We start from the raw sequence: 72,089 nt of genomic DNA on the forward strand, positions 1-72,089 counted from the left end.
AGCTGCTAAGAGCTGCGTGGAAGAAAGGGGGAGAGTTTCTTTTCTTAGGCCCGACCGCATGGTCCAAGATGGAGGGAGGAGCAGCCAAAACAAGCTACTTCTCCGATGGTGAAGGAGAAAGAGAGAGAGAGGAAGTGGGAGTGGCAACAAACAGCTTCCTCAGAGTTGCATTGTGGGACGAACTCGATTTACATGCTAATGCACATGCTAATGAGGCATGCTGAATTTGCCAGGACTTCCAACATAAAGTTGGTTTTAGAGGCTCCTGCTTTGCTCTATAGCATGCTGATTTCCCATTTATTTTTATTTTTACTTAAAAGAATCTTCAGAAGAATTAAGGAAGGAGGAAAATGAGTTTGTTAGTGCCAAGGGAGATGTCTGCAAGCATATTGGTTCCCATGGGCATCAAGTTCATTACCCTTGCTATAATTAATTAAGATTCCTGTAGGAGCCCTTCAGTTTGATACAGTCCCCAGGAGCAGCTTGCATCATACCAATAAAAGAGAAATCTGATGTTCCATAAACAGAAAGCAAATGCTCATCACCAGACTGCATTTGGAATGAAACTTGTTTTAATTGTTGGACTGTAGCTGTTACTCCTTCCACTGATGATAGTTATTACATTTTTGCCCTGAAGATGGTTTTATTGTTCCACTTGGGGGTCCTTCAGGAGGAAGAGCGGTGTTAAATAAAATAGCATAAATTAATAATCAATAACACCATAAGTAGCCATTAAAAGTGGCAGTCAAGAAACTTCCAGTTAGAGCAGCAACTAAATCTCATCCAAAGTTTAAAAACCAAGCTAAAGAGGGGGCTTCAACTAACACATTAATTTTCTTTTCTTTTTCATTATTTCAAGGCCAGCCAAGGAGTTGAAGACAATGAAAAATGAATGAAATACTAACCACGCAAAAGAACAGCAAAATGATGTAACTGACACCACAATTGATGTTTGCCAGAACTACATCATTACAGTATTTGTATATTTTATCTAAGTCCCTTTGGAGTTCTTTCTGAATTGGGAGATAAGATACAAAGGAATAAAAAGGCTTGCATAACTGGCAGGATGCTGATGGCTAAACTTCGGATACACATCACACAGAATTTTGCAAAAGGGGGCTTCGTTGCACCTTTCCTTTTTGTTTCATGCATAGACATACACAACCATACGTATTCTAGACTATCCATGATTACAATCAAGCTGGAAGATGAAAAGCCAAGGTTGTTTTGGCCATAAAAAAAGAATCCAAAACCCATATTAAGGCAATGTGCTAATTAGGTACATTCACTAACATGCAAGCTGTTTCAGTTCCCCATGACTGTTTCTGAAGAAGGATGGTAGCAAAGCAAAAATTAAACAAAAAATTAAAATATTAAAAGGTTATGATTGGCATTGTGGCCATTCCATCTTAGGATGGGAACAGTAGACTTTATACTGTCCATTCAGACAGCACAACAAGACCCTGGTCCTGCACACTTCTTGATAGTTTAGGGTTTACTGTGCCGTCTGCCGAAAGTTTCTTCTCTTACCAACCTGAGGGTGAAAAGTGAGTCATGCTGAACACCTGATGAGGACATGAATACTTTCATGTACATTTCTCGGCAAAATCACAAAAATTAAATGGATATGGAGCTGGTAGCACTTTCAAGACTAATCAAGTTTATTAGAGCAGAAGCTTTTGTGAGCAGCTTACGCCCTAATGAACTTCGTTAGTCTTGAATGTACTGCCAGACTCCACTTTGTTCATAAACTAACTTGGCTCTTCCCCATCTCCAGTATAGGGATGTTTCCCACTGCCTCCTTCTGGGATGCTTTTCTGATTTCCCTGTCTATCTTACAGCCCTGAAATATTCTGGTGGCCCTTCCTCCTAGTACTACCATGTCCACCCCTGTGTAGATATTCAGGATCAGCCAAGGCTGCATAGGTGCTTGAACAAACAGGAAGGGAAAAAACCCCCAAACAATCCATAAATTATTTCAGATTTTTTTCTTCCAGGTTGGCAGCCTAAAGAAGTCACAGGGAGATAATGTGAAAAATCTGAAGCAAACCAGCTGTGGCTGTCAAGGCCTGGGGGATGACAAGGAGAAACATAATTAATTATTTTCACTGTTAATCCTAGGCTCCACTTGTTGTGTTGTCTGAATGTGATGTGAGTTTGTTTCCTCCCCCTTTCGTTTTGCTTTGCATGAAGAGATCTAGCATATTCAAATGCTTGTGCACTATTCTTGAACTAACATTAAGTATTAACGTCCTAATTTGGATGTTAGCACAAACAAAAGCAGCATTCAAGTGGGCCCAGATTGGAAATCATGTAGTCATGTAGTTAGCTAAGTGGAATATTTATGTTAAGAGAGGATAGATCTCTGAATACCAGATGCTGGCAGCAGACAAGAAGGGACAGCTGTTGACTAATGATTACATGTCCTGTTTATAAATTTACCAGAAGCATCTGGCTGACCACTGCTGGAGACAGAATGTCACATTAGCTAGGGAATGTCCTGATTCTGCAGGGCTTTTACAGGACCTGAATGTCATCCTTGCCTTCATTTCTGGTTTGCTGAATGTCCTCTAATTTGCCATAAGGAGGTTTGACTTTTTGGATGCTCAATACTGCCCACACTAAATCCTTAGGAAGAATTTATTTTTAAGTATTTTAAAGCTTTCTAAAGTTCAATGCTATGGACGCATTTCATTATGAAATAGATCATAACTTAGAGCCAGTTTGGTCTAGGGGTTAAGGCTCCAGGCTAGAAACCAGGAGACTGAGAGTTCTAGTCCCACCTTAGGCATGAAAGCTGGCTGGGTGACCTTGGGCCAGTCCCTCTCTCTCAGCCCAACTCGCCTCACAGGGTTGTTGTTGTGGGGGAAATAGGAGGAGCAAGGAGTATTAGGTATGTTCCCCACCTTGAGTTATTTGTAAAAATAATAAAGGTGGAATAAAAAATAAAAAAATAACTGATCCCATTCAAAGTTCACTCTCTTACACACAAAAATGTCCACTCAACACTTTGGTACAATCTGTGGTACAATTTTTTGGGGTAGAAGGGGAGGGAGAACAGGTACTGAATTTATGGCATGCTAAAAATAAATGTTCTTCAGAGCATCAAAAGCCTCTTCATGCATCATAAGAACATCTCTGAAGGACAGAAATAAAAAGAGTTCGGTTAATTGGAATATGATTCCCCCTGTTCTAGAGTTCAAGTATAAGTACTTCTCTCTTCTCAATGTCTCTTACTGTAGAATTTACACTGACATAGGCACACAAGCATTTTGGATATCAAGTAAATATCTTTATTTCTAGTGGTGTGCAAAACCCCAGGAAGACAAAAATCTGACATTAATAACCTTGTATTGGATGTGCGTCCAAATATGGCATGTTTCTGTCAAAAACTATCCTAAGCAAAACAGCTTTTGGAAGCCCCACAGAGATTCAGAAAGCTGCTTTTGTTTCCTCTTTTTCTAGCCAATTTAATATATTTTTAAAATCTTCCATAAGTTTCTTCAAATTATCTATAAATGAAAAAGACTTGCCATATTGGTGGATGGCAGACAATAAACTATACTGTATAATTCTAGGTTGGTGATAGCTTCCAGCCAGCATTCCTTTAAGGCCTTTTAGGACATTTCTGTAAAAACGAAGCACTGAAATTTAAAGGGGGGGGGGGGGCTTTGCATAAAATTTCTTGACTTCTGCTTGAGATTTATCAAGATTCATCCCCAAAGAATAGGTTCCTATGCTAGCAAATTCAGATCAGTTCAACAATAAGCAAAAAGCAAACAATAGTTATTTGATGTTCCTAACTGACTCCAAGCCAGATCAAATCAGGAAATGATGGTGGTCAAGGCCAAATGCAAAAGTGCACATATGACTTTTCATTAACATTAAAGGGGGTGGGGGGGCAAATATTAGAGCCATGCATGGGCTCTAGAATTCCATGCAGCCCTCGGCTGTATTTCAGAAGTCCTCTATAAGCAAACAGTTGATGGTGTAATTAGCTGGAGTAATCTCTGCTAGTTTGCTGGGAAACAGTGAGAAAAAGAGAGGCACGGTGAAGTATCAGAAGGAGACATGGAACAGGAAGATGGCAGAAAACAAATAGGTATACCATTTTTTTGTTTTTGTTTTTGTCCAGCATATTACTTGTCAGGCATATTATTTGCTTAAGCCCCACCTCTATGAATATCTGGGTCCCTACAGGTGACTCAGAAAGGAATGTAGCCCTCACCATAAAAATGTGGTCTATTCCATGTCAGGAAGACGAGGAGAGCTCTGCTGAATTAGACCAAAGACCCTACTAGTCCAGCATTTTGTTCTCAGTCCCTTTCCACAAGCATTTGTCCATGCAGGCCTGGCAAAAAGCATGCACAGGACCTCTGGGTCTCATTCCGATGCTGGAGATAATGCATCAGATCTAGTCTTTGACAGCTGTGGACTCCGGAAATGTATTAATTTGTTAAGCAAGTTAAGTGCATTGTGTGAATGCAGCCTCTGAGTTTGCTGGAGGCTCAACATCTTGTATTGATCCATGTATTGATCCATGAACTAGCCCACGTTCTAAGCTCACACAGACTGATAAATAAAAAACTAACTCAAGGTAAAAGTAACTTTCAGCATGTTGCAGTTTGGCAGGTACTAGGTATAGAAGTGACGTTCTCAAGCACATTGTGCAAACACATCATCGGTAACAAGAATGACAGTGACTAGGGATGGGACTGGGAGTTGGTGGCCAAGGCTGGCCCTCTTTTCCTGTTTTTCTTTTCCCACTATTACCAGTAAAGGAGAAGGGAGCAAAAACTGCTCCCTTATGAGGGCCTGGCCTTCCACCCTAGCAACAGCCTTGGATGGATGCCCACAATTTAAACCTCAGAAACAGCATATAGGGAGGATTTGGCAAACCTATCAATGCTCAGGTTGAAATCCCCCTCTTTCCCCAATATCATTAAATATAGAAAGGGCTCTGGTTGCTTTTTCACACCAGGTCTCACTGGGCCTCAGGAGAAGATCACCACCCTGTTACTGTCCCTGGCACTCTACCACTCCGCACGTGCTCAGAGATCCCCTTTCCCTGCCGTTCTAAACCGGATCCTGTGGCGGCTGGAAAATGGGTGCGTGGCAAAGACTTGGTTTCTCTCCCTCCTCTCTTTCACGGCACCCGATTACTCCCACCGCCTCCTCCCCGCGCCATCCCCCCATTCCGTCTCCATCCCTCCAGGCGTCGGTGTCGAGCGGCGGAGACCGCGGGAGAGAGCAATGGAGGCGGGCTGCCGATGGATGCTCGCAGGGCTGGGGCGAGGTGCTCCCCTCCCCTCGGCTTCGTCAGACCCAGAAGGAAGCGAATCTCGTGCCGCCGAGCCGGGCTGGCGGAGGTCGCCGCTCGCGAGTCGAAGTAGCTGGGGAGGCGGCGCGGCCGAAGAGGAGGGGGCGACCCTGGGCGGGCCATCGCCGCCCCTCCTTTGCCCACCGCCGCCGCCGACCTGACGGGGTCGCCTTCACTGCAGCGGGGGGGCTGCCGCCGCCGCTTCTCCCTCCCTCCCTCCGGAGCTCTCGGATCGCGTCGCCGTCCAGCCGCCGCGGCAGCTGCAGGCGGGTGGACGCACGATGCGGGCGGTCCTTGTCCTGCTCGCTCTGATCGGCAGCCCGCTGCTCTTCCTGGGCTTGGCGTGGCTCTCGGCCGACGGCGCCGGGGGCGCAAGGTAGGCGGAGGAGACCCGGAGCCGCGAGGGAGGAGGCGTGGCTTGGGGTGAGGGAAACAGAGTTCGGGGGCGCTGCCGGCAGGTGGGGAGCCGCTACCCTGGGCGGGGGGTACAGAGGTCACGGCCCCATGGGGATGGCAAGAGGGACTAACTGCTGGGTGAGCGCGTGCAGGGGGGCTCTTCCTGACCGCTCCTCCCGCTGGACACTCCCGGGCAACTTTGGTCTCTCTTGCTCGCTTGCTTGCCAGGAGCTGGGAGAAAGAGGGCAGAGCCGCGACGGACGACACCCCCAGAGTGATGAGGTACCTCCGGACCCCCACTTATGTCCACCTGGCTGCTCCGGTGGCCCCCAACAGGTAAAGGCGGCGAGGGCGTTGATGTGTTGGGAGTACAGTCTCTGCATTATCTTGGACCAGGAAGGGTCCCTGCTGACATCACCCTGCGTTGAGACTGCGAGCATCTCCAAAGCTCTCAGCAGTTCGTCACATTGGGTTGGGCAGTAATGTAAGGCATTATTCCACTGGGAGGTAAGGTGCTCTCCCCCGCTCCCCTTCCATCCAATTATTTCCTAAAGCTCCGTGTCTGTTAATACATTAATCTTTCATTTCACTAATAGTTGGGCAAAGGGGTCTGATGCTCTCTACTTACAGTACTTTTAAAACTTTGTGTAAGTGTGTGAGACTATGTATATGTAACGCATGAATATACGATATTATATTTCAGTACTCTTGAAGTAAATCCCACTGAGTTTCAGTAAATGATACGTTGTTCGATAGCAGAGAGCACGCTAATTTCTGACACTGGGAAAATGATATGCCTTCCCAGGGAAATTAGAGTCATCTTTGTTTCATATTTAAGCTAATACAAGAATGATATTGCTGAAATAGCTTTGAAAATTATGTACTTGGCATCCCCTTTTGTTTCTTTCTATCTCTCTTGAATTATCAATTGAAGAGACTATGAATTATATCTGAATTATATCTATTGGATTATATCTGTTACTTTGCCTCCAGTCCTGTCTTTGATGAGTCACTAGATGCTCTCTTCTTTGTTTTCATATAGTTTAGCTGGGAGATTTGTGAATGCAATATTTTCTTTTCCTTAGAGGATCTTTTTAGTAACACCTTCCCCTGTGGTCATTATCACTGTGCTTGCTTTTGGGATGAAAACTTTTCAGAAAGAAAATGCTAATTGCACCGTTTCTTAAACTTTGTCCTGGGAAAAGTCCTCTCACCCAATCCACACCTAGCTATATAACCTGGAGCATAGACAGCTGTTCAGACTCCAAGTTAAAGACTTGGGCTTGCCATCTTTTCCATCTTCTTCCCCATTCCCCCTTTTCCTTTTCCTCCTCTCAGGCCTTTCCTGTCATTCAGCTTTGTATGCTACTTTTGAATCCACTTAGCACCTCGGTGGTGGGACTGTAATTGGAGAGCAGAGATTCAGTTTGAAGCTCTTTGGCATTATATTTACTAGTGCTCAACTGTCATTCGTTACAATAGCTTCATATGAGCCTCAAACGCACACAGAGAAGTAATGAATTATATATTTGCCAGCGGTCCTTCACACAATAAGCATGTGGCACAAAAAATAAGTTGGGATTCACAATCAAATAACGGTTGGGCCAAGTCTGGCAATTAGCGTGCTTAAAAAAGAACGAACACTGTTGTGTAGCCAAAACAATGGCCAAGGAAGATGGGATTACAGAGACAGAGAGAATGGGAGGCAGAAAGCAAGTTTCCTGTTTATTTCCTGTTCTCTGTAAACAAGAGGGTGATTCTGGAAGAATGTGCTCCTGTTATTCAGCTTTTGGAAACTCTCTTGGACTTGATAGTGTGGTGCTTGTGGACACCAGTGTGCCCCAAAATCCCGCTCCTTGCGTTTACCAGGTTTCGGATTGTACCTGGGTTTTAGAAATAGATTGTTTTAGATAAAACTACATAAAAAGGAAGCAGGTAGGCATGGTGTAGGGCTCAAGGTGAGGGACTAGGAATGAGCCACCTAGTTCAAGTCCACCCTCAGCCATGGACGCTCACCTGGTGACTCTTGGGTCACTTTCGGCTCAATGTACCTCACGGGCTTATTGTTGTAAGGGGAAAAGGAGGAGGGAACTCTATGTACCCTTGAGCTCTTATATGAAAGGTGGGATACCGATCAAATTAATCAATCAGTACTTGTCAGCTTTCCCAGGTAGAGCAGACAGGAAACACGACCAGATGAGGTAATTCTACTGTATGATAAGGCTACGTTAACAGAATCTTGCAAGTCTGAAAGTACAGAACTCCCACCCTCCCTATTTACAGCCTGGTAAGTTAGGGAGGATCCTTTCTAAGTTTCCTTCTCTGCCCATTATGCAGCTGTGGGCTCCCCGCACCCCAACTTTTATCTGATTATTCCCCTAGTCTCCCAAGGTCATTCACCATTACAATACCACAATGCAAACCACTGGTCCCTCCCATTGGAAAGCCTTTGGATTCTAAAAAGGTTCCACTAGGATGGCAGCATATCCTGAGAAGTTAATTTTGTGGCAGATTGCTGGAAAGCGTTTGGCCTGAGAGATCAGAAAAAACACACACCAGGCATTTCTATAAAAATAAGTGTATTTACAGAAAGCATAAAACATATTTACAAGCTCATACATGCACATACGCAGAGCTGGGAGAATGAGCTACTGCTGCTGCTGGGCTTAAACAGAAACTCAACCTTTCTGGTGGGAAGCTTCCCCTTAGGCAATGAGCAGCTTTATCTTATTTGGCCATTCTTTTCACACCCCAACCTGAGGATACTTAAGTTTGACCTTCTGACTCTGCCAGAGTGATTTGTTACCATAGTAACTTAGTGGCTTGCTACTTCCAAACCAACCGAATACCAACAAATTTACCTCTTGAAAAATTCATCTTTTTGTTGGGTAGCAGTCCTGGGTTACATACATCCACACAGGTGCTGGATGGCAGCAAGGAGATGCATAAAACTTAACTCTTTGCTGCTATCATATAGAGGTTGTCTGGATTTGCAGCCTAGATTTGATAGCTCTATGGCCCTGCCCATTTTGTAAATAGGCAAATTTCCACGGAAACTCTTTGTGACTGCAGCAGCCTGCATGTGCTCTCGACATTCCAAAGGTGCCCCTGGCTGAAGAAAGTTGCTCCAGTGTTGTGTGATATACCTGTATAAAATTGGTTGTCACATAAGAAGCACTCAGCTGGCATTTAATATTTTAAGGTTTACTGTTTGCTGTACTGCTATGCTTTACAAATTTAATATAAATATAAATATAATAATGCAATATAAATATTTACCAGTCCAAGCTTACAAAAACTGAGATGCTCCAAGAAGGCAGCAAAGAGATACAGAAAACTGTAACTCTTTAGTGCTATCTAGCGGTCATTTGGATTTTTGCAGTTCAGATTTGGTAGCCCTACATTTAGCAAAATAAATTAAAAATTTACTAAAATAAATTTTAAAAATTTACTAAAATAAGTTAAAGAATGACCAACCACTTGGGAATGAAGTCTTGTTCATACCGGCATTTTCCCAATAGATTTATGAATGTTAAACCAGTGCTGTGGATGGTTCATTAGAAATTATCTTGTCTAAGAGGACTGTTCATTAGAAATTCCCTTGTCTCCTTGGTTCCAGGGAATTGCAAGGTAAGATCTAAAGATGGAGAAAGAGTTAGCTTTACGATATTTAAGTTGCAAAAGTCTGGACAACCTCTAGATGCCAGCAAAGATGTACAGTTATAGATACATATTTTACAGTGCAGATGTGGTAGCCCTAAGTGGAACAAAGTGGGAAAATTGGGCAGCAGGAGGAAATGTGAGTAGATCAATAGGTACCGCTTCAGCGGGAAGGTAACGGCATTCCGTGTCGTCATGCTGGCCACATGACCCAGAAGTGTCTACGGACAACGCCGGCTCTAAGGCTTAGAAACGGAGATGAGCACCGCCCCCTAGAGTCGGACACGACTGGACTTTATGTCAAGGGAAACCTTTACCTTTACCTTAGGCACAGGCAACTATTTTTGGCGAAGTGCTTCACAATCAGCTGCAGAGGATTTCAAGGTGCATCTCCAGTGACCCACCAACATCCTAAGGAAAGGAGGGAATTTTGAGTTTGGGGGAAGGCTAAGATGGACAATACATGCAGAGCGTTAACATACATTTTCAGCTTTGAAGACAGCAAAACCAACCAAAAGAAACAAATAGACAAGTCTAACACAATATCATGCCATTGAAAATTAGTTTGGTTTAATTTTCTCAAATATTGGTAATGAGTTCTAGAGTTAGGCTAAGGGCTGCAAAACAGGAAGCTATTAGGCTGTGTGTGGCCCATGGACTGCACACCCCAATTGATCCAATGATCAACTTAACAGTTGGGAGATATTGAGAGGCAATTACAGAGCCATAGCCAGTTTCGGTAAGGTGTTATGGTATGGACCCAAATTTAGTCATGCTTAGAGAAGGTCTGCTGAAATCCCTGAAATGAGACAAGTTACTTATTGCCAACTTAAATCAATTTAAGGCATTGATTTCAGTGTGTCTACCCTAAACACGGCAATGGTGAGATTAAGTCTTTCCATTAAGATTCTGAGAGATTACAAGGACAAATGGAAACTTCAAATATTGCTTGCATTAAATAATGCTTATATTATTTAAAGTTGCCATTAATGAGGGATTTGCAGAGATAAGAAGGAAAAAGCCTTTAAAAGAGGTAGGAAGTTATAATAAGTTACAATGTCTTTGATTTTTCTTCCATTTCTTGTTGAATGAAATGGTTAGGTTAAAACATTGAATTAAGCCCACACAAAACGATTTACATTCTGGCTTAGGATAATATGGCCAAAGCACAGGTGTGTTCTTCACTTTGCTAAAACTACTTATATGAGAAAACAGATTTTTTTTGTTTCATGTCTCTATACCTGTCTGTTACTCTTTTGTTCTGACGAAGTATTTTATGGTCCAGAGCACTGGTAATTTTATAATCTGTCTGTCTGACTGTCTCTGTCTCATTTTGGAATGCAGTGATTAAGGCTCCCACCATGGCTGATGAGAGCTAATCACTTTATAAATCCCACTCCTGCCTCTTAACAGTTGTTCTCTTGTCCTTGCGCTTGGCTTTTAACTCTGTGGTAGCAAAGATAAGGAAACACTTTCCTCAAGCCACAACATCACCCTTCCTTATAAGCCTTCACCTAGTCAAGGGCAGAATTTTAGGCTACAACAATGGCCCAGACATTGCTTACTGTGATTACTCAAACATTATTGCTTCACTGTCAGTTTCTTTAAAAGCTTTTAATGTGCGTGTTGTAGGAGCCGCAGCCAAATGGTAGCGAGAGATATTAACTGAAGCAAGGCGGAAAGGAAGCTGTTTTCAAGGATGAAACAGATTACATCAATGTATTGGGCTAAATTCATCTAAAATTCATGGCTGGTTGTTGTAAATGGTTGTGTGCAATTCAGCCCTCCCCCTTATGTGTCTAAGAGTTTAGAGATGCTCCTACTTCCAAGTCCTTTGTGACCTTCCCTGTTCTTTCCCTTCCTGTCTTAGTGGCTCCCCTACAGAAGTCTTTTTTAAATAATCCGTTCAATCATGTCCAGTTCTCAGAGAGTGCCTGAACACATCCCTGCAGTTTTCTTGGCAAGATTTCAAAAGTGGTTGCCATTGCCTCCTTCCTAGGGCTGACAGAGAATGACTGGCCCAGGGTCACCCAGCTGGCTTTGTGCCTAAGGTGGGACTAGAACTCACGGTCTCCTGGTCTCTAGCCTGGTGCCTTACCCACTCCACCAAACTGTCTCTCTACAGAACTCAATAGCAATGTGCAAATCTTGGGAGGGCGTCACTTTTACAAATTTTGAACAAAACACTCCAAGCTGCTTCACAGGATAATGTGCCCCCTTCCCTTGCTTTGGAGTGCAAAATGAAATGGCTGCATGGCTTTGCTTCACCTGCTTTGCTTCCTTCCTTCATGGCCTCCTGCAGCCAGAAGTGGACTCTGCTTGGGGCTTACAAAAAGCCATAGGAGGTTTTTGTGGAGGTGCTGGATGTGTGGAAAAGCCATGGGCAGTCCTCCCAACTATGCACTGTGAATGTTGGTAGAAGCTTCTGTGTTACACCGAGATCACTTACGGAAGTGGTAGAGAAGATGGACAGAGTATGTGGACTGCATTTCCTCTTCACCTCAAAGAAGAAAACACCACTGAGGCATGGAGCTCTTAGGTTGCATTTAAGCTACCTGCCACAGGCTGAGTGCTTGCAGCCATTGTAATAGTTTCTCCCTAATTGCACTGCAACCCTCTTGCAGCATTTTAGATTGCATGCTGGCTGGGGAATTCTGGGAGTTGAAGTCCACATGTCTTAAAGTTGCCAAGTTTGAGAATGCTTGGGAATATTCAGCCATATCACAGCAACTCAAGCAAATACTTCCTGGTATACATATAACTTAAGATAAATAATAGTTGTTAAACTACCACATCGTTATTTTCTCTATTGTGGCCCTTTATAATGGCAGATCATTTTGGTAAAGCTGAGAAATTATTAAATATATACTGTATAAATTAATTATTAACCAGGCCACAGAGACCTCTATGTTCTCTCTTCTGTCAGAATATTCTATCTGTCAGGATAAAATAGTTATTACAAAGAATAGGAATAGTTATTTAGCATACAACTAGCTTGGCAGCTGTACACAAAAGGTTGCTACCATTAACATCGGTTCCTGCAGAAATATTTCTTGAAGACATTGTTGAAGACTTTCCTGGATATATCTGATTGAACTGATAAATTTGAAGGGAATGATAATTCTTTGCAAGCTATTACCATGATTATTGTAGTCGTTCTAACCCAACAGAAGGCATCTGTTGGCCCAGAATGCAAAGGCACAGGTACTTAGAGATGCACCTCAGTACACCCACACAACACCACTGCTCTGCAAGCTGCATTGGTTTCTTCTAAGCTTCCAGGTACAATTCAAAGTGCTGGTTACCACCTATAAAGCCCTTCATGGCACAGGACCAGGTTACTTGCAGGAAAGCCTGTCTCTGTCGTCATAGGCAGGCAGGCAGGCAGGCAGGCATTTAGGGATTTGGTCTGGTTTTGGTTACCACAAGCATATGGTTCCTAACTATATGGCCAGAAACTTTCCCATTCTTGCTGTCAACTGTTTATTAAGGCTTAAAGGCAAAGGAAACCTTTGCTTGCTGAACCGGTCACATTTTTTGACAGCCAAATTGCAGAGGAACCTTAGCTTATGAAGAATCATTCCAGAATGCATGAGTTTAGTGGAGATACCTGACAACCTGATCTTGATTCCTTTATCTGGTCAAACCTTTAGTGACAATTCAGTGTGAAGAAAAAGAGAACAAGCATCAGACCAAGTTGCCATGATTAATGTTATAAGACATTTTTTTACTTCTGCAGTTTAAGATTTTACAGTTCATTTCTCCAGCATTTAGATTGCATATTACCTTATTAATCAAAATGTCATGAACCTTAAAACAGAAATGTAGTCCCATTATCTAATTTAATGAAATTAGTGGCAGAATATTTTAAGAAGTCAAAAGGATGTACCCTACTGGTTTCTAATAACAATACTGTAGAGCATCAGGCTTAATACTGTGTAAGAGAATGAGAAATAGATAGATTGAGGTCAGGAATATAATAATAGGGAGGGACATATCACATTTAGCCTTTTTTAAAAAAAAATGCCAGTTGGGACTATCAAAGTCATAAATAGTAAGTAAATGCTAGCTTTGAGGAAGAACAAACTGATATTGAAGCTTCCATGCAGTTGTCTGATCTTTCCCAGCCTGGTGCTCATCAGATGTTTTGAAGTAAGATTTCTACCAGTGTGGACAATGGACTGAGATGATGCAAAATACTTTCAATGAAGTAGGACAAGAACCAAATGCCCAGATACCTGAGGTTAGACAGGGAAGATAATATTATAAAGGACTGGGGATAAGATAAGAATAGACATATGTTTGGAGATTTGGGAGTTGGACATTTGGGAGTCCAGCAATCAGGAAAATGGCATCAACATTTTCCAATAGTCTAGTTTTCCCCGACCTCATGATCTCAAGACGTGCTGATTTCAACTCCTACTATTGCCACTTAGCTTGGCCATGCAGTCTCAGGATTAGGGGAGTTGAAGTCTGACATTTCTGAAGGACGTCAAGTGGAGGAAAGTTGCAATCATCTTTTAATGAAGATTGTACCGTGATAGAGAGATCATTATCATTAAACCATGTGAGGTGGGAATCCTGGGAGGGTGGTGAACGGGGAAGACAACTTTTCTGTGTGAATCTATGGCCTTTGGTCTAGCCCCCTCCTCTGGTTGCTGTGGAAGATACTGTCTCAAATCACATGCTGAAATAAGAGACATTTCCTCAGGTTGATGGGCCTCCACATATAGAAGGCCCTGCATTACTGTTTCTTAACCTTGGCAACTTCCAAGGTTTTAACTCCCTGAATTCTCAGGAATGGCTATGTTTGTTGGGGAATTCTGGGAGTTGAAGTTTACACATCTGGAAGTTGTCACAGTTGGGAAACACTGCCCTGGACAAAGGAGAATGTGTAAATGGCTAGACCTGTTTTCCTTATTTTATTTGTAATGAGGTTAGTGAGGCTAGTGTTAATGGCATTTCAGCCAGCCAGCTGCTAACGCAATCAGGTCTTATCAGTGGTTATGGCAAAACACTGTTACACTAATGGGTCAAAAGTTACCCTTTTAAGAATACAGACTTCCTTTTTTTCCCATGAACCCTTGACTCAAGAGAGTACTGGTAAGGCTTTCATTACATGATCAGCTCCTGGTGGCAACTGTAGTCAACCAGTGTTTGGGAGATATATTCTGTGCTGCCAGGTCTTGTCAATGAATTCTGTAATAAAGTTGCTTGATCAGCCACTGTTTCCCCACAGATCTTTTTCAAGGAGGACTAGCTATGCAAAAAAAAAAAAGTGACATGTTCAGATGTTCCTATAAAATGACTGACTGGGTAAATTACTTGACTGGCTTTGTTTTAATGAATTTTAATCCCCTGGAGGTTAGCTGATTGGGATGTAATTCAAATAAGCATTTTCAGATATTCTCCAATCCACTAATCCCTCTGATCTAGTTAAAGAGTACTTTAGGAGTAGGTCCAGTGACTTTCAATATTAGGTCAGCATTCAAGTTCTGAATTATCCTACTCTGGACCCTTTATGTGAAGACCTAGCTCTCTGGAGAAGGCTCTAATTCTGGGAAAGGTGGAAGGAAAGAAGAGATGACCAGCAGCAAGGTAGATGGTCTCAGTTATAGTGGCAATGAATGCACGTTGGAAGACCTGAAAGACAAGGTTAGGGACAGATGGAGAAAATCTATGTGGTCACTAAGAGTTGACCCTGACTTGATGACATATAATCAATCAATCAATCAATCAATCAATCAAAGTTCTGACTAAATTAAATACAAAGGGAAATTAACTGGTAAAGAGTGTTATAATCCAGCATCTGAAACCGAAATAAGGTATTATAACTGTTAAAAAACTTTGCACCAAGACATGCAGTATTTACTCACTTGGGGATATTGTTGCTGCGTAGAACTATGAATGTTCTACTGTGAATTGCCACTTATTTGGCTTTATTTTTTGGTAGGGGTGGAATGAATATATATTGAATAAAGGGAATGAACATATATGAATGAATATCTGGGGAAAGAAAAAAAATCTATAGAATAAAAGCTTTAACCCAAGGTCACAGTGCCATGAACAGTTAACTGGATCTCCAAAATGCAGGATAAAAGTATCAGCTGGCATAAAGACTTGAGCAAAGAAGAGTGACTAAGTATTTGCTTTTCAACTATAAATAATCATTGATTTTGTTTAAACCCTGCTACAGTTATTAGGACAAATTAATGGTTAGGATGGTGGAAGCTGAAGTTTCTTCGCTTTGTACGGTTTTCTGCTTTTAACTATCCCTCCAACTATTTAAGCTAAAATAGCTGTTTTTGATGGTAGCATCACGTTTTTGCAGTCCTAGCACAACCTCACTCCAGGGTAGCTGTAAGAAGGCAGCATTGATTTATAAGCAGTTGCATTCTGACACATTAATTCTGAATGCTTTACGCTGCACAGTTTGTACTATTTAATATAGCTAACTCAGACTAGGACTCACTGTTTTAGTTTATATGGTCATCTGTCCATAAGAGCCTGTTCGCAACATTTCCTTCCTTCCTTCCTTCCTTCCTTCCTTCCTTCCTTCCTTCCTTCCTTCCTTCCTTCCTTCCTTCCTTCCTTCCTTCCTTCCAGCTTATTTTCACCAATACTTTTTGTGACTGTCGTTCCTTCCTTTGAGGTCAGATAAAACGTTGCAAACAATTACAGTGGGAAAGAGGAGGAAGCTTATCCATCAATTTCACCAGTACTTACTATCTTTTTTCCCATAAAAAAGATAGGGTGGTAAAGGAGGACAAATTATGTTTGATAATGTCCTCTTTGAAGCTTGAGGATCTGAATTACATCCAAGAGTGGGTGAACAAATGTAAGCAGAACTAGAAATAAGAGTTTAAGAACCATGCTCAACCACCAAAAAACAATTCAATAACGTTCCTGCCAAAGGATGAATAGTGAGATAAAATAATGCAGACAGACCAAAGCACTGGGCAGTGCCAGCTTCACCACTTTGTCAACCTACAGTTGAAACCAATCCTGGGGATTCCCCCCCCCCCCATATATATGTTTGTGTGTGTGTGTGTGTGTGTGTGTGACATATCTGTATATACAGTAAGTGTTCACTTATTCATATGAACCATATAAATACCATATACCTGGTAGAAACTGTTGGCAGAGTGCTAAGAAAGCATTTGGCCCAGGAGAGATCAGAAAAGTCACACACCATGGCATTTCTATAAAAATAATTTTATTTACAGAAAGTAAACATATTTAAAGGCTGTTTGCTGAAAGGAGAGATTTCTCTCAGCTGCATATTCTCTGCAAGCCTACACAGAAGGGAAACTGAAACTAAAACAAGCTGAGGCAAGTTCCTCCCTTAGGCGATGCAACCATTAACACGTGAAAAGGGGACAATTAAATTCAACCTCTTCACGGCCAAAATGATTAGTTACCATAGTAACCTTAATCTGTAGTAGAAAACAATAGATTAACAGAAACCACACTCCAAAAAAGGACAGGGCCAGGACAAAAACTTATCAACTGAAATAATAATTCCCAATTCATATTAATTACTGGTACTATGAACCCCCCCAATTTATCAAATTAATTGATCCCGAATCTGTTTATACCAGTCCCCTTGTGCACACTCCGACCACTCTCATACACAGAAACCCACAAGTATATACAATCACAGTCTCCTCCTAGTGTAACCTTCAGTGCCCAATCTTCAATTTGTCCACACTTTTACCAGCAGCCAGCAGTCATCTCCACTGAATGGCTCATTCATTTGTCTTCAGAAGCCTCTTCTTAACTCTACATGGGGCTCCTCATGGGGCTGCCCTCGGAAGCTTCAACTGGTGCAGAATGCGGCAGCACAAGTAGTCAGTGGTGCTGGTTATTTGGTGCATGTAACACCACTACTTTGCGAGCTGCATTGGTTCTGGTGTGCTTCCAGGTGGAATTCAAGGTGCTGGTTATCATCTATAAAGGCCTTCATGGCACAGGACCAGGTTACTTGCGGGACCATCTCTCCCCAGTTGTTTCCACCTATCTGGCAGGCTTCAGGTCCTGTCAGCTAAGGAATGCCAGTTGGCAGGACCCAGAAGGTGTGCCTTTTCTGCCTTAGTACCCGCCCTATGGAATATTCCCCCTCCGGATATTAGGATGGCCCCGACCCTGCTGGCCTTTCATAAGGCCCTAAAGACCTGGTCCTGTGCCCAGGCCTGGGGCCCCACCTGTGTGAAGGGACCCGTCTCCTGCTTCTGCTAGCAACTGTTGACTGTGATCTCTTCCTCAGCTGCTGTGCATTTTAATTTTTGTATTTATGATTTTAATTGTTTTTATTTTTATTTAATATGTTTGCTGCCCAGAGCCACTCGTTGAGATGGGCAGCTATACAGATTGGTTCAAAAAATAAATAATAAACTCATGTAGGTTGACTCTCCCCTTCACCTCCAATTCACAGGTAATTGTTTGGAGGAAAATGTGCAGTAAGTGAAGAAAAAAATATCCCAGTCTAAACAGTTTCTCTTACAAATACTGCATTTGAAGAAAAAAGCATAATAAACACTGCTATCTAAACAGTCCCCCCATAAGACTGTTTTCCCCCTAGAGCAGTTAAGTCCAGAATCTAAAATTATCTAATTACACAACTAAGCATTGTATCCTGTTCACACAAGTACGATCTGCTTTAGTTGAAAAAATGGAACCTAGGGTGTACTGAAAACCCTACCTCACTTAAGATATGGTTAGACTATGGTGCAGTTTTGCTACAGAGAGAATACAGAGAATACAATTTAAGGCAGTGTTTTTCAGCCCTGGCAAATTTAAGATGTGTGGACTTCAACACCCAGAATTCCCCAGCCAGTATGGGAGTTGAAGTCCACACATCTCAAAGTTGCCAGGGTTGAAAAATACTACTTTAAAGGAATGTGTGATATACTTTCCTGCAATTTTAAGGGATGTATGCTGATGTCAGAAGCCTAGAATACGAACTTAAAGCACAGGAGGAAGCTAAGTAGGTTTGTTGATTGTGATTATAATTGTGCAGATAATAGAATGTGATTTTAATAGAGTGGATAAGAGAATATTTGGGAATCTTATGTATGCTGCCTTGTGTTTCATCATAGGCAGGATATAAGTGTACTAAACCAGCTATAATTGTATCATTGAACTGCACATTTATTTTTTGAAAGTAGCATTTTTAACAAGCCATTTATATTTATTGTTTAAATATGTCAGTACAGTTTTGAAATGTAATTCTATTGAAGCTCTGCGTAAATTCCATTTTTTAAAAAAATGTGTTTCTGATTTACATTAGCATCCACACAATGCACTAGACAATTCAATGAGAAGTTAGGTTTAAAAAATGAATTCTGCGGTGGGTGGCAATTCAAAGTCATTCTTCTTCAGGCTGAAATAGACTTCACCGGCCTTTCTTGTTACCTTCAAATCTGAGCTGCTGCTTATCTTTACAGCAATTCATTGTGCTGCCAAGAATGTTTGTTTTTCTTTCAAAAATGGATTTTCCTTTTTATATAAACAGAGCAACTCCTAATCCAGTCAGAATGCAGATGTCTGAGCAAACCTCCAAATGCAAGACTATATGGAGTAACAATTGGTCATCATCAATCAAGAAGAAAAGGTACAGTGTCTGCATTTGGTTATACAGTAAATGTACTTGACTGACATCCAGCTATGGCAATTTTACCATCTTGAACAGCTATGTATATAGTATAGCAGTTTGATGTGTGAAGAACCCACTGGTATCTTCTTATAGGAACTTGGCCAAGACCTTCTAATAATTAAAACTTGGCCAATATCTAGTTTAACCTAAATGTGGTTAGACTAAGAAATGATTATAGCATCATACTTCACTGTCATGGCACCTGCTGTCTGGAATGGCATCCCTCCAGAGGTTCACATTGCCCCAACCCTGCTGTCCTGCAAATGAGTTTTAAAGATCTGGCTCTTTCCCCAGGGATGAGAAGTAGTTTTTGGATGTCTTTTTATTATCAAGCCTGGTTCTTTTTTGGTTTTGTCATTTTTATCTAGTCTTGCTATCTTACTGGGGATTTTGTATTGGCTATTTTACTGTAGACTGCCCATAGTTGGTTGAGTTGGGTGGCTCTATAAATTTGCTACCATAAAAATATATAAAATCACCTATATTCTGATCTGGAATGTGTATTTTCCTATTCAGAGGCATGTCCATTGGTGAGTTAGATGTACTGTAGATCCAAAGTTAGGGGTTATAGTAGAGGTAACATGCTTTGTACAAAAAATACTGCTCTATTGGCCAAGGAAAAATAGAGTCCAGACTGGTATGGAAACTGCCCTAATGACAGTCTTTGGAAAGCAGTGAGGGCCTATGTTATTTCCTGTGCTGGACTGTCAAATCGTATGACTTAAATTCCCTACAATGCCACCAACCTAGATCATTCTGAGGCATTGTGGACACTAGCTACCCAGCCCATGGTGCGGCGTGATGCCTCTGTGAGGAAAGCCCATCTGTATCAGTAGAGGAGATGTTGGTTGTATTAGAGGATATTACATCCAGGACCCTCATGAACTAGGAGCTGGACTTAGGACTAACCAATCCAAGACTTTTATATTACCAGCCAGTTGAAAAAGTCTAGCTGGCACATATTATGTCTTCATGTGCCCGAGGATGCTTTGAGATAACCATGCTCCACCTGGTATCCTCCAATTATGTTGTTTTTCTGCATGTTGGACATGCTGCTTGGAATTCTGGGAGTTGAAATTCAATACATTGCCAGATTAGAGATGGTTGCTCTGAGGTCTGAGCACAGAGCTCCAGGTAGTGTACCAGCTAAGTCTCTGCCTTGACAGTTCAGCTCCCTGTATTTCTAAAACTATAGGACTTTTGCTTCATAGCCTAGGAAAAAGTATCATTCAACTTCATCTGTTTATTTAGCTCTAGAAGCTCTGTTTCTTTTGTAATTTCATACATAATACTCACCCATGTTAATGCAGTGATGCGTGACATCAAACAAGCCATCAGCTAATAGCCAATTTTTTGGTGTGGTTGTGTTCTCTTCCTGACATACTGATTTTTGTATTACTGGTTTAAACAAGCACAAATTTCCATGGCCCGTTTCAGTGTTTCTTTCCCTCCTTTATAGTTGAGGATGTTTGTGAGATATCTTTTATTGGTGGTGGTGTTTCTGTTGTTAAACTTCAGGCTTTTCCCAGAATTTATCATTATGACCACAAAAAATCAAGCAAAACGTACCTCCTTTCAAGCTTTTCTGGTGTTTTGATTAACAAATACTGTTTCAATATGAACACTGCTTTGGTGAAGAGCCTCTATGTCAAGACACATATACAGAATACTTCTGTGAATTTTTCATGATGAATACCGGCACAACATAGTTGATTATTGCAGCTACCCAGCCATATGGTAGTGGAGGCTGGACTTCCAGGCCAGAACAAGTGAGGGATGACTCAGCAGGGTCGGGCCTTGAGGCACACAAGTCAGGTGGAGTCAACTGCAGCCTGTCAAGCTGTTGGCTGCTAGAACCCTTGGCAGCCATTGCAGAAGTTTTTAAATGGCTGTAAAGTGGAATGTTTTGGGAGTCTACACAGAAAAGCAGACAAACGTTTAGCTGTTCCTCATTCAAAAATTAAAGACTTGCATTAATTTACATTTTCTGGTCCTATGCAGCATAGCATGCTGATAATTCTAATGCAGCTTCAGAAAACCCTGCCCAGTAGACTGAATTAGGCTTCAGTTCAAGAAGCTGGAGGAGTCAGAAAGTGACTGAGACTGCACTCTGACCCTGAAGCCTACAGTATGTGCCACTTCCAGAGACACCTAAGGAATCTCTCCCATTACTAGTGCTGTTGCCAGTCCAGCCAGTGTTTGGAAATGGAATGGAAGGCAGGACCATCTTGTTCTTTGTCACAGCAAAATATACCTTAGGCCAGTCCTGAAGATAACTGCCTCAGGAAGCTGTTCTTGCTATGAATGAAGGCACCCCTCCAAAGCACATGCTATCCAGATTCTGAATTTCAAAATTTAAGCTTCAGAATATCTCCCTTCTTAATAAGATGCTCAGCTAAAGTGTTTATTTAGGACTACACTGAGATCTTTTCAGGGTCTCCTGAAAAATATCCTGCCCCTAAGGCTGTTCGTAAACCCTTTGCCTGTACCATGATTGCTAGCGAATGTGTGGAAATATCAGGTCCTGCCTATGACTGTGAAAGTGCTGTTGAGATTGAGGGATTCTCTGAAGCTGAGAATTGTATCTGCCATTTTCTATTATGTCGCCAGTCTAATGACTTCTTTTCTAGAGCCTGAGAGTTCTCATTTTCTGATCCCCAGCAGAGAATGTCTTTCGACAACAGCTTCCTGTTGTAAACTCACAGGAATTTCTCTAGATGAATTCATTGCCCCAAGTCACTTTTTCTCTTTCTGTAGTATCAGCTTTCTAGCCTACCTCTGAATTTATAGAATTTTTTCCCTTAAGCTTCAGGCTTCTAAGCAAAATTATTTTTCTGTCATATGATGATACCCAGCACCAAAAAAAGGAATGGCTGAATAGTTACCTTCACCCACTCATTTTTCTCTGCTTGGCTGAATGATAGTCTGACCCTAAGATTTCCATGATTTTCATAAAACAAAAAGCTTAGAAAAATCAATTATGTTGGAGCAATTGGTTTCCTCAGAAAAATGCATTGAATGTGTTCATCGCCTCTAATCAGTATTCATTACACTGAAATGTATATTTTAAGAACATTTAAAATAAGATACTTGATACTTTCTGTTTTTCTGGTGTCTATGGGCATGAATACAATTGGAAAGGTTAGGAAGATTTCCCTTCTTTTTGCAAATTTGCTTTGTGCAAATTCACTATTACCAGATTGATCATAATAAAAATGTTATGATCATAATGAAAAAATGGCTATTATGTGATTTGTGCCAAACGTCTGGAAACTTGCCAAGACTTCTTCCCTCCAAAACCCCTTTCTGCTCTCAGGCGTTTCTCATTGTGTTGCGTGGTGGTTCTAGCTGTGTATCCTGTCTCCCACTTACTTCCATTCCTGCAATAGCTATTACTGTTACTAAGGGGCAAAATGGCCATCAACATCTTGTCCAACCCTCTTACACAAAATGAGAAGGAAAAGGGCCTCTCTAACATTAGAAACAGAGAGCCAGTTTGGTGTAGTGTGAAGGCACTGGGCTAGAAACCAGGAGACCGTGAGTTGTAGTCCCACCTCAGGCATGAAAGCCTGCTGGGTGACCTTGGGCCAGTCCCTCTCTCTCAACCCAGGAGCCAATCAAGCGTGGTATGAGAGTTCTAGTCCCGCCTTAGGCACAAAGCCAGCTAGGTGACCCTGGGCCAGTCACTCTCTCTCAGCTCTAGGAAGAAGAAGGCAAGGGCAAACCACTTCTGAAAAACCTTGCCAAGAAAACTGCAGGGACTAGTCCAGGCAGTAGCCAGTCTGACTTGAAGGCACAAAAAAAAAAAGCCTCACTAGAAACAAAGTTGAACATACTACATCACACTAAAGCTGTTGAAGAATCATCAGCCTTGGGAAAAGTTTTTAACCTGGGCAAATCTACTAGGAATAACACAACAGAGAATGCTAATAGAATTCAGAATGACGTGATAATGATTTCTATCTCTTTGTCTCCCAGGATAACCATGTATATTAGAAGCCCAGTTGTAGAAAAAATGGAGAAAGTGCTTTCACTCTACATGGAACACAGGACAAGGAAAAAAACAGTTTGAATAGCATAGTGTTTAGGAATACAGCTCTCAAAAATTAAGAGCACATTTGTCAGAGCATTTGACAAATCTGACACACCCCACAATCCCTTTTTTCCCACTAGTTCAGTGTCTCACTATGCAAATTTGCTTCGTATGAGCTTTTCCGTAGCCTGTATTTTCCTTCTTAAACCCACCAGGCTGCCTGTCATACCCATTTATTCATTATGTATTATTATTATTATTATTATTATTATTTGTTGTTGTTGTTGTTGTTGTTGTTGTTTTTCTTAGTGTTTGTCCTGCATGGTCCTGCCTGTTTTTGCAAAGCACTCCCCTAGCTCTTACAGCACAGCTGTAGGTGAATGTCCTGATTACCAGGAAACACACTGAGGCGAGGACTTGGTCTCTAATATTTATTAGTAGTACTTAACAAGAATCCTAACAAACTGAGAAAGCGTGGGAAAACCCAGCCATATAAACCCCAAAGGTTAAGGCGGTCCCGATCTGTGTCTCTTTGAATGGCTGAACAGTTCCTCAGTGCTACGCATGCGCTTGACAGTCTGGGTGAGAGCCCCCTGCTCGCCATCCTTACTCATGACAGTGAAGCTAGTATTCTGCGAAGTGCCAGGCTCCATTATTATCTTGCCTTTCAGGAAGCCCATTGTTTTGTTTGAAGCATGGCCACCAGCCTTGAGAAAAGACAAAAGGAAGCAGGAAATAATAGATAGCATGCTATGGGACTAAAAGAGGCGACAGGAAGATCTTCACCAGTTGAAGCCATTTTGAGAAGTGGCATTCCTCTCCCATGCTGGCCATTTTGTCCACCATCCAAAGCGTGCTTTCAGAATTTGAAAGTATGCATGGACTTAACAGAGAGACCCACGTCAGCTGTGCCAAGTATCCCCTTTCTTTATGCTAAATGCCCCTTTAATTACAGTCCCAGTCATGTATGCTCTGTAGGCCCTTGTATCAAGTATAAAGAATTGCAAGTAAGTACTTTGCCATGACATCTACAATGGCTTCACTGAGAGGACTTATGTACCACTATAGGTGACCCATTCCCGGCTGCAGGATAAGTGGATTCCGATACTCCGTCACGTCTATGAAGACAGAAAGGAAAGAGCTGATGAGAAACATTGGTGTTATTGTTGTTTTGGCTTTCCACTGACTTAAAAGATGTGGCAGTATTTTAATTTATGCTATGAATTTTGCTCTGGAATGGGAGTTATGATTGGGGCTTTGAGAAGTTCTGGTCCTTCTCTTTATATTGCTGGGTAGTACCACCCATTTTCAGTTTTTTCAATATTTGAATTGCTCCAGCAATGATTTCAGGCTGGTGAATTGCTGTCTTAGAGTTCTCAGTTACAGTACATACAGGTGATTATTGCATAGGCAGTTATATGAAGAAAGCTAAATCATATAATTGTATGATATACAATTATATGATAAACTTTTCTCATCCCCCAAATGTATAGGCACCCTACTGAATCACAACACAGCTACAAATCTATGGGATTGGCTAATTGGGCCTGAGGCAAGCCATTGCTGACAGTAAGTTGCACAAGGCACCATTTTTGAATCTATAGGCTTACTTCTGAGTAGGCAAATACAAGTTTATCCCAGAAATAGAGAATCTGTGGCTATCCAGAAATAGAGAATCTGTGGCTATCCAGGTTTTGCAGAAAAACAAGTATCAGCTGTCCCAGGGAGAATGGCCATTATTAAAGTGCTAAGAATTGAAGTTTAAGAATATTTGAAATGTTTTCGCTTCCTCTTGCCTGGAATGCGCTATATGTGACTTTCAAGGCATAAATAGAAATAATACTTACAGCATGCACAGACTTTGAGCTATGCTTTAGAGAACATCCATTAATTTCAGTATAGCTACTCTAAATAAAGCTAAATCTGAACCCTAACCCACGAAATTTGTTTTTTCACATCTGAACAAAGTCTCTGCAAGATGCATTATTGTTGGGAAACAAATTATTCTGTGACCATCTTTGTAGCTTTTTTGATGGCTCATTGCATATGAATGTGATGTTCTGCTGAAAATTTGTCTCAGCAGATAAATGTTCATTTAAAAAAAAAGTATTCAGAACACCAGCTTTGGACACAAAAACAAAGCTTGTGGAATGACGCCAAGAAATAAATCAATGAAAATTCAAGGCAATGTGCCATTCCATGTTGCTTTCACGGAGATTGTCTTTCTCATTAATGTTTTAAGGACCCAATTCAACAAGAAGGAGATCTTCTTTGGCACAAAGATAGGAAAAGAATGCTGTCTCAGAGGCTGTTTCAAGTAGGATTTCCAGATCTTTCTTTGGAAGGAAGTTAGGCTATACAGTACCTGAATGTTCTCTGATGCAGTGAAATGCCTATCCCACTCAGGCCCAACTGGAGAAGCTTTCACATAACCATGAAGCCCACAACTGCATGATAGAAGACAGAAATCATTCCACTGAAAGGGAATAATCATATTAAGATATGCAATTAATTCAATGTTAATTACATCTATATTAAATCCTGGCTGCAAAAAGGCTTCTTGCTCCTGAAGTAGAGGTCGGTCATCTTTAAATTAAGGATTGTGATGTGTGTGTAGAGTAGAGTGCACGGCTTCCTATTTTGGGTATGAAAGAGAAAGTATAATTTAAGAAATGCTATGAATTAATAAATGATTATTTCCCATGCTGCACCTTGGAGAAGTATAGCAAGTAGATGAGAGGGACATGGAAAGTCTATAAATAGCTGTTGAGAATGGTGGAAGAGCTGCCTTTAATTACTTTTTAGAAATTGAGCGGTTTTATTTGGATAGTCTCTTTTTAAAGGGCCTTGGTTCTCAGGGAGGTGGTATCTAAAACTTTGTATGTACATATGTATAAATAAAGGGTCAAACGCACAAGTTGTAGAACTGGCAACCAAAGTATCTCACAAAGGACCCTGTTTAATTCCTGTAAATCTACTGGCTCAATTATTTTGGAAATTGTCTCTTATTATGGCCTAATAGATACGATAGAGCACATTCCCTTATTCCTGTATTTAAGATTTTCTTTCTCTTGTGTTACTGTGCTGAAACATTTCAATTTGCTAAGCTAACATTCAGTTTAAAATATGAACATACATTTCTTCATACTAGTCAGCAAAATACAACTCACAAAGGAAGTAAAACTTTGTAATAAGTTACTCTGAACTTTGTCTCTTATCGTGGAGACCAAGGTATTTCTTAGCAAGCTTTCATCTCTATATAGCTATATCATACAGACATTGGGAAAGAAATGTTAAGATAACCATCTGTTTCAGTATTATGTGTTTAATTCTTTTTCTTTTAGATATTCTGAAGATTATTATTTACAAATAGTTGGGAAACTTCACAACTGTACCTGGAATAGGAGGCCACAAGAATACGCCAAATTCAGGTAAGGGTATTTGGGAATAAGCCCCACTGAATCTGTAGAACTAGCTACTGTGTAGCTATGCATAAGCTTAGTCTTCAAGTTGTTTTATTAATTCTTCAGAATCAATTGCAGAACTTTCAGTGAAAATGTGATATACTAAAATAATCAAACTGTGTTCTTAACTCTCTCACTTGAAGTATGCTACTGTCTGAATTTTTTTACTACTTTGGGAATACAATGCTATATTAGGGCAATTTTAAGTGGTATGAAAGCTAGAGAAATGATCTGTAATATTACTTTTTCTTTCCATTCTTGTGGATGAATAGCAAAATTAACCACAACTAGCTTGTTGGGTGCAGTATTTTTAACAATAAAGGATGATGCTTCCCTATATGACATACATTACAGAGGATGCTATATATGTGCAATGCATTTCCATATATTACATTTATGTGAACATGTATTTATATTAGATATTACACTTTGTCAAGTGCAGAAGTAAATTATCTTGCCTAAATATTTTTCTTTCTCGAGCTTTTTTTTAGCTGCAAGCCACACTCTGTTGTTAGCAGCAGGGAGTAGCAGTCATATAGCAATGTGGTTGAAATATTCAGCCACAGGGTTTCTTGCTTTGAAGCTTCTTTTTTTCGTCTTCGTTTTGTTTTTAAAATAAAAAAGTTGTCTAGTAAAGGGTTGTCACACTTATTTGGAGTTTTGTTAAAAGTTTTGTTTTTTGCACTGAAATACACCACTTAAAGAGTCCCTTTTGGGAGATGGGCGGTGATAAATTTGATTAATAAATAAAATAAATTAATAAATAAATGCCTTTTAAATGTGAGTAGAAAGATCCTGGAGAATAAAGGTACCAGTGGCTCTGTTTGTATACATGTTTTCCCACAGGTAATAGACACATTGCTTAGTCAATGGTTTGCGCAACACGTGGAATCATGAACTAACTCGATGGGCTAGTTTGCACAACATGCTAGGCTAAAATGTGGTTGGCTAATCTGGAGTTCACTGCATCATGCAAAGACCAGCCAACAGTGAATAATCATATTGGTGTCATGCCCCCTCCTAGTTTTAAGAGAAAAGGTCTTATTGACTGCTCAGGAATTAAGAGAAGAGATTGGCAACCACATCCTGTTTCTTAGTTGGTCCTGTTTAAAGCAAGATGCTGAACTGGATAGACTTCAGCTCTAGGAGGGCCCCTGGCATGGATGAAGGGGACATGATGGATTTACATACCAAACTTCTGAACTTGAAAGTCAAACTGATTTCAGTGGGGCAGAAGTCAGTCCATGTGCCTTGGCTGGCTCTTGCCCTCAAAATATTGCAAGAGATCTCAGACCTATCTTAGAATGGATGAGGCATTTGTTCAGCTTTTCAGTCTTTTGACATCCTATAGCAGCCTTCTTCAATGTGACATTCTCCAGCTGAGTTGGGACAATGGCTTCCACACTTCTTAGATTCTGTAGCCATTGGCCATATTGGCTGGGGATTCTGGGAGTTGGAGCCACAGCACATCTCTATGTTTCCAGGTTGGGGAAGGCTGCCAATAGCATTCAAAGTCTTGTGGTTGGATCCAAGCCTGCTGATACCTGAAGCTGTAGGGAATATTCTACTGCATTTTATGGGGTTGACAATGAAGTGGAAGGTAATATTTAAAAAAGGTCATGTAAAAAAGGTCATGTATACAATGAGAGCCAGTTTGGTGTAATGCTTAAGATACCAGGCTAGAAACCAGGAGACTGGGAATTCTAGTTCCGTCTTACACATAAAACCAGCTGGGAGACCTTGGGCCAGTCACACTCTATCAGCCCTAGGAAGGAGGCAATAGCAAACACTTCTGAAAAACCTTGCCAAGAAAACTGCAGGGACTTGTTCAGGCAGTTTTCAGGAGTCCTGACTTGAAGGCACACACCCCCTCCTCCAAGCATACAGCTTAAAAGCTGATTTCATTATAACTCACATACAACACAAAGACATTTTTCTTTGTAGCAAGTTAGCAAGTAGCTGGTTTTGAAAACAGTCTCCAAAAATGAAAACAGTAATTAAAAAAAAATACTCCATAGATCCTGTAACTGAAACATGGCATAAAGATTCCAAATCCAAGTCTTTTATTTACTGTCATTGACTAAGGAGCTGAAATGAAAAATAGACATATATTTTCATCTCTGCATGTGTAATCACTGAATTGCCAATAATTCTGTGAGAAGAATAGTTCTTATAGAAAGGGCCTGCTTCCACGTAGCGTTCTCTCCTCAGTGCTTTTTCCTTTTTGTAATTTTCAGAAACTAGACTAAAATTTTACTGGGATCTTGCTTTGAAAAACATCAGAGACTAGCAAGCATTCTAATCTTTTCATAAATGTGAGAAAACAGACTTTTCCTGTTAGAATTTACTACAGTCCCTGAATTTTTCAGTGCAAATATGTGTTGCATATTGATATGTGGTGTTCCTTGCAAAGGGCCAAATGCATTATGAAAGCTAACCAAACAGTCCTCTGGGGAGTTTGGGTTCAGAGTCCAGAAAATCTGTCCCAGTTATGTTAGTTGAAGAAGAACCTACTCTCTGTGCTTTTAAAAGAAGGTGTACTGAAGGTTTACTGGCAGGCAAGCCAAGTTCATCTGGGGCTGATTGAGAAGCTTCTGCTTTCCGCTGATCTCCCAAAGAAATTAGTTGTATATTCTGGTCTACGCCATTCTCAGCACCCTTCTCAGGCAGCAAAAGCCCATATTCACTGGACAGTAGTCATACAAAAGAATTAACCTGCATAAGCCTATCTACTAGATAGGCCAAAGTTGCCCCAAAGGACCATATAAGGCATGGCATGTGATGGTGTAGCAGTAGAGAGGTACAGAATCAGTGTTGAGTGCCATCAGGGCTAGCACTGGTGTTTTTGAGCATCCTGTTTTGTTATTTAGGAACTCCAAGAGTCAGCCCCATTTATGGTTCCCGGTTGTGCATCATGGCATTTGACAGCATAGGCTGACATATTTTATTTTATTTTATTTATTATTAGATTTCTATCCTACCTTTATTTTTGTACAATTCAAGGCAGTGTACATAAGGCTCCCATCTCCTGTTTCCTCACAACAACAGCCCTGTTGGGATGGGTCAAGAGAGATTGTCCGGCTCAAAGCCACCCATTTCACATTCATGCCTAAGAAGGACTAGAACTCACGATTCCTGGTTTCTAATCTAGTACCTTAACCATTAGTGCTGCACGTATGCCTGGAAAACTATCATTAACACAACAAACTGGAGTGAATTAGCACAAGATGATTTTATGCTGGGATCTAAAAGAGATCCACTGAGGAAATAATGACTGTAATCCACTTATCAGGTTCAAGGTACAGATAAAAAAGGGCTTTGAAAGTACAAATGCCTGCCACTTATCCCACCCTCTACATTTTAATACAGAACAAAAGTCTTGTGTTGCTTTTATCACTGCTGTATATGGGCCTTTTCTTGTCACCCATTGTGGTCTAAGATTTGGCGCTACATCTAACTTCCAAAAAAACCCAGTATTTAATTAATGAGCAGCATGGAGTGGTTGGCACGCACAGAGGGCTTGACATCCATCATCAACCAAGACAGGTCATTTCAAATAGAAAGTTTGAAGCAGGGAGAATGGCTGTCACCATCTGCAGTCACAAATCAATTCTCAGCTGAACCACATGGCCTAGTAATTAACCTACATTTTTGTTTATGTTGTTGGCCTAAATACAAATGCTGTGATTCTAGGCTAAAGCTGCTATGGAAATAAAAGGGGAAAACCATTAGGACAGAAAGATATGTTAATAGGTGTGCGTAACAAAAGCTGCTGTGAAAGACTTGCTTTAGGAGCAGATGATTTTAAGCATGCTGCACAACTCCAGAAACATCTTCCATGTACTTGATTTAAGGGTTTCTATATTGCCCTTCAAAAGAAAATATTTTTCTAGGACAGCTTATGAGCCCATATCTTTTTTTTAATTTTTAAAAAATGTCTAAAATGAATCTTATAAACAGCTTAATATTGGGGTTTTGTGTGCGTATATGTCTTTGAGTCAGTCTTGACTCTTGGTGACTGCCTGAAGAACTCCATGCAGTTTTCTTGGCAACATTTCCCAAAGTAGTACCATTGCCTCCTTCTTCCTAGGGCTGAGAGAGAATGCCTGGCCCAGACTCACTCAGCTGCCTTCCATGCCCAAGGCAGGATGGAAACAAATTTATCTCTTCCCAATCCAGTGATTTAACCTCTAGACCAGACTGGCTAGATCCCAGGACTGTAGGCTGGGGTTGAGAAGATTAAAACAAACAAACAAACCCACCCTAGAAAAAGGCAACTGCTGCCAGGAGAACTATACAGATATGCCCGTGAAGTGACCAGGAGTTGGTTTTGACTTCAAAGAAATATTTTTATACAGCTGTAAGTCTTGTATAATACATAATCAGAAGTCTCCCAGGCAATCTTCTAAGCCACAATAAGTTGACAAAAATTGAGAAATAATTTTTATGGCCCAAAAAGTAGGCCATAGGCAATTTTAGTTGCTGAAAAAGTGCAACAATACAGAATTTCAATTTTAGTAAGTGAAGGACGTCATTATGACTTTCAGTTGCCTCTTTTATGGAATCATATTGTGATGGGGAGGTTTGTGTGTGTTCTATAATTCCCCTATATAATTATTGATTTGATTTGATTTTGGCACCATCTGTCTCCAGAGCTGGGAGAATTATAGAACACACACAAACCTCCCCATCACAATATGATTCCATAAAAGAGGCAACTGAAAGTCATAATGACGTCCTTCACTTACTAAAATCTAAGCATCTCACAATAGAAAACAGAATACAGATACAATAACTTAAATAAAAAATACAGTAAGAGCTTTACACATACAGTTTCTTTCAAGAGTTAAGGAGCTTCCTTCCAGGCTGTTTTGTTGTGATTTTCCTACCAGCTTAAACTCATTGATTATAATGTTTAGTTTATAATTATGAATCTGGTTTGAATCTATTAGTTTAAATCTATTTTAATGAAACATTTTGCTGCCAGCACTGGCTTTATATGCTCCATTTGTGTGCAAGAGGAGTCTTTGTTTTGTGCTACTAATTTATTTTACATTATAGGGAGGTATTTTCATGAAATCTGTACAGTTTATAAATAGTAGATAGTAAGATCTCACATCCCAAGGTATGGGATTGAACCAAGGTGATGCATAGTCCGAATTTTGCTTGTTTAATATGATCCTCAAAGAGGAATGTATGTATAAATTATAAATATAATAAAGTATATGTATAAAGTACAAATATAATATAATATATTAATATAATAATGTATAAAGTATAAATATAACATATTAATATAATATAATATAATATAATAATAAATGTATAATTAGAGGTGCTAAAATCAAAACATTGCCAGTATTTATTCTGACATAAATGTATTCATAATTTAATAAATATTCTTGTGTTATTTTGTGTGTCCCACTGATGCATAGTATTAACATAATACTGCTTGATTGCATTTACCTTATTAGATGAAGCATAAAATTAACTGCAAACTTTTTCTATTAGTCCCTAATTAAAAAAAAAATGGACCATTTTTGATTATATTGCAACAATGCTTTCTAAGCTGGGAATAGCTTTGCTTCTGAATATTATCCATTACAGAGGCATTTAAACTGATATTCACATCTTTGGCTAAAGCAGATACTTGCACCTAACAGCACACAGTTCTCTCTTAACTTTAAATGTACTTTCTAAAGTACAGGTTTAGAATGGCAACGTTGCAGAAAGTCATAATAGCATCCATATTTTCAAGAATGAATCAAATGTCATGGTTTTTCCGTATCTTAATATTGGCTTCTTCAGACTATGCTCTTCCTGGTAATAATGGGACAGGTAAAGCATTATAGAGTTAAAATATTTCTTGAAGATCTCTCTCTCTCCTACTTGTAATATGAAACATTTTGCACCCATTTTGATAGTCTCATCCCTGTTTACTTCCTTGGAGGATTGATTAAAGTAACAATTGCTGTAGTGTTATGATTACAGTGATGGAGCTGGACAGGGGAGATCCACTATATGGATAGTGGCATGAATAAAAATACAACAAATAATTCCTATACATATATTTACCCAGGAATAATTACCTAGGAATAATTCTAAAATACTTCAGTAATGTGCACTTCTGAGTAGATTCATCATTCTTGGAGTTGACCTTCCACCTCTACATCCTGCAACAGCATGGTGGATTGTTTCATCAAAGGTTTCGGATCCATTCAGATTAGATCGTCTCAGTTTCATATTATTCAGTCCAGTGCCTTTACACGTAAAAGGTCTTTCACTAGAGAAAAAGAGCAATATATAATTTCCTGGAAACAATCCCACTGAACTCCTGAGCTTAATTTTGAGTAAGATTGCACTGTAAAATTGTAATTAAAAAGCTCAGTTTAGATAGCTGTGTTAGGCATCATCCATTCCATTACAGAAGGGACATGACTAAAGAAAATTATCAAGAATCTATTAGTCTCATGGGCAAAAAAGCAGGCAATTTTTTTTAATGTCTAAAAACTGCATATAATATTAAATTAGTTTTTCTTTAATTTTTGGGACCTATGGTGGTTGCATTTACTTAAATACCGAAAATAACAAGAAACTTTTCAAATATAAATAAAAGCATCCCGCATAACAAAACAGTCAGATCATTACTACATTTATACATATGATATTTTGCCCAAGAAACTTAAGAATACTTTGTGATCATTTTTAAAACCTGACCTTATTAATAAGCGCTAGTCTTTCTTTTAGTAGACTTATTAATAAAAATGGAATGTGAAATTAGTGTTATAAGTTAAGTCCTATTTATGCCTGGGCAACTTTGTTCCTCCATGTGGTTTCCTTAGCTGGACAAGCAGGTGCTTTAAAGAATTCTACAAGAGTCTGCAGCAATATCACTATCTCATTGTTGTCCAGTCAGTCCTGGTATTTGACTGTTGAAGACTGGAACTTGTATTCAGGGATTGCTTGATAGATCCATCCCTTGAAAAAAATAAGTGCATAGACCTACATAATAATGAATGACAAAATAACTTTATTTGACATTCCATTGCTTGAAAATCTTTTTGATAAAGCTCAGTAATCTAGGAAAGTTCTTGATGAATCTTCTTCAACATGGTATCCTCAAAATATGTTGGATTTCAACTCTTAAATCCTTAGCTAGCCTTTGTTGGCCAAACTGGCTGGTGAATTATATGAATTGAAATCCAACTTACCTCAAGAGTGTGTCATTGGGGACAGTTAATACATGTTTATAATAGTAAACAATGTGAATCAGAAGCTAGTTTCATTTGGTGATAATCATGTTGCAATCTCTACTGAATTCATTATACCAGTCTTTCATCTTTATTATAAACTTCTTCAGGGCAGAGCTTGCTTCATGCTGTGATGCTGTTCATAACTTTATTGCTTCTCAAAATAATACCCCACTGGGAAGCAACATGACTTATGAAGTGGACAATAAAAAAACTATCCACATTACAGAGGACATATTCCGGATGTTGCCAGAGGTAAGAAGAGCTCTGACATTTTTTAATAGTCATAAATATATCAGAAACAAGTTCCACACAAAGTTCCACTCTGTTCCAGTCTAGTCAGTTGTGGTATCCAGTCCCACCTCACCAGAATTGGAGAATGCCTCTGATTCCAGAGAACTATTGTCAGCTTAAGAGACATGATTAGGCAAAATAAAACGACTTAAATGTAAAATTGCTTCATGCTTTGGTCCATAAATGTATCTGTGGTCCTTGCTGTATAGTGCTAGGATCTTAGAAAGCAGAAGAAGCAAGAAATTATGGAGATACTTTATAGGATGATATCCACTCATTGACTGGATGCACATTTCATGTTAAACCCTGATGTAGTCTGAGTTTGATTTAGTATATTATATGAATGCTGCTGTTATAGGTTTTAGACCATGTGTATGGCTTTGCACAAAGTGGCATTTCAACAAACTATGATTAAAATGAACACTGGCTTATTGTAATGTGTGAACCCAGACATTGTTTGGCCTCTGGAAAATACTGGGAGATTAAGGATAGGACATTCATATTTAGCAACAATATAGGTAATGCTCTCTTCAGTATCACTCAGTAAGTATATTTTAATATAAAACTTTATTAAAAGAAATGCATGTCCATACTTTTCTTAAACTGTGCCACACAAGAAATAACACTGTCCCTTGTTTTCAGTCTCAGCCTCTGGATTTCCCTTTCAAGCACTGTGCAGTTGTTGGAAATGGAGGGATCCTTAAGAGCTCCAATTGTGGAGCTGAAATTGATAAATCTGACTTTGTGTTTAGGTGAGAAAATATAAGTATGATAATCAACTCACTACAGCCCATTAATAAGAAAGTGAGTGAGCCACCCTTTCCCAATGTGGTCATTTTGACATGTAGTCATGTTGGCTATGGATGGCAGGAGTTGTAGTCTAACACATCTAGAAGGTGAAGGCACCACGTTGGGAAAGGATGCATAACATGTAGAGATCATCATCTGCAAATACAAAATTGTCCCTGCATTTTAATACCAGTTGATTGTGCTGGAATCTAGATGTTCAACGTATAGTTAGTTCTAAATGGGGATAGCAAGGGTGGGGGTAAGTTGGGTTATTCCACTATTTTTGCCTGAATGCTTCTTTGTTCCAATGTAAAGAAATCAGTTGCACCAGATCCATGCATGTGTGAATGAGGCCTTCCTATGAATGAAGACAATTTGGATCAAATAAATACATGGCCACTTCCTCCTCACCAATTTTCTGTGCCTACATGGTCTGTTGAAGCACTTCCCATTGTAGCTTCTTGCAAGCATAACTGGACTTAGGAACAGACACAACCTCATCACTGAAGAGGCACCTCTGATCCATCTGTCCTCCTTTTGGAAGGCTGGCAAGAGGGATGACATGGTATCTGTTACTCATTTTTAGCAGATACATGAATGTCTAATGCCATTTCAAAGCCATCTAAATAATTAGTCATCACCACATCTTATAGAAGGGATGCTGTAAGTTAGCTACGATACCTAATTGTGAGGCTTAATTGCTATGTATATGATATATATTCAGCATACTCCTATGCTGAGATATACTGTAAATCCCATTAATTTCCCAGAAGGCGTATTTAGAACAAGAGCCTTACAAACCCAACTGGTGCCCTTCAGATATACTGTAGGGATGAAACCACAAAAGTGGTGAGACTACAATTCCCAGATTTCAGTTGGCAAGGGATTCCGGGAATTGTACTCACATTTAGACAGAGCCTGATTGGGAAAAGCTTGGGAAAAGCAATATATATTTTAATACCTGAAAGAAATCTGAGTGCTATAGTAGGAGAAAGTTTGGAGTTGATTCTAAGCAGCTTTTGTAAAATTCCAGGTGCAACCTTCCCCCAACCAGTGGAAGTGTCAGTCAAGATGTTGGCAATAAGACAAACCTTGTAACTGTTAACCCAAGCATTATTGCCCAGAAGTGAGTATCACTGTGGTATTATTTGCAACCTGTATTTAATTATTAGGCTGAAAATCCCAGAAACTCACTGGCATGTTATCATCATCATGGTTTCTGAGTTCTACTGGCTTCATTAATGGCCCCAAGCTCCCTCTTAAAAAGCAGGCTAATGCAAATAGAGGCCACTTAGGCTATTAATCCTCTGGAAAAGTGATGGAGCCGTGGAGTCCTATAGCTTCTGCTGTTGACTCCCACAAATTTCTCCATTACTATGAGATCAGGAAAACTTAGTGATAATGAAAACCATCATCTAAAGAGGGGCAATGGGCTTTCTTGTCTCTCAGTGCTCCTTAAAGTTTTGCTTCAGTGCTGCAGCTACTTTTATGTCATGCAATGACTGAACATATGGCAAAGAACCAAAAAAAGGGGGGTGGGAATGTTTCTCCCTGTGAAACAAAATCTGTGTAGTCATTTCCTTAAAGATGTCTCACTTTGTATGCAAACTAATACCGATAAATTTAAATAAACTGTGAAATCATCCTGTCTGCCTGTCTGTCCACTGTTAAGCTACTGCTTAAGGTGGATGCCCTGCATTTTTAGCACTTATCCACATCCAGTGTCTTTGCTTTTATGACCAGATATAACAAATTGAATGATCAGAAAGCCACCTTCCTGGAAAACATTGCAAGCTATGGAGAAGCTTTCCTTTTGCTACCTGCCTTTTCCTTCAGGAGCAACACAGCAGCATCTTTCAAAGTACATCACACCCTGAAAGAGTTCAGTGCAAAGCAGAAGGCCATATTTTTCTATCCCAGGTATCTCAAAAGTCTTGCCCAGTTCTGGAGGACTAAGGGTGTCAAAGCCTACCGGCTGTCTTCTGGCTTCATGATCACCAGTGCAGCGGTGGAACTCTGTGAGAATGTGAAGCTGTATGGTTTCTGGCCTTTCTCCAAAAACATAGCAGGCATCCCCATAAGTCACCACTACTATGACAACCAACTTCCAAAGCCTGGTTTCCATGCTATGCCCAAAGAGTATAACCAGATTCTCCAGCTCCATGGAAGAGGTATCCTCAAGCTGCAGTTTGGCAAATGTCTGACAGAGTAGCCAAAGGTATGTTTTTGCTTCAGGAAGGGGGACACTTTCTTCTGTCAAGGTCCTGATTCCCATCTTGGTGGAGGAGAGAACAGTTTAGTGAAGGGTGATGCCAGAAATGGTTGATTCTGGAGCTCAAATTGGATTGTAAAAGCTCCTTTCTCTCTGTCTTTCTGACATTCCATTTTCTTTCTTTGTGACAGCCCTTTTGTTTCTAACATTCCCTTGTCTGATTCTCTCTGTTTCCCCCACTCATTGACACTGCCCAAAAGTTGAACTTATTGCCTACAAAGGCTTTCTGAAATGAGGACAACTGCACAGAATTAGGGTGAGAACCAGAGGGTGCACTGAGATCATGAGTCTGTCATTTTTACTTTCAATAGAAGAGAATATTTATAACTCAAGGTCGAACTGTGGAGTCCTTGGTGCTCTCTGAGCTTGGTTGTTTGCTTGCAGATGTTTCTGTCCTAACAGTCAGGAACCACGCTGAGACGAGGAATAGGTCTCTAGTGTTTATTACTGCTACGTAAAACAGAAAATCCTAACAAACTGAAGAAGCGTGGGAAAACCCAGACAGATAAACTCCAAAAGTCAAGGCGGGTCTGTTCTGTGTCTCTCTGAATGGCTGCTTAACTCCTCAGTACTACTCATGCATTTTCCCCCCTGGATAGGGGCCCCCTCCTGCTCACCATCAGTGCTCCTGACAGTTTCATTACCCAACTAAATAATATCAACAGTGACTCACACTGATGTTGTTACCTAGTTGGGTGATGAAACATCTGCAAGCAAACAACCAAGCTCAGAGAGCACCAAGGACTTCACATTTTTACTTTATTTGAGTATCTAGTAATTAATTAAGCAGCAATAGCTTCATGTTTTACAGCGGGGGTGGGCAATCTGTGGCCCATGGCCACATGCTACCCTCAGATCTCTGGCTGCCAGACCTCTATCGCTGAAATTGACAGCACTGTTTGCTGTCAGTTGGAGGTAAGAGATGCATAAAAATTGTGGTAGAAGCCCTAAATTGTGATATTTTTTTAACATGGCTTTAAAAAAAAATCCCATCCAAAAATCCAAGGAAAAATGGAAAATCTTAATCCTGCCTAGGATTAAACAGGGCCACCAGATGAGAATCCACAGCCTCACCTGGTTGCATCCCCTTAAGCCCATCCACCTGCAGTTCTCAGCCACGCCAGAAATGTTAATTGTCCAAACCACTTTATAGTGCTTCGGACAACCATGTTATGACCTGTGAATTTTCCTGGGCATATCCTTAACTAAAATTATAATTTCATTTAGTTATCGTATTTTTCCGCTGCCCATCTCGAAAACAACTCTGGGTGGTTTACAAACAAATTAAAACAGTAAGAATTAAATATCAATTAAGAAGATACATTATAAAAATATATAGGAATATAATAAAAACTCTAAAATATATAATTTTAATTTTGTCATGCGTCATACGGACATGATACCTCCTCGTGCAAGGAACCTGGGAGAGAAATAATTGGAGTCTTGGTAGATCAGAGTCAGAGTCCATTCAATACAGCCCTTGCTCCATACGGAGATCAGCAAGCACCTGAACTGAGGTTTATTTCACCATATTTTCAAAAACACGTGCACAACTTGCGCAAAGGTCTTTGGAAAACAGAATTTTACGGACTTGTGTACAACATTCAAACCACAGATCTGATAGTGCAGGAGATGCTGGCCTAGAACTAATAATGTTCTGCATTTTTTTTTCAGCCATTCTCCAGGCTGATGGAGAAGCAATAGAGCTTTTAATTGAGCTTTCTAAGAAAAATAGTATGTTGGTGAAATTCTCATGGATGAGCTGTGGGCTTTTGCATTTATTTTATATGTAAGGTGACTGCAAGGTGAGTAAGAGTGCCCTATCTCCTACTGGACAATTATTTTTCCAGCAATATTCAGCCGCCTCCTCTTCATTGAACCCCAAGGTAAGACGTCATGACACAGCTCCCCCATGGGCAGAAGCAGGTAGTCATAAAAGTCAAGATTTATTTTTATCAAATTTTGCCACCGACCATCTCCCCCCAAAGGAGGGACACTGGGCAGTTAGTCGGAGAAACACTGTTCTAATGAAAGGGGCTTCTGTTTTGTTTTGTTTTCCAACTTTATTCTAGGGCTACTTTAAAGTATTTCTTGGTTGCATTTTGGAACTGGGAGTTGCTGAGGATGTTGTTCTCCTCTTCCACATCAATCTATTCCTCAGGAGCCTCCCTGGCTGCCCACATTTCCCCATCTAAAAAAGCCCTGTAGGAAGGGGCGTCCATAGGGAGATCAAAAAACTAAAAATGGCAGCTCTGGCAACGTGTTTGAAATCCCATCTCTGCGATGCATGTAAAAAAAGGTTAGGGCTTCACTTATGTGGTTGCAGGCACCATCTTGAAGTTGCAGGCCACACAGCTTGAAGTGGCCAGGGTTGAAAACCACTGCATTAGAGAGTCTGTTGGACAAATCAACAGGTGCAGATTTTGGCCCAGGATTACCTAAAATCACTGGGCATCGCTGGGAGTGGGACGGCATATAAAGTTAATAAATAATTATTAAATTATTAATGATAACTTACTAAAATCAAAGCTCTGCTTGCAGCTAGGGAGTCTGCCTTATAAAATATAGGGTAGCCATAGAAGATATAATTGGGCATTTCATTTTCCTTAAAAAGAAGGTGTTTCAGCCTGATGGAATGAGATTATTTTTGATTAATTAGAAAATGTCAGTGATGTAATAAAGGATTTTAAACTGAGATGAAACTGAAATGATCTGGCTAATGTTTGTTTAGCAAGGGGAAGGCTATGAGAGCAGAGCTACAAAAGTGCAGATGGTCACCAGATGGCAGCAAGGAAATTTGTCTTTGCTGCCCTCTGCTGGTGGTCTGGATTTTTCAGTCCAGATCTGAAAACCCTATTCTGTGAACTGATGCAAAGGCATTTATTTTTGAGGGCTTTAACCCTCCTCCCCATTTTAAAGTGAAGGCAAATAAATGCCAGTAAGAAGTTGTGTTATCTATGGTTACATACCATGGTTTGGTTGCAAATGAATAAATGGTATAACAACATACTGAGGAGATGGTTTAAATGTACCTCTGCAGTGTGATGTTGGATTTGATCAAATGTCAGGTGATTAGATTGTGCAAATACAACTACAAAGCATTTTGTACTTAAGGGTGGTGGTCTAACAACAAACAAACAAACAGTGTGCCATTTTAAGTTGTTGTAATTACCTTTTTATATTTTCAACTTTTTCAAAGCTCAGAATGTTCACTATCGCGAAGAAAACGCAATCTCAGGATGAAAGTGATGTTTATATAGCTCTTGCACGCTTAGTTGTTATACTTGTAAAAGAATTTAGTGTTTTCTTAATGCAACCTAAAATGGTAGAAAGTTGTCTGTCTTAGGATCTTGCAACTGTATCACTTAAGCTCTTTTAGTGTGCAAAGAGTTATACGTGGACTGTGTCCAAATGTGAGCCTCCTTCTGCACTGTGTCGTTGCTTTCTTGTTCTTCTTATTTGTGGAACCACAATGTAGCATCCAGTTTGTTTCTGTGAAGGGTTGTATTACCAAAAAAATGCAGCCTTCTGCAATCTGTTCATACCAGTGGGCAGATAACATGTACAGAATCTTCTGCGTGCTTGTCTTGCCCACCTCTTCCTCTCCACCCATTAGCACAATAGTAGTTGAGAGCAGGCAAGAGATTTTTAAAAATATTCCAACATAATAAAATCAGAATATTAAATACTCCAAGAATTTGCCAACCCCTGGCTTACCCTCCAATCATAATGTCAAAAATTAAATATTCCTGTATTTTGTAAGAAAGATAAAGTTATACTATGAAGTGTAGCATTAGAGAATGGAATTTACGAGGTCAGAGTAATGTGAAAAACAACTGCGTCCCAGGGAATTGTGGTAGAAACCATTGCGTTGCACACCCATGCACACCATTTTCCAGTCTCATAATAGCTTGTAGTCAAGATATATTTTTAAAAAAAAGATATATCTGTATCTAATTGATGCATGTTTTACAGATAATTATCTGGAATCTGAAGTTTAAATTCTTAATGTGTGTTTCATTAAAATACGATTAGAATTAAATTATTAACAAGTCTTGATTAAATTTTCTTCTCTTAACAACATGGAGCAAGGGAGAACAAGTTATATCATGCATTCCAATAAAAATTGGGATATGCCTCTTGGGCAACATTTTCAGACCATTGATGGAGTTCTATTAACCAAATGAGGCACTTGTCTGCAAAAATTGGAGAAATAAATAACTTTTTGTATTGACTTTCTCCAGAGATGAGGAACAGCAGAGATTCTATTGATGTCAGCATAGTCACTTTCAGAAACTGAAATTCTCAGTTTAATTTTGACCACTTAATGGAACAGAACTTTTATGGGGTTCTGTCAGGGTCAGTCTGAAATGACAAGAACAGGGTGGGTAATGTAACATCTGGGACGTCAAAACACATTGAAGTTAATGGAACTGTATACAGGGAGAGAAAGAGAGAGGGAAACTGCTCTCTGCCCATTTTTATCAGTCTATACCACAGCTGCCAGCAACTGTGGAACTACAACAGTCTGTTCAGCTGTAATGAAAATCACTATCTAGTTTTGGTAATTCAGTCTCTCTCTGATGGATCTGCCATCGTCAGCAGAAAAGTGGGAACTACACAGGCCCAGCTGCATTTTGCAAACATGCTCCCAGTCACGTGTACAAAGGTACCACTAGCACATGCCACTCATTCTTATATTCCATCCCCAGTTGTACTGGATTTCAGAGAAATGTGTACATGTGGATCTTGGTGGAGACACATAACTCAGTAGCTGACCAGGTCCTCGTGGCAGGTCCCTGCACAAGTCCCACCTTGTCACAATGGCAGGCATTTTGCCCTGGAGTTAGAAGCATGCCATATTTGAAAGATCGTTAAACGCATCGACATGGCTTCATGTTATGAAACCAGGGCATGTCCTTTTGGTTTTTATGTCTGCTGAAAGACAGGTAATATGCTTTTCTTCTGGAGTTTTAAATAAACACTTTAACTTTGTAGTAACTATTGATAGCCTGTGAATTTCTACAATGATCGAAATATTGGACATGGAATCTCAAACTATTTATGCTTGTGCAGGAATTCCCCTCTTCTTTTAGTCTCTTTTCAGTAAATTTGTCACAGTGTTTGATGCTTTACAGTCTAAATATGATATTATTGTCTATTTGAAATTGTTACTAAGTGTCTGGCTATATTTATAGATGAATATCTTCATTTTTCTGTGCAGCGTATTGGGAATTGTACTCTGCTACCTTTCTGTATACGTTTATTGTCCTATTAGGTCATGTTTTGTCATCATCCAAAAGCCATTGTTGATGCTTGGTTTTAATGAGGTGTCTCCGTGCCAAAGACAGTTTGCTTTCATGGATATAAGGTATATGTTGGATGGTGGACTGGAATATTTTTGCAGTTTTATTTGAAAATACTGCTAATAAAAAGGATTGTGATATTTATGTGATCTACCAAATCATTTTTATGCCTACAGCCAGATCATTATGAATACCATCCTGTATACCCCTACTGGATGAAGGATCCCCAACTGTTTTGGATTGGTGGGCAGTGTGGAATTTTAAAGATTTTACGGGCACCATCAGAAAAGGGCTACCATGGTGGGTACAACTGGTCACCAAACACCATGTAGCAGAAGGCAAGCTGGTGAAGTTATTTCATCTTTCTGTCCGCTCTTTGTAACTTCCCAGAAAGTTCTGCCTTCCCCCAGTTTATATGTGTATGTGTGCATTTCTGGGCATACTTACAAAGTACTGGACTGCAACCATTCACCATGTTTTTCTTAAGACTGCCTCTTGAAAGTATGTGGAACTCAAGAGTTTTTTTTAAAGATGATGTTGAGTTTGTATGTTTTGTTTTTGTACTCATAGAATCATGAAAACTTTATGCCCCAGGTCACAGCACACCGTAAGGGATAGTACCGCTAAGATGGAACAGAGTCATTCAACATATTTTCTCATTTGCTTAAAAACAAGTCAAATGACGTAAATCCTAATTTAACAAATCAATCAAAGAATAAACAATAAAGGCGGGATAAAAATTAAATAAATAAGATACATTTTATATTGCCTCTATGTGCGGGGCACATTTGATTTATTATAGTTGTTTCTCATGTTGACAAGTCACCCAAATCAGCTGTTCTTGAGAAAGTTCTCTTAAGCATGACCTGAATCAAGACATGCAAATGAATTGTTTACCATGGTGAGGGACTGGAACAGTCTGTTTGCAACCAATGACTCTGATTAAACTCTGCTGGAAGATACTCATTTGCATGGCTTAATTAATTGATGGTCCCAACCCCCATTCTACTGAAACAAAAAGGTTTCTGTATGCAATGATTGTTAGGTTTTTTGTTAAAATGCTTTGCAGGGGTAACAAAATCTTGGAAAATGGGAAGTCACCCTCTTATCCTCCTCTTAAAGCCATCTAACACTCTGGCTATTGTTATCATATCTTGAGGCGTTGATTTACATAAATTAATTGTGCATTATCTCAAGAACTCTTATACTGCACTTTCAGGGAAGAATCTGTAGTGCAAGTTTATTTCAATAAATCACAGAATTAGAGGTTTGTTTTGTTTTGTTTTTTGCTCTACTCCTCTCTCTCTTTGTAGATAAGGATTTATGTCTAGCTTGCCTTCCCTAAAAAAAATGAGTCACCCAAAAAGTGAATTATAAAATATGAAAAAACACACATACAAAGGACTTTAAAATCATAATTGTTAACACTAGACTGACTGGATTTGTAAGGTGAGCTTTGGTTGGTTGGTTGGTTTTGGCTTAGTGTGTTATATGAATTGAGTCATTATGGTTTACAAACAATGCTGTATGTTAGGGTGTGGAACAAACACAAGTAGAGTTAAACTATGGCCTATGGAAAGTAGGAACCTAGCTCTTACCTCTTGGTCTAGGAATTTGCTGAGGGTATGTGTATTCTTTACTGTACATACTGACTACCCTTTCTATTGCCTAAGCCTTGTGATCTTGTAAGTACAAAGAAGAAAGGCTTGATCTGGCTGCTTTAATGAAATAAGTTACCAGAACAGTGGGGGAATGAATACTATCCCTTGACGTTATGCAACCCCGCTTCCATAGAGCAGTGTTTCTCAACCTCCACAACTTTAAGCTGTGCAGACTAGGGGAATTCTGGGAATTGAAGTCCGCACAGCTTAAAGATGCTGAGAAACACTGCCATAGAGGGTATCAGGAATTTGGAGGCTGGTGAGACAAATCTCCATACCAGTGGCCAGAAAGACTGCCCTATACATCAAAAAATTGCCATCTCCTTCAATTTCTGCAGCAACATTCACTGTTCGTACATGGAAGTGTCCAGTTTCCACAAAACTTGAAAGCTGCACTGAAGGAAGCTGGGACCAAGGGCCATGGGTAAGTGTCCAATGACAGCTCAGCTGATTCCAGGGCAGGGAACCCAGTTTGCTTCATTGGAGGATGTTAACCTGTGTCTGGTAATTCCCACCCTTCAGACATGTATCCCATTCTGGGGGCATTGCTTCTTGGAAGGTTGGTTCACAAGGAGCTGCTTTCTGAAGTTCAAGGAAGAGCTCTCACTCTGCTCTCAGTTCTGACTCAGAACATAATTGGCTTCTCTTGCTGATAAATAATTAGAGTATTTCCCATATGTAGAAAAATAGGTAAGCTGCAGGCTAGAGTATTAATGAGCATTTATCTAAAGAAGTGGACTCTGCAGTCTATGGCTTCAGTAAATTGCTTTTTTTTTTAATTCATGGAAGCTCCTTAGTATAATTTCAATTACTGCAAATGTTTATTTGATGAAAGGCAGTGTGACTGAAGGTCTCCTGGGTACTAGGAGGAATCGCAGAAGGAATTTGCCATTCACTGCGTCAAAACTGAAGCCAAATATTCAGAAGTTGCAAATGTTAGTTTCCTTGCTTTTGCAGTAATTGCTTGGAAACAGTAGCACTGAAAACATGAGAACATACGTTGGGAAAGAGGCAGGCAAAAGAAGCATCTTTTTGATAGCTTTGTGGTGCCATAAGATCTCAAAAAAAGGAAGCAACGTAGTCTTAACTCCAGAATCAATGTTTCTTAATATATAGTTCTTTAAGGAGTTGGAGCAGTGTGCGTGCCTATTTTGTAAATCTTCACAATAGCTGTGTTAGCTGAAATAGGGCTAAGGAGGAATAACTGGGTCACCTGGGCTGGGAATTAAATCCAGGCATTTCTTTCCACCTATAGGCCAAGGGCCTAAGTGCTAAACAAAAGGAAAACTAATCAGACAATGGCTTGATTCACAATGTCATTGAGCAATAGTTTGATTAACTATGGTTTATTGAATAAAACTCAGTTGGCCAGGTCAACTCTACCAAAAGTGTGCAAGCTATATCTTGACTTAGAGCAGTGTAAATCGGAACAGGAGTCAACAAGTGGTTTGTCTTAACAGCAGGGGTGTCCAACCTTTTGGCTTCCCTGGGACACATGGAATGAAGAGGAACTGTCTTGGGCCACACATAAAATATATAACCCGGTTTGGGTTTGTTGTTTATTCGTCTAGTTGCTTCCGACTCTTCATGACTTCATGGACCAGCCCACGCCAGAGCTTCCTGTCGGTCGTCAACACCCCCAGCTCCCCCAGGGATGAGTCCATCACCTCTAGAATATCATCCATCCACCTTGCCCTTGGTCGGCCCCTCTTCCTTTTGCCTTCCACTTTCCCTAGCATCAGCATCCTCTCCAGGGTATCCTGTCTTCTCATTATGTGGCCAGAGTACTTCAGTTTTGCCTTTTGCCTTTCAGTTTTGAAATATAAGCCGGGACTGTACCTTTTAATCCACCCCCAGACCGCCCACCTTCTCCTGCCCCGCTCCCCCACCAAACTCAGCAGCACCCCAAAAAACCCTTGAGCCCCTGCCTCCCGATGCATGGGACCACAGCTCCCACTGTCCAGATGCAGCGCCCCGCGCACCCTGCAAGCCATGCAGCAGGCAAAGGCCGCCTCTCTCCAGGATGGGTGCACAGGGCGAGGCGGTGCAGCGCAGTGGGCGCAGGCTCGAGGGGCTGTCACTGCAGCTGCGCGCACTCCCGGTGGCCGGGGAGGGAAGGAGGGAGGGTGCATGCTCCGCCTGCCCCACGCCCAGGCCAGCCCCCCACCCGCGCACCCACCTTCCTCTTCCTTCCGCTGCTCGCTCAGTGGTGCCTTGTGTGTGCAGGAGGAGGGGGAGCAGCGGCAGTAGCAGTAGCAGCAGCAGCTCCCCACTGGGGGGAAGAGGCTCAGCCACCCACTGCCGGCCTTTCTTTCCCTCCCCTGCTCCTGCCAGGAAGCGGCTTCCTCTGCACTCCGCTCTCTCTGCCTCTTATTTTCACTTTCCACCCTTTTTTCCTTCCCTCGTTTCCCCCTCCCTTTCTTTTTTTTCCCCACTTGTGGGCAGCGCTTGGCTCTTGCTCCCAAGCAGCAGCAGTGCAGCAGCAATTCCAACAATAGCTGCCGGCGGCTAGAAAAACGTGGCAAAATAATGTTAAAAGTTTACGATTTGGGGGGGGCTGCATTACTAGCTGTTCAGGGCCACAGCTAGTTCAGGGCCACACAGTTGGAGTGTGATGTCACAGCTCTGATGAGAAAAGGGATTGTGCTCCTTTAATGTTGCAAAATGCCCTTCTTTATACAACTCTCCAAGATGCAATAGTCCTGTTTTATTTTTTTGTAGCTGGCAACCGTACGTCAGTTTTTCATGAATGACACATAGGTGCATTCAAGACTGCATCTGGGGTAGTAATCTCTGCTTCAGTGGGAAGGAAGTTCATGTGTTCCTTGTGACAAAACTCTGTGGGATGAATACAGAGGAAATACAATCCCTAGAAGCCCTTTTCTGAGAGGAGAATGTCAGGATCTTATGCATAATAAAACTTGGGAATACACTAATTCAGTCTTTCTCAACCATGGCAACTTGAAGACGTGTGGATTTCAACTCCCAGAATTCTCCAGCCAGCATGCTGGCTGGGGAATTCTGGGAGTTGAAGTCCACACGTCTTCAAGTTGCCATGGTTGAGAAACATTGTGCGAAATGAACATCCCCCCAATACACAGTGAGAAATGTTATTTATTTGTTTGTTTCTGAAATTTATACTACCACCCATCTCCCCCCAAAGTGGGACTCTAAGCAGTTGAATGAGCGTTGTAACCTGTAGGGACTGATGGAGTAGCCCATCAGTCCATCCTCCCTAACTAGAATAGCTGGTAGATACAGTTGAGGAAGCCTTCAGCTGGAGTAACTAATGGGCTTCTTCATCTCTTCATGCTTTTCTCAGTTTGCAATGCTTCCCTCTTCGGTTACAAGATCTGATATCTTGTTCCAGCCATTGCTTGGAGTGGCAATTTATTTTATTTTGCCAATGCCAATTCTTTAAGAGCTCTCTGAGGGCACCCTTGTATTAAAAAACAACCTATATTTGAGAAAGCGTCCCACCCAAGTGTAGTTTGAAGTACTCTAGAGAGGCAGTTCCTTTATCAAAATCCCTCCAGGCTGGGCATGGGGAAACATTAGCAAGATGTTAGAGGTATGTTAAAAAGCGCTGAGGGATGCATACGTGAAGGCCAGTAGAAAACAAGAAGTTATTGGAAGGATACCTACAGAGTAATTAAAATAATCTTGCTCAGTACACTTACTGCTCCAAATGTAATATGATGGGCAAAGTATTTCTACCTGATAATTTAAGAGAATCCATAAAAAAGGAAAATTGAATACGCATGGGTAACCTGCTAAGAGGCAATAAAATGTTAATTGGAAGGACAGAAAAGAAAACCATCTGTGATATAAGAGCTTCAGAGAATATAGAATGGCATGATTATGTATAAGGTGATTGCTGCAATTTGAAGTACAAATGAATAACGAGATGTCACTTGTCTAAGTGTCTTAAAAGATTTTCTTTTGAAGAACTTCATGAAATACTGCAGTCAACATAATGTCAAGACTAAATATTATTTATAGATCACAGGCATGGACGGGCAGTTCATTAAATTAGTTCCACTTAGTGAATAATTACAATTTGAACATTTCTGAAAAGAAGTTAAAAGAACAACTTTTTTAAAAAAAAGGCTCAGCCATGGCAGTGGAAATGACATTATCCCTGCAGAGAACAGAAATTAGAGAAAAGACATTCCCAATTTAGCAGTATAGGGATAACAACCATACTAGAAATAGTTTTTATATTTCTTGGGAATTACCTATATCCAATCATTTTTGTCCTTTACTATGGATGCATCAGCGTTAGCTTCCTTGTCCCTCTAAGTGTTGGACTTACCAGTGATTCCCAACCTTCTCCTTTATGAAGACCACTATATAATCACTGAAAGCTTTTGAGGACCACTACAGAAACGTATAGAACCCGGGATGACCTGTGGTCCTCCATCCACAACCCGGCTGGGTCTGAACTACCTCCCTCCCTCCCTCCCTGTCCGGGTTCTGCTGTATTATTTTCAGGGCTTCCAACATGAACCTTTTCCAAGGCTGCTGGGGCAATTTTGCCTCATAAAGGGGAAAGGGGGTTACACCATATTGGGTTAATTTCAGGGTCTAGCATTCATTCTAAGAATGCTAGCCATAATTTTCTAATTGGACTGCCATTTACCATTCCCAGGCATGGATATGAGCAGCCCGTAACACCGATCTGGAACAAATCCATTGAAAGCAATGAAAACGGTGCCATTAACCAGCATCCTCATTTGTTAGGACCATCGATCCAGGCAAGTTGTTGTTTGGTTTTATGCTGTACGGGATGTTGCTGATTTATTGATGATTTTACTGAAACTTTATTAGGATGTCATTACAACACTTTGACTGAACTGTCCAGCTTGAGAATTTATTCTGTGAGGCTCTTAAACCAAGGCAATAAATAGAATGCTTTGCCCCATCTTTTGTTAACGTGCACGCAGATCTCTTGCTTTATGTTTGCAAGAACAGCAACGCCTTGTGGTGGATTACATTAACTACATGCTAAATCCATTGCATTAATATTAGAAGAAGAAATAGCACTCAAAGTTCCATCATCAGGATCGCTCTTTAGGAAAATTATCAGATTCATTCTTTTGTCCAGAAAAATACTTCTAAATGCATCTGTTTCCCTTAATCAAAAAGTCATTACTCCCCTTCATTTCTCAGGAAACCAAGGCGACAGGCAAGCACCAGCATGCTATTGCAGTACCAAAATATATGACAGGAGGGCTACTTAGCCCCCTGGGTGTTATGTTTTAGAGCCTCACTGCTAGGAATCTGAACAGAGCAGTGTTTCTCAGCCTTGGCAACTTTAAGACGTCTGGCCTTCAACTTCTAGAATTCCCAAGCCAGCATGCTGACTGAGGAATTCTGGGAGTTGAAGTCCAGGGATCTTAAAGTTGCCAAGGCTAAGAAACACTGGTGTAAAGGCTTAGATGTCTGCATCAGGATCTATCCATGCATAGGAGATGTGATCAGAATCCCTAATTGGACATAGGCAGTCATAGCCTTTAGGTAAAGGTAAAGGTTTCCCTTGACGGAAAGTCCAGTCGAATCCGACTCTAGGGGGCGGTGCTCATCTCCGTTTCTAAACCTTGGAGCCGGCGTTGTCATAGACACTTCCGGGTCATGTGGCCAGCATGACGACTCGGAACGCCGTTACCTTCCCGCCGAAGCGGTACCTATTGATCTATTTATCACCAGCACCAATCCTGATGGATTCAGAAAAGACTAGAACATTAGAGAGAGAGAGAAAAACAAACAAACAGGATTATAAAATCAGCAGTTTCTCAATGTCAGAAACAGCAATTCTTCATTTTCTGATTATTCAAATCATAGATTCAACTGAAATTTACAAAGCAATGCTGTGCCGAACTTTCATCTTCCCATTTCTCAAACAAGTCTTTTTTTTTCTTTGAGCATAAGCTTCTGTCTTTCATCTTATGCTTTAGAGGTTCCTTGTTTCTGAGCTTAGCTCATTACTCTGAGGGGGCCAAGGGTGCTGCTGTTTCTGCTTTTCATTCTTTCCAGCCCAAAGGAACATTGACGTTTGTGTAAAGAGGCTTGAGATGGCCTGTGCTTCACCACAATATGAGAACTGAATGGAGGAGGAAGAGATTTGTTGGGGGAGAAGCAGGTTAGAGGAAGTCTGAGTTTGAAAATGGCTGGATCCTCATGCCAACACTGGAGGAAAAAATAATCCAGAAAATTTCCCCAGCACATCCCCATGGAAGAGGGCAGGGGCTCCGAATGTTGGCATCATCTCTATTCTAAGCTTCCTTGCTCCCAGTCACGTGACCCAGAGCAGAGCACCTGCAGCCCGCCTCAGGCGTCCCAGTGCACACATACATTGCCGCCAAAGGGGTTGGAAAGAATTCCACGTTTTCCCTACCTTGTTTTTCCAGTTACATCTTTCACTGCCTTCTTGGCTGCTCATGTATTGTGGAAACAAAAAAGAGCCCAGAAGAAACATTTCCCTTCGGTATCTTCCCTTGTGATTAAATTGGTGTGTGAAACTGGGGAGGTTGTGGACCAGTGAAGAGATTATTGAGGGATTATTGGAAATGCAAAAGCATCTGAGAAATTCACTGATTTATTTTCTTATTTGAAAATAAATTCAGAAGGAAAGAAAAAGAATTGAACTGAATGCAAAACCAAGTGGTCAAAAAAATGCACCTGCAACATCTCGTTTTGCAAGCTATCATTATCATAAGGATGGGTAACCAGAGACTACATGCAACTCCCAAGCTTCTTTTTTACAAGATCAGAGCCACCATCACCAACCCATCCTGAAACCATGCTACTGTAATTTGACATCAAATTTCTGATTTGGGGAAATATATTGTTCTTTTTCTTCAGCAAAGGATTGTTACCTTGTCGTGGTGCTGGAGCTTGAGCACCTCAGTGATGCCATGAGCTAAACCGTGAAGGGCCACCCAAGACAGGAAGGTCATGACAGAGAGGTCAGACTAAATGCGATCCCTGGGGAAGGTAATGGCAACCCACCCCAGTATTCTTGCCGTGAAAACTAAATGGATCAGTACAACCAGAGATATGTCGGTATACCATCGGAAGATGAGACCCCCAGGTCGGAAGGTGGTCAAAATGCTACTGAGGAGGAACAGAGGATGAGTTCAGCTAGCCCCAGACGTGATGACGCAGCTAGCTCAAAGCCAAAAGGACGGCTAGCGGCCGACGGTGCTGGTGGTGAACGGCGAATCCGATGTTCTAAGGATCAACACACCATTGGAACCTGGAATGTAAGATCTATGAGCCAGGGCAAATTGGATGTGGTTATTGGTGAGATGTCAAGATTAAAGATAGACATTTTGGGCGTCAGTGAACTGAAATGGACTGGAATGGGCCACTTCACATCAAATGACCACCAGATCTACTACTGTGGACAAGAGGACCACAGAAGAAATGGAGTAGCCTTCATAATTAATCGTAAAGTGGCTAAAGCAGTGCTTGGATACAACCCCAAAAACAATAGAATGATCTCAATTCGAATTCAGGGCAAGCCATCTAACATCACAGTGATCCAAATATACGCCCCAACCACAGATGCTGAAGAAGCTGAAGTAGAGCAGTTCTATGAGGATCTGCAGCACCTACTGGACAACATGCCTAAAAGAGATGTTATTTTCATCACAGGAGACTGGAATGCTAAGGTGGGCAGTCAAATGACACCTGGAATTACAGGTACGCATGGCCTGGGAGAACAAAACGAAGTGGAACATAGGCTGATAGAATTTTGCCAAGACAATTCACTCTGCATAACAAACACTCTCTTCCAACAACCTAAGAGACGGCTTTATACATGGACTTCACCAGATGGACAACACCGAAATCAGATTGATTACATCCTTTGCAGCCAAAGGTGGCGGACATCTATACACTCGGTAAAAACAAGACCTGGAGCTGACTGTAGTTCAGATCACAAACTTCTTCTTGCACAATTTAGGATCAGACTAAAGAGATTAGGGAAGACCCACAGATCAGCTAGATATGAGCTCACTAATATCCCTAAGGAATATGCAGTGGAGGTGAAGAATAGATTTAAGGGACTGGGCTTAGTAGATAGGGTCCCAGAAGAACTATGGACAGAAACTGGCAACATTGTTCAGGAGGCGGCAACAAAATACATCCCAAAGAAAGAGAAAACCAAGAAGGCAAAATGGCTGTCTGCTGAGACACTAGAAGTAGCCCAAGAAAGAAGGAAAGCAAAAGGCAACAGTGATAGGGGGAGATATGCCCAATTAAATGCAAAATTCCAGAGGTTAGCCAGAAGAGATAAGGAATTATTTTTAAACAAGCAATGCGTGGAAGTGGAAGAAGACAATAGAATAGGAAGGACAAGAGACCTCTTCCAGAAAATAAGAAACATTGGAGGTAAATTCCAGGCAAAAATGGGTATGATCAAAAACAAAGATGGCAAGGACCTAACAGAAGATGAAGAGATCAAGAAAAGGTGGCAAGAATATACGGAAGACCTGTATAGGAAGGATAAGAATATCGGGGATAGCTTTGATGGTGTGGTGAGTGAGCTAGAGCCAGACATCCTGAAGAGTGAGGTTGAATGGGCCTTAAGAAGCATTGCTAATAACAAGGCAGCAGGAGATGATGGCATCCCAGCTGAACTGTTCAAAATCTTGCAAGATGATGCTGTCAAGGTAATGCATGCTATATACCAGCAAATTTGGAAAACACAAGAATGGCCATCAGATTGGAAAAAATCAACTTATATCCCCATACCAAAAAAGGGAAACACTAAAGAATGTTCAAACTATCGAACAGTGGCACTCATTTCACATGCCAGTAAGGTAATGCTCAAGATCCTGCAAGGTAGACTTCAGCAATTCATGGAGCGAGAATTGCCAGATGCACAAGCTGGGTTTAGAAAAGGCAGAGGAACTAGGGACCAAATTGCCAATATCCAATGGATAATGGAAAAAGCCAGGGAGTTTCAGAAAAATATCTATTTCTGTTTTATTGACTATTCTAAAGCCTTTGACTGTGTGGACCATAACAAATTGTGGCAAGTTCTTAGCAGTATGGGGATACCAAGTCATCTTGTATGCCTCCTGAAGAATCTGTATAATGACCAAGTAGCAACAGTAAGAACAGACCATGGAACAACAGACTGGTTTAAGATTGGGAAAGGAGTATGGCAGGGCTGTATACTCTCACCCTACCTATTCAACTTGCATGCAGAACACATCCTGCGACGTGCTGGGCTTGAGGAATCCAAGGCTGAAGTTAAAATGGCTGGAAGAAACATTAACCATCTCAGATATGCAGATACCACCACTTTGATGGCTGAATGCGAAGAGGAACTGAGGAGCCTTATGATGAAGGTGAAAGAAGAAAGTGCAAAAGCTGGTTTGCAGCTAAACCTCAAAAAAACCAAGATTATGGCAACCAGCTTGATTGATAGCTGGCAAATAGAGGGAGAAAATGTAGAAGCAGTGAAAGACTTTGTATTTCTAGGTGCGAAGATTACTGCGGATGCTGACTGCAGTCAGGAAATCAGAAGACGCTTAATCCTTGGGAGAAGAGCAATGACCAATCTCGATAAAATAGTTAAGAGCAGAGACATCACACTGACAACAAAGGTCCGCATAGTTAAAGCAATGGTGTTCTCTGTAGTAACATATGGCTGCAAGAGCTGGACCATAAGGAAGGCTGAGCGAAGGAAGATCGATGCTTTTGAACTGTGGTGTTGGAGGAAACTTCTGAGAGTGCCTTGGACTGCAAGATCAAACCAGTCCATACTCCAGGAAATAAAGCCAGACTGCTCACTTGAGGGAATGATATTAAAGGCAAAACTGAAATACTTTGGCCCCATAATGAGAAGACAGGACACCCTGGAGAAGATGCTGATGCTAGGGAGAGTGGAGGGCAAAAGGAAGAGGGGCCAACCAAGGGCAAGATGGATAGATGATATTCTAGAGGTGACAGACTCGTCCCTGGGGGAGCTGGGGGTGTTGACGACCGACAGGAAGGTCTGACGTGGGCTGGTCCATGAAGTCACAGAGTCGGAAGCGACTGAATGAATAAACAACAAAATTGTTTTTTCCCCAAAAATTATAGGCTAAAATTAACATGTTAAATCTGATGCAAATAGTGCACCTATTCGCAGGGGCATCCTGAGGGAGGTGAAGGTGGCACTTGTGACCATGTGATTAAAGCCCCACCTCTTTTGTGTCACATGTGCATCACTCCTGAAAAAGTGGTAGGATTTCATGTGGTCAGGGCCATCATTTTGCTTTTTTTGAATCTCCTCTATGGATGCTCCTGGAGATCAGCAATATTTGAGGGGCTGAAACTGCAACTTAATCTCTGGTCCAGCATTTCTCAACCTTGGCAACTTTAAAATGTGTGGACTTCAACTCCCAGAATTTCCCAGCCAGCAGGAACCATGCAGTGGTATGACATCACAGAAAGGGGTAGAGCCAAGGAATTTAATTTCTCTGGATTTTAAGGGTAGGGATGGGGAGGCAAGGCCTATGTGAATTTCCACCTTTATAATTACCCAATTAGTTAAAAAGTTGAAATAAAAATAAGAGTAACATTTAGCCTCCAAAGTTGGCAGAGTAATCTCAGGGTGCTGCAGAAGCATACTTCCTGCATGTGTTGCCAAGCCCATCTAACAAAGATGACTTTACAGTACAGGCCCCATTAAAGGCTTAACTTTCTGATGGTGTGTTATTGACTATATGCTCCCCACTGCATAAAAAGCTGCAGGGGAGGGAAAAGGGACAGTAAACATCAAGTCTCCAGCCAGGGAGGCACCACAATTACCAGGGGAACTAATCTGTGCTTCACAGACAAAGCAGCTGTGAGGAAAACACGAGCTTAGCTGCAAGAACACATTCAGCCCCTCGCACATATGCATGCATGTGTGCATACACACAGCCCACTCTGAGATTCTCCTTTGCTTGCTCCGATCAAATCAGTACAGCTTTTTTTTTTTCAATTGTATGGCATAGCAGTTCAGCCTTCACGCTTTTTCTTGCTGGGAAATCATGAGATCTAGCAGCCAGATGTGTAGACTATTTAGCTGTGACAAGTCACAGTGCCCAGGGTGCACCATGAAGCGGCTAGTCTACATTGCACCAAGTTGAGCTGTGTGCGTGTGACTGGCCCAAGGTCACCCCGCTGGCTTTCATGCCTAAGGCAGGACTAGAACTCTCAGACTCCTAGTTCCTAGTCCATTGCCTTAACCACTAGACCAAACTAGCTGTCATCAGTACAGCTAAACTGACATGAACGTATACAAAGATAATCATTATCTTTTTATGCAAAAACAAAAATGGATTATGAGAACAAAAGTGGGCCACTGTAGATACTGAAAATTTAAAATTTCCAGGCCAAGCTGTTTCTGGAGACCAGTTTTCTCATCGAGAACATCGAAGTGGTTTGCCATCGCCACTTTTTATTTACTTGTACAATTTTATAGTGCTATCTCCCATCCAAATACTAACCAAGTCCAACCCTGTTTAGCTTTACAGAGCTGATTACAAGATCAGCAAAAGTTGGCATCTTACATGCTACCATGAGTAAATCTCTGTAGCTTCATTGAAGCCCAATCCAGTATCATTATAATATACTACTACATTACAAATGACAAGGGAAAGTAACTTCTACAGATGCCTATATTTTGTCTCCCTAGCCCCTTGGCAGCTGAGATGCTGCTGCTGCTGCTTCAGCATTTTGGAGAGAGGTAGCGTCTCAAGCTAATGTAAGATACCACTATAATCAGCACTGGCAGGCTGTCGTAGAGGGAGAAAGTTATTTTGTTCTTTTTGCAGCCCAACAATTATGGGAAGTGTAACAGAATCTAATTTTGAAACTATACTGGAGAGGGAAATAAACTTCTAAAAAGTCCATCTATTAAAAAAAAAAGGAAAATGACTCCAAATTTAATAGTCATGACTTTTGTCTAGGGAAGGAAAATCCTTCTCTCTTAATAAATTTTTGCTATTTGTTAGGAAAACACAATCAACCTCTTGTTATATAGTAATTCCTTGTTAAATAACCTTGACAGAACCAGGTTGGTCTAGTGATTAAGGCTCCAGGCTGGAAACGGAGACCGAGTTCTAGTTCCACCTTAGGCACAAGGCCAGCTGGGTGACCTTGGGCCAGTCACTCTCTCTCAGCCCTAGGAAGGAGGCAATGGCAAACCACTTCTGAAATCTTGCCAAGAAAACTGCAGGGACTTGTCTATGTAGTCACCAGGAGTCAACACTAACTTGAAGGCACTAAAACAAACAAAAAAACACCCGACAAATTTATTTCTTCACCCTAATTCCCTCAAAATGAGCATGTATTTATTGTGCAATCCTCATTTAAACAAAGGTCCAAGTTTTCCCCCAGCTGATTGGCATGCTTCTATTGAACCCCATGATATACATTTCTTGCTCCTGCCAAAACGGAAACAAATCAACAAATTAGCCATTTCCAAAATGTTTATTGAAGCAATAAGAGTTACGCATACCGTGCTGAAAAAAGTAATTTAATTGAATACAGAAACTTAAAAAACAGTACTGCAGCATAAGATAGTTATCTCAACTAAACCCTCTTTTCTGTAGTCCTCCTAATCCATCAAGAAAGAATCAATTCTCAAGATCAGAGGTCTATTATTTCTATCGTAACCACCTTGCGCTCTTGGAAAAAACATGGAGAAAGGCACTTGAAACTGTAAGTGTGCAAACTGTTTCAAACTTGAAAAGCCCTGCCTCAATTTTGAAACATCCGTCTCAATCTCAAAGCAGATCCTTCTGACCTTACTGGAAGTGTCCTGATGCTGCTTTGAGCACCCTGGAAGTGTCCCCAAATCAAAGTGGCCCTATTCTTAAGGGGGATGTTTCAAACTTGAAACATTTTGCACAACCACTACATGAAAGCTGTTTTTGTTTAGTGTTGCTGGTAATGGATCCTTTTGTTTCTGCACCAGATGTGTTACTCTCACTCTTCATTCCAGGTCATCGTGGTGAGAAGATTCATTGATTACCTATTAAGACAAATGACATCAAGTATCAGAATGGTAGCTCACTGTCTGTGGACTTGGCTCCTAAAAAAAAATTCGCTGGCAACTTTAAGGGCTTTTTATTTCTGTTTTTAGCATTTTCTACCTTTGAACTGATGCTGAGAAAACCCCAATGAACTTCGCCATAGCAGGGCAGCACTCAAACTCAAATCCAAAAAAGTTCTTCAGAGCATGCTGGACAGTGTTGGGGCAGACCAAGAGCCACTGAGTTTGCAATGGCTTTTCTTGGGATTGTGGGCCACGATCCCAGAAAAGAAGCAATGTCTTACAAGAGTTGGCAACAGGCGCTCTATTTGCATGCCTCTGTGTCTTCTGGAAGCAAATCCAAAGCGTGAAGTTCTATAAGCCTAGTACAAAAGGGCTACACTTAGCACTATCGAATGCTGAGCCCAGAAAATTATTTTGAGCATCAAGTAAACTGACAATGCTTCCGCGCAAATATGGTCCTGGTTATGCCAAGCTTTCTTCACTTCAGCCATATGATTTAGGGCAAGTCGTGTAATTGCTGTTACTGTTAAACAACTAAAGTTCAGTTACACCTACTCCAAATCATTAAACAATCTGCCATATATGCCTTCTGCACCAAAAGCAAGCAGAACATTTAATTCAGTGATCCCTACTGCTCGTTGCAGTTCCCCTACCAGGGATCTCAAAAGTATGCCAACTTCCCACAGCTTCCTGTGTTTTGACCATCTGTCCAAACTTTTCCTTCTAAGTCAAAACTAGAAGAGTTACATGCACTGAAACCTTGCACTTTAGAGATAACTGAGCCTCTTTCATCACATCCTTCAATTTAATCTGTGTCAGTTGCTCTACCAGAAGCTGTCCTTAGCACTGCTAACATTAACCTGGATCCAAATTTAGTCTGAGAACGGCCCCTGGAATTGATGGGAACAGACATCAGTAAGGATTAATTTCCTGTTGATGAGAGCAAAAAATCTGTTTCCAAGTTGAATTAAATCAGATTCAACTTAGCGTAGGCTCCAGCTATGGCTATGTTACAACAGACAAGTCCAGCATTATTCCTCAACCCAAACAGGTGGTGTCTAGAAAGATGCTCTCATCTGGATCTTGCCTGGACTGGCCTTCATCCAACTGTCTTTGCAGATTGGCAGAGAAAATTACAGGGGATCTGCATTGGCAAATGGCAGTAGCCGAGGTATGAAATTTCTGATTCCGAAGTCACATGGCCAACCCAATCATTAAGCAGAGATAGGACAGAGAAGTACCAAGCTGTTCTATGCTGCCAAAATGGACCACCTTTGACTGTGTTCGAATATGCTTGTCTAAACTGAGCTAGAATTCCACAGGCTTTTGCACCTTGGATGAGAGTAGGTGTCATCTTAACCATTGCATCAGCCATCAAATCACTTAGGCCAATCCTGCAAAGCTGTATAAATGTACGAGTAACTGAACAGCTCACACACACATTTCCTTATCTACTAATATGGTTAAGAGCACTCACTTGGCCATCTCTAGTTTCAACAGTCTTGATTAGGAGTGTTCTCTTTGAGTGGGTGTCCACTGGGATAGACTCAAGATTTGTTTCTGTAGATGCAAAGACATACTATGGGTTACAACCTCCAACAGGCGATTTCCACATGTGAGTTCAAATTGTAGCAATGTTGTTTTTAGGGATCAGGCTCAAGTAAGGCAGGGAAATAAGTAAATTATAGGGGTGTTGCACCTCAGTTCCCATCAGCTTCAGCTAGTGACTGCTAAGGGATCGAGTAAGCTGTGGTCCAAAATATATGAAGTCCACTAGCTGGCAACTTCTATTTAAGTGCCAGACCATTAGGGTTTCAACTACAAGTAAGACTCAAGACAGGAAAAAACTAAAGCAAGAAAGCTTTCTGGCCATTTGTGCCATCTATCGCTTCAACAGCACTTGTCCCTTCAAAAAAACCAGGTAGGCATGATTTGGGGCACACTAACGTGTGAAGCCCAAGCCATTTCTCTCGATCAGATGCCAAAATGAGACCTCCCAATGCTGAATGGAAGCCGAACGAACTTACATTTCCTGCGACATGTCGGCTACTTACCTCTCAGATTCAGGGAAGCAAAAGTTGGAATTGGCACACTTATCCTATAAAAGGACAAAACAAGACGAAGTTCAGAGGGAGGTGGAGCTGGTTGTGGCCGCACTGACACCAGCCTGCCCCAGATTCAGTCCATGCATGGCGTACCTGCTCTCCTCTCCCTCCAGCAGTTTCCTGTAAGTGGCAATTTCAATATCAAGGGCCATCTTTACATTGAGCAGATCTTGGTAGTCGCGGAGATGGCGAGCCATTTCTTCTTTCATGTTCTGAATTTCCTCCTGAAGCCGGGCAATGCTGTCTTGGTAGTTGGCGGCTTCAACCCCAAAGTTATCCTCCAACTCGCGCATCTGGCGCTCCAAAGACTCATTCTGAAAGGATTTTTACAGACAAGTCCCGATGTATCCAGCCACAATTATCAGTCACGCAGCGCACAGTTAAGGCTAACTTTGGAGCCCTGTTCCTTACAAAGAACTGGCAACTTCTCCTTTCCTCCTGATTTTTTAAGTTAAAAAAGTCCCTTCACCATTCCCTTTTCTCTAATGTAACACCAGTCAACCTTTAAAAAAGCATTTCATAAACGCTTCACAAGGGTTCAGTTGTTATTTTGCTTGGGAGACTGGCCCGTCAGCCGAACAATACAGCTGGGTTTTAACTTAGAATGAGTAGTAACAAGAGACAAACTCTGAAGGCCAACAAAAGCCATCGGTTTCTTGCAGCGTCTCTCACTTACAGTTCCTTTAAGGGCATCCACTTCGCAGGTGAGACTCTGAATCTGCCGGCGGTACTCACTGGCTTCTTGCTTAGCCTGGCGCAGGGCATCATTGTTCCTGCTGGCTGCTTCAGACAGATCTGCAAACTAACATCACCCACAAGGTTAGCAACTGTAAATGTGCTTGAATAAAAACTAGCCTTCCTTTTATCCAATCCGCAGTCTACGAAAAGATTTTAATTGGTCTGGGTTGCATAAGGACCTGAGACGTTCTTCGTTTACTTTCAAAATTTGGAGGTGCTGTTTGCTATCAACGTTGCAACAATGAATTTGAGTCACCAACTGCCTGTGAGCCGTAACTGGGTTCACATTAATTTGCGTGACCATAGTTTATTCACTTAGTTGGCTGGGTTCACACACTGTCCTGTGCTATTTTGTGGCTGGTCTGGTCTGGCTTAGCATGCGGATCCAGTTAATTCAACAGAACATGGTTAAAACAAGTAATGGTTTACATGATGTATTAGGATTCATTGAAACTTGCATATTAAAAAAAAATCCACATTTTAATTAGCCGGCTTTGGAAGATTACAGTCTTAACTCCTATTCTCTATTTGCAGAGCTTTTGTTTACAAGGCAAAAGTAATCCCTACAGGATTTCACCAGCTTTTCAACAACAAAACCAAACCCATTCATTGATTCTCTGACACTTCTTAGCAAGAGTGCAGAAGGAAACCTATTTCTGTCTTACAGCATCAAGACAAAAGATACAAGGAATCATTTAGATTAGTGATAGCCAACAAGTTGAATTTAAAAATATTTCTGAACCAGTTTTCCTCCAATACTGATGAATAACAAATATATTTGAGATTCATGTAGAAAAATCTGGCTGCTAAGCATAGGTCGACCATACGTCCCATTTTGAATGGGACATTCCCGTTTTTTAAACTTTTCCGACTGTCCCATCATTTTAACATAAATGTCAATTTTGTCCTGTTTTTTAAAAACATTGGAGCCGTTACTGGGAAAAACGGGAAGAAATTGAAATTGAAATTGAAAAGGAGGCTGACTTGTGGCGGGGAACCACAGGAACAGCTGATTGGCCATGAGCAAGAGAAAGAGTCGCTGTCATGAGCACTGATGGTGAGCAGGAGGGGGCCCCTATCCAGGGGGGAAAACACATGCGTAGTAGAGAGGAGTCGAGCAGCCATTCAAAGAGACACAGAACAGACCCGCCTTGACTTTTGGGGTTTATCTGCATGGGTTTTCTCACGCTTCTTCAATTTGTTAGGATTTTCTGTCTAACGTAGCAGTAATAAAACACTAGAGACCCATTCCTTGTCTCAGCGTGGTTCCTGGCTGTTAGGACAGTCGCTGCCGCCAGTCAGTGCACTGGAAGATGGTCGGAAAAGCACGCCCAGCAGAAAAGAAACCGATTGGCTCTCAGGCCAAAATGGCAGGAAGAAAATAAAATAAAAGGGTGCGCCAGAGAGGAACAGGTTGTCAGACAACCGTTCACTAGACTCCTCCGTCCTTGTCCTCTCATCCCAGCCCTCCTGCACTTCTCCAGCCTCCTGCCGCCTCCTTCCTCTCCTCCGTCCCAGCTCGCAGCCCTCCTGCAACCTCTCCACCCAACGCCAGGGCTGCAACTAGGGTCTGTGTCACCTGGGGCAAACATGGATTTCACGCCCATTTTGACACCCCCAGCACTCATTTTGCCCCCCCCCGCTTGCCCCCCTAGTTGCGGCCCTGCCCAACGCCACCCCTGCACCAGCCTCTCCAGACCCAACCATTGCTGCACCTCCCCCTCCTGCACCTTCCCAGCTTGTTAACTTTTTTTATTGTCTTTTTTGTGAATATGGAATATTACATAAGTTTAACCCCATCCCATTTTGCCATCCCAATGTCCCGTTTTTGTCTCAAGGAACATGGTCAGCCTAGCTAAGCACATCAGGGCAAATTTAGGCTGCACATGCTTATCTCTGAGTAAGCCCCACCGAGCTGAATAGGATCTACTTTTGAGTAGGCCATTTTAATGGGTCTAATTCTTTCTGAAATATTATTAATCCCATATGTAGGTTCAGAGTATTCCAAAATGCACATTAAAGGGTACCTGCATGCATGCACACACATATACAGTTGTTCCACCTTCAATCAATCAACAAGACAGAAGTTCAAACTTTGAGTTGCTGAACTACAGACTTACTTTTTTCCTCTTAAAATGTTACTGAAAACACTTTACTTACTTTGGATTTGTACCACTCCTCAGCTTCCTGAAGGTTCTTCGTAGCAACACTTTCATACTGTTGACGCACATCACGCAGGGCAGCGGTGAGATCAGGCTTGGCAACGTCCATGTCAATCTGGATATGCTGATCCTGGATTTGGGCTTGCAGCTCACGGATTTCCTTCAGAGATGAACAAATACTGTTAAGTGGTGAACGTTTACAAGATGATTCTTTGTCCAGATATCTGTATTCAAAATCACTACCTCCTCATGTAGTTTCCTCAAGAAGACAATTTCTTCTTGCAGGGATTCAACTTTGCGTTCAAGATCCAGACGGGCCAAGGAGGCATTGTCAACATCCTGAGGGAAGAAAAAATAAATCTAATTCACCAGCCACCTGGAAATACCTTAGCAATGCAAAATAAAAATGCCCACAATAAACTTTGTGGTCAGCCCTTTTCATGTGTACAGCAATTATTGTCTAAAGAGAGAGCAAATTCCTTTTCTTTCCAGCATACTGAATGAGTAGTGGGGGAAGGAGATCTGACATTTTTCCAGGAAAGAAAAAAGTATTGACAATTTGCAAGGAAGGGAAAGGGTAAGAGTCTTTCACTGTCATATTTTCCCTGTAGTATTCTGTATTTAAAATAAACTGTTCTGTAACATTCAGACAAGATTAAAATTAAAACTGTAATTAACATGTTCCAGGCTTGCACAAGTTGGAATTGATAGTACTATTCAGCATCTTCACTTTATTTTAATATCAAAACATGAGACAGGATGAGTATATGAAATTGCCTGTGAATCCCAAGCAAAGCTTTTGTTTCATTTGACTACAGTATTTATACACTGTATAGGTAGTCCTCATTTAATGACAACTGGGACCAGCAACTTGGTCATTAAGTGAAGCCATCACTAAGTGAAACCACGACCACGCTTATGATCTTGCTTCAGCTTTCCAGACCTGCAAAGGTCATGAGAGGATTGGTTGCAGTAACAACAGTGATGAAAAATTAACTTTGCAAATGGTCACTAAATGAGGACTATCTGTATGCAAATAGGACACTATACCTATTAGGCTACTGTAAGTTGGGGAACCTGCAGTCTTTCAGAACTACAGTTCCCAGCAGCACCAGCCAGTATGTCCATGTGAGGGAACACTGGGAGTTACAGCTGAGCAACATCTGGAGGACCAAAGATTGCATTAAGGCAACTAACAGCCAGGAGGAGATAACACAACAAACTATTTAATTCTTAAAATCTAAACATACCTTCCACTAAGAACAGTACTCAAGACGTAATAAAATATAGACTGAATACAAAATGTATATAGTTCAAGCATAAAAGAAAACACAAAAAGAAAGATAATGCAACAGCTAGGACCTACTTCAGCAAAGGCAGCTTAAAAGCCAAGCATGATCAAGTATCTTCGCTCACCAGTGAAACAAACATAACACTGTCCTGGCTCCCCTTGGCAGAGAGTTCCAAAGACTGAGAGAAGCCACTGAGATTTACCGCATACCAGCTCAACAGACACAGCATTGCTGAAGGACATGGGGGGGGGGGGGCTCCTCTAAGGGTAATAAAAGCTTAGCAGATTTTTAGCAGTAAGAGAAGGCACTCTTCCATTTCGGATTAATGACCATGAATTTTGCTCCACATTCCATTCAGGGCAGCAAACATGCTGCATCTGCAAGCAATGTTGTTTTCATTAAAGACATGAGTTTCCAAACAAACAGAGAAACATCCAAAACAAGGAAAAAAATGCTGCAACCCAAACTGAAGTGGCAGTGTGTGGAAAAATTAGAATTTGTACCAGTACATTTTGGTCTCCTGTGCTCTGCGCAGAATTACCAGACCTTTTCACAAAGCAATTAAACTAAGCATACAGATTCAGAAATCTAAGCTTGGGCTGGGCAAGTATAAGCCAAGAGTATGACTTCACATCCTTTTCAAGGTCCTTTTTCCAGCTCAGTACTCAATGAATACATTTAACCATATCCAGATGACTTTCAAGCTGGATTGAAAGTCATCTGGATATGGTTAAACGTATTCAGTCCTATTCAGTACCCACGCCTTTCTTCAGTAATAAGCCAACGAGGCAAACAGCAGGCAGCCCCAAGACTGTGCAGCTGATCTTCAGCTACAAAATGCTGAATTACGATGGAACAGATTTCCACTAAAAAAAACAAACCCCAAACCCATCCACTACTGAAACAAATGCATTAAGCCCACAACAGGTTTAATGCAATGTTTCACCAGCCCTCCCCACCGAACATTCTGAAAAAAATGAAGGAGGGACAAATCTCTCAAGAACTTCATTGCTTCTCCACCATGGTCCTTCAGCTCTCAAAGCAGGAGAGACCACTGTGGTCCCATAAACAATTGCTGGCTGGGGAATTCTGGGTGTTGAAGTCCACACATCTTAAAGCCACCAAGGCTGAGAAACACTGCATTAGGCTTATGATACAGAGAAGAAAGAAAGCAGGCCATGTGTAACAGAGTGAGGAGCTGGTGTTGTTTTGTCAGTGTAACATTATGGTGGGGAAAGGTATGAAACAAAGCAGCAACTGGAAACAGACAGCCACAAAACAGTTGATCATAACACAAATGAAAAAGGACATTATCTAAGTTTACACATCATAATAAGTAAGAGGCCAGCAATCTTTCAGGCACCAAGAATAATCATTAAATTGTGGGGTTCCAAATCCAGAAAATTAACAGGACAGGTCTCTCATGATTTCAGTCAAGATAACCCAAGAGAGTTATCAAGAGAGATCAAAATTCCACAATGTTTTGTAATCTTGCAATTTTTTGGAGATTGTTTAAATATATTTTCTCAGCCACCTTATTTATTATTTCATTTGGGGTTCTGCAAGCTTGGTGCCTGCAGGCCTCACACTACTGACATTTGCACCAAGCCAAGGGTTAGATAAACTGGGATTTGTTAAGCAAGTTATACTGCCTGATTCAAGCATCACACTTTAGTGTGACTGGTATCTTGGGCAGCTTGCAATCCAAACACATTGAGAGTGCAATGTTATATTAGAAAAATTCAAAAGTTTCTTTCAGGCTGTAGAGATGCAACATTGCAAAAGACACTCACAATTTTTAAAAAGGCATTCAAAGGCATTTATATGATCTGAAATACTAAAGGAATTTAAAACTTTTCCTCCAGCTGCAGAGATTTAGCATAACCCTCAGCATTTATCTCCCAGTCTCAACGGAAATGAGCAATATTATTTCCCCTTAAGACACATTAGTCTGGTTCACAATATCTGCTAAACCCAGGATTCTCAAACTGTGGCTCTGCCGAGTCACAAGCAAATCCAAAGGGGAATCAAAATTCCTGAGTAGCCCAAAGGGTTGAAATACAGGGTCAAGCTCATCTCTTTGATAGCCGCAGGTAAAAATGGTACCACCCATACATATCACTGGTGTGTGGTTTTGTTTTGCAAAAACAGAGTGTTATTTTATGGGGAATCTCAGAATTTGAGAACCTTTGTGCTAAGCCATTATGTCCAATTAGCATGCAGTATGAATCCAGTCACTGTGGTTTATGCGCCACAGTTTATGCACACAGTCTTAAATAAACTGTACTTCAGTCAAAAAAACAATGGTTAAATAAACCAGAGCTTGCCGGTGGGTGAATCCAATCTTGCTGTCCCTTTAATTAGGACCTAGTTAGGAAATCTCAGTCAAATTTTGAGCTGACACTAAATTATAAACCCCAAAGATTAGTGGCTATTTCATTTGTTCATGGAGATGTAATTATGTTAGCTGAATTAACTGGATGCACACAGACTCTCCGTCTGTTTTCAATCTTACAGAGTGACAGATAGGGAAATCTTGATAGCTAAAGGACTCCTTTAGATTGTTCTCCTTGAGATGTGCAACTGTCAGTCCACAAATAAATCAGTTCTTGAAACTTGTGCAGCTTTAAAGCATTCCAAGAAGCCACCAGGCAATCTTACATCCACGCACTCAAAAATAAGTTCCATAGAGTTTAGTGGGGCTTCCACTCAAAATAAACATATAGTTTGGGATTAAAAGCTTTTGGGGGTTGTGGACTTCACACAGTTCTTGTGGAGTATGACCAGAGCTAGATATGGACAGGACAAGTGAAGAAGGTATAATGTTCTCAGACTGGTAAGATTCAGGGAACTGTTTGTAAACAGCCAGCTGCAAGATTTTCTGTTATTAGTGATAAGCCCCACCTTCCAACTGGGTCTCAGGAAGGGGTTCAATTGGTTCTAAATAGGAAATAGTTCAATTGCCAAACTTCTTGTAGCCCTGGCCTGCTCATCTCACTAAAACTTGCTGAAGAAAATTCTGAGATAATCTTGCTTTTATTTGAGGAAGCCAGATAGAGGATGTGGTCTACACAAAAAATCAAGTTTCTCAGTTTTTTTAAAATTTATTTAAGCTAAATGGCAGCCTGTTCAAAAAGCTAAACTAATTGATGGGCAAAGATGATTATATGTAAATTAACATTCAGATTCAGCCCTTTTTCTTTCACCCTTTTAAGAAAGTTCATTTCAAATGAATGAACAGCAGCTCTGGTGCCTTTCCCCCCCCCCCTCCCCTGCATCTTGTGGGAAAGGAAATTATCTAAACTGTTTAAGGTTTAACTCTAAATTAAAATCTTTCCAAAAAAAAACAACAACTGGCTTTAGGCTAATACTCAGGCCAGCAGTTAAAAATCCTAGTTCAGTGCCTGTTCGGAAATTTTAATAAAGTGACGAATACTTTAATTTGTGGGTTCTTAAAATATGCTTGCATCATGACACATTCAGTAAGAATGCAGCCTTTGGTTAGAAGTGCCCCAGAATACAAAAGCTTCTGTTATTTCAATCTGTGGCCACCACAGTGGCTGAAACATAGGCCTCCACATTCCAGAATGAATCCCATAGAAACATTAATACCTTTCAGTAGAGAGAACAGATGGTCCCCTTTCACCCTTACCAAATTGGGGGGGGGAATAGATTCCATAGAGCTTCATATGTAGCAGGCAAAACTTTAAAAATCTTGGCTCTAGAAACATCTGAGCGAACAATTCTGAAGCTTTAATGTGTTCACAAGTTAATCTAAGCACAAATCGGAATGTTAGATGCTGTCATGTTCACCGCTGCGGTGTTTCTGCATCGTAACGGTTCGCTTGCCAAAGTGCTGATACGTGTGCTGGCTGGGAGGGTGCTGCTGAGCGCCTTGTACAGGAGACGTGCTGGACTGTGCCAGGGAGGAATGTGTTTCGGCTATCTCTTAAATGTCAAGGTCTTTTTACCCGTTGATCAGCAGAGCTCGTTAGGAGCACCTGGGAATGTGGGGTTGTACTGGAGGCAAAGGAGGGGGTGGGCTGATGTTTGTAACGATGCTATTTAGTTTGAGTTTAGGCGCGCTTTTCTCATTCTCAGCTTTTTACCTGTTTGCACTCTTTTCTAAATAAACTCAGACCTGAATTATGATTTTGAGTCTGAGAGTTTTATTTGGATTAAGGCAATCATCACATAAAGCTGAGAATCATACTTTAAAATTACCTCGCTACTCTTTACCAGAAAATTTTCTTGCGAAAGGGGAACTAGCGATGGCAGAAGGGGGAAAAGATCCTACGGAGTTCGAGGAGGAAACGGGACAACTTCCAGAGTCGACGTTCCCGAGCAGGGACCGGAGCCCCGTCCCAACCCACCCCACACCCCAGTCCGGGGACTCCAACTCTACCACGGGATCGAAGAAACCCCCGACGGATGACGTGACAGGACAGGAACAATTTCTGTGGGATGCCCTGATGGACCCCCGGCCCGGCACATCCCACTCCACCTGGAAGCTCTGCTGGCCTGACACTCCGAGAGGGGTGTGCCCAGATGTCTCGGGGAGCCCGCTACCTGAGGGGCCGGGGTTGGAGGACTCCACCACACTGGACAGAATCAGGGTCCTGGAATCCAAGATCGAATCAATGGAACACGTCTTGCGTTCTATGTCGGCTGCCTTTGGGGACCTCATGAAGATCGTCCAAGGTCCCGGGGCAATGGGGCCACCTAGCCTCCCGCCTTCACCGTCACAGACTGCTGAAAGCAGAAGCCAACCGCGAGTCTTTCCATCAGGTCCGCGGGGATCCACTCCTGTAGGGGGGGGGCCCTAGTTGTCCTTCCGGTGGGGTCCCACAGCTTGGAGGAACTCCCCGGGAATTCCTGGTAAAGTTTGATGGTGACCCCGCTAACCTATTTTTCTTTCTCACCAATGCCGCCAGTTACATGAGGCAGCATGGCCACCTCTTTTCTTCGGGAGAAGATTTCGGCGGTGGCCACAAAATTGAAGGGCAGTGCGGCTGACTGGTATGTCCAGCTGTCAGAGATTGAAGCGCCAGCCCTGGCAACTTTCGATGCCTTTTTGGCTGCGCTGAAGTGCTATTGTGAGGATCTCTTGGCTAAAGAAAGAGCTAAGGATGCTCTTAAAGAACTTGTACAAGGGCAAAGGCCTGTTGCTGATTATGCTCTTGAATTCAAGGTTTTGGCAGGTAAAGTTCCTGAATGGTCCGAGGCCACCTTGATTGATCACTTTAAGGATGGCCTCAATCGCGAAGTTTTGCGCTGGGCGCGACGATCCGAACTCTTTACATGACCAGATTTGCCTCGCTGGTAAAGCTGAACATGCCCAGCGCACCTTTATGATGGCCACCAAAGACAACAAGCCTGCCACCACCAGAGCATCGTTTTTACCATCTACCTCTAGATGGGTACAGAGAACCAACGCCCCTTTGTCCAGGGGCAATGCACCACATGTGGGAAACCCGGTCACCGCGCCGTCAACTGCCCCAAGGCTAAAGCACCAGATCGTCCATCCAAAGTGCCACAAAAGACGACCCAAAAACCACTCAACCGTCCTCGCAGATTGATGGCGGCACTGGTGACTGCAGACGATGATGGTATCTACACTCTGGGAGACGAATTAGCTGCTCTCGACCAGCTGGCGGAAAACACTTTCCACCTGCCTTAACCGGCACCGCGGGGCAGGTGGTAGAATCCGGGCGCAACGCCAACATGGTGAGTGCTGACTGCCCTATCCTCGCTGTCAAAATTGAATTGGGATTTCAATCCAAGTCCATCGAGGTCTGGGCTTTACTAGACTCGGGCTGTTCCAGATGTTTAATCTATCCTGACTTAGTCAAGGCATTGGATTTGCCCTGCTTCCCTCTTCCTAAGCCGCTTTTTCAGCAGCTTGATGGCTCCATGGTGGGGGGAGGGGGGCCTGCCACAGAGTTTACTGGGAAAGTCACTTTACGTATGGGGTCCCACTTCGAACTCCCTCACTTCATCGTCATCCCAGCGGGAAATCCTTTAGTGGTGTTAGGGATTCCGTGGTTCACCTCTCATAATCCGTGCATCATTACCTTTGAGGATGGCTTCTATCAAGCTCCTGTTCTGGGACATGCCATGCCTATGACGGCGGGGCGAGCGGAGATTGTTGATTCTCTGGCTTCCCCATCCCCCTTAGAGGATCTACCAACTATGTACTCAGACTTTGCTGATGTTTTTGGGGAGGAGGAGGCCGACCAATTACCCCATCGCAAGACGGACTGTTCCATTGAACTTCTTCCTGATGTCCCCTTGCCGAAGCCGAAGATTTACCCCAAGACTAAGAAAGAACTTACCGCCCTGTGGGAGTTCATTGATAAAAACCTAGCTCGCGGCTTCATTGAGCCAGCAAACTCGCCGGTTGGGGCTCCCGTATTGTTCCGGGAGAAGAAGGATGGCACCCTCAGACTTTGCACAGACTACCGCAGGTTAAATTCCGCCTCGCTCTCCAACAAGTACCCTCTGCCCCTCGTCGAGGACATGCTCGCACATTTGTCCACTGGCAGTTTTCTCAAAGTTGGACCTCCGCGAAGCTTACTATCGCATTCGCATTCGGGAGGGGGATGAATGGAAGACGGCTTTTAATTGCCCATTGGGTTCTTTCCAGTACAAGGTTCTTCCTTTTGGTCTGGCAGGGGCTCCGGGTGTTTTCATGCAACTGATCAATGAAGTTTTGCATGACCACTTGTTTAAAGGGTTTTTGGTGTATTTGGATGATGTCCTCATTTATACTAAGTCTTTGGCAGAACACGAACGACTTCCTAAACAAGTTCTCACCAAGCTTAGGAATGCCAAGCTTTATGCTAAACTTTCTAAATGTGAATTCCGTAAGTCTCGCTTGGATTACCTTGGGTACAGGATTTCGGATAAAGGCATTGAAATGGATCCTGTTAAGGTTCAAGCAGTGCTTACTTGGGAGCGACCCCGAACCCAGCGCCAACTTCAAAGTTTCCTGGGGTTCGCCAATTTTACAGATCCTTCGTCCGGGGGTTCGCTGAAATTTCCCTGCCCTTAACTGATTTGTTGCGTACTAAGGGGGTGGGGGAAACCCGCAAGGTTAAGAACCCGGGGGCCATGCTCAATTGGACTCCTGCATGTCAGGCTACTTTTGATCGGTTGAAGGCTCTTTTTACTGAAGAGCCCATCCTTTCCCATCCTGACCTTCCATTCGTTGTTCAGGTCGATGCTTCTGCTTTTTCTATTGGAGCTATTTTGTTGCAAAAGGATTCTACTGGGCTGTTGAAGCCTTGTGCCTATCTCTCGAAAGTTTTCTGAAACGGAGAGGCGCTGGCATGTTTGGGAGAAGGAGGCTTTTGCTGTTAAAGCTGCCTTGGAGGCACCTGTTGGAAGGGGCTTCTTCCCCTTTCGAGGTTTGGACGGATCACCGCAACCTCGAAGCACTCCGTACACCCAGACGCCTCAGCCCAAAGCAAATTCGTTGGGCTCAATTTTTCAGCCGTTTTAATTTCCAACTTAAATTTATCCCAGGGAAAAAGAACTTTTTGGCTGATGCCCTTTCCAGATTGCCTCAAGACGAGGGCCCGGTTTCTGATGGAATTGGCACTGTCCTCTCGGGACTGCAATTGGGCCTAGTGGCTGTCACGCGTAGCAGCACACGTAGCAGTCGTCCCCTTCGTCTCCAATTCCACCTCTCTGCCCTCCAGTTCGCTAGCCGCCTCCGTTGTCGGGTGGATTGCGCTCTGCTTTTGTTTCTGCGTTGCGGTCTGACCCCTGGCTTCTTGCTAATACTGACAAGGTGTCCATTGAGCACGATCTCGCCTGGGTTGGGGGACGTTTGTATGTGCCTGACTCTCAACGTTCTGCTATACTAGCCCGTTCTCATGACAGTAAGCAAGCTGGTCACTTTGGTTTTCTCAAGTCCCTCCATTTGGTACGGAGACAATTCTGGTGGCCCTCCCTCTGGAAGGATGTCAAAGCCTATGTGACTTCCTGCCCTGTCTGCGCTATGTCCAAGTGTTCTGCTGGTAAACCGCAGGGGCTCCTACAGCCTGTGGCTGACCCTTCTCACCCTTGGGATGTGATCTCCATGGATTTTATTGTGGACCTGCCCCCCAGTCAAAAGACGACTGTCATTCGGGTGGTCATGGACTATTTTTCTAAGCAGGCTCATTTTATTCCCTGCGCTTCCATTCCCTCGGTGCAACAACCGGCTAAGCTTTTCTTGGTACACGTGTACCATCTGCACGGTTGCCCCTCTCGTTTAGTGACCAATAGGGGCACACAATTTACTTTGAAGTTTTGGCGGGCTTTTTTGAAGCTGATTGGCACTGAGCAGGCGTTGTCGACCTCTTGGCATCCCCAGACGGACGGATCTACTGAGGTCCTTAATGCCACATTGGAGCAATTTCTTCACTCGTACATAAACTACCATCAGGATGACTGGGTCGACTTGCTCCCTTTCGCTGAGGTCGCTTACAATGATGCCGTTCACCAAAGCACGGGGCAGACACCTTTTTGCATTGTTTCTGGTAGGGATTTTGTTCCCATTCCGGAATTTCCTGAACCTCCCGCTCCCACTGTTGCCGCCTGTGATTGGGGCTCTAAGCTGGCTGATTCCTGGCCCATTATTCAGACCGCTCTTCGAGAG

At 41.7% G+C, this 72,089-nt stretch overlaps 2 protein-coding genes across 4 annotated transcripts in view; one reads left to right on the forward strand and one right to left on the reverse strand.

The window, feature by feature from the left end:
* Positions 1 to 5,605: 5,605 nt before the first annotated feature.
* Positions 5,606 to 37,518, forward strand: ST8SIA6 (ST8 alpha-N-acetyl-neuraminide alpha-2,8-sialyltransferase 6). Of its 2 annotated transcripts, none has more exons than XM_063303556.1 (8): positions 5,606 to 5,696; positions 5,945 to 6,052; positions 18,891 to 18,989; positions 26,409 to 26,495; positions 33,889 to 34,033; positions 34,715 to 34,824; positions 35,895 to 35,987; positions 36,782 to 37,518. In XM_063303556.1, the coding sequence occupies exons 2-8, from the start codon at positions 5,994 to 5,996 to the stop codon at positions 37,071 to 37,073; spliced, it is 885 nt and encodes a 294-aa protein (XP_063159626.1). In that variant the 5' UTR covers positions 5,606 to 5,696; positions 5,945 to 5,993; the 3' UTR covers positions 37,074 to 37,518. The 2 variants fall into 2 exon arrangements, with proteins under 2 accessions (XP_063159626.1, XP_063159625.1); XM_063303555.1 differs by having other exon boundaries at positions 5,607 to 5,696; positions 36,605 to 37,518.
* A 19,040-nt stretch (positions 37,519 to 56,558) lies between these two features.
* VIM (vimentin) overlaps positions 56,559 to 72,089 on the reverse strand; it is a 19,819-nt gene continuing 4,288 nt past the window's right edge. Inside the window, exons 3-9 of one of the 2 annotated variants that reach the window (XM_063303558.1) lie at positions 62,394 to 62,489; positions 62,149 to 62,310; positions 59,927 to 60,052; positions 59,344 to 59,564; positions 59,200 to 59,243; positions 58,623 to 58,705; positions 56,559 to 57,121 (exon numbers count right to left, since the gene is read on the reverse strand). In XM_063303558.1, the coding sequence (XP_063159628.1) occupies positions 57,083 to 57,121; positions 58,623 to 58,705; positions 59,200 to 59,243; positions 59,344 to 59,564; positions 59,927 to 60,052; positions 62,149 to 62,310; positions 62,394 to 62,489 (771 nt within the window). In that variant the 3' untranslated portion in view covers positions 56,559 to 57,082. The remainder of the gene's footprint in view (positions 57,122 to 58,622; positions 58,706 to 59,199; positions 59,244 to 59,343; positions 59,565 to 59,926; positions 60,053 to 62,148; positions 62,311 to 62,393; positions 62,490 to 72,089) is intronic. The other variant, XM_063303557.1, reaches the window with a different exon arrangement.

Source organism: Candoia aspera, chromosome 4 (genome assembly GCF_035149785.1).
Source record: "Candoia aspera isolate rCanAsp1 chromosome 4, rCanAsp1.hap2, whole genome shotgun sequence".
Classification (NCBI taxonomy): domain Eukaryota; kingdom Metazoa; phylum Chordata; class Lepidosauria; order Squamata; family Boidae; genus Candoia; species Candoia aspera.

Coding starts and splice junctions, on each gene's coding strand:
- ST8SIA6 (XM_063303555.1), top strand. CDS start 5,994: ATGAGGTACCTCCGGACCCCCACTTATGTCCACCTGGCTGCTCCGGTG. Junction 26,496..33,888: donor CAAGAATACGCCAAATTCAG/GTAAGGGTATTT, acceptor AAACTTCTTCAG/GGCAGAGCTTGCTTCATGCT. Junction 35,988..36,604: donor CCAAGCATTATTGCCCAGAA/GTGAGTATCACT, acceptor TTTTATGACCAG/ATATAACAAATTGAATGATC.